At 50.7% G+C, this 71085-nt stretch overlaps 1 protein-coding gene across 8 annotated transcripts; it reads right to left on the bottom strand.

Moving 5' to 3' along the window:
- Window positions 1-17274: 17274 nt before the first annotated feature.
- On the bottom strand, window positions 17275-48768 carry ANKRD10 (ankyrin repeat domain 10). Of its 8 annotated transcripts, none has more exons than XM_068984699.1 (6): window positions 48461-48768; window positions 44588-44740; window positions 40664-40755; window positions 29602-29837; window positions 21927-22016; window positions 17275-18779 (listed from the first exon to the last, which is right to left on the bottom strand). In XM_068984699.1, exons 1-6 carry the CDS (start codon window positions 48668-48670, stop codon window positions 18325-18327), a joined length of 1236 nt encoding a protein of 411 aa, XP_068840800.1. In that variant the 5' UTR covers window positions 48671-48768; the 3' UTR covers window positions 17275-18324. The 8 variants fall into 8 exon arrangements, 7 of the variants coding, with proteins under 7 accessions (XP_068840800.1, XP_068840801.1, XP_068840804.1 ...); XM_068984703.1 differs by having other exon boundaries at window positions 18647-19536; XR_011145789.1 differs by having other exon boundaries at window positions 18658-18779; window positions 19293-22016.
- Between the last annotated feature and the right edge of the window lie 22317 nt (window positions 48769-71085).

Genomic DNA, 71085 nt, shown 5'->3' on the forward strand with positions numbered 1-71085 from the left:
AAAAATAGCTCTTTTGACAAGTATAAAATGAAAAGTCTAAATGTTGAGAGGAGCGTGGCTTTCCGTTTGATTGTGAACACTTTCCCTCTTAACTGGACGTGGAATGATGGGATGTACCACGTAGCCTGTCTGCCGATGGTTGTCACGACTCACCGGCTCCTTTTAGTGTGGCGGGCACTAGCGGCAGCTCCTAAGAGGGAGGCGTGGCGCGTTGTTCCACCTGCGGAGCCGCTGGCTTCACAGTGGGTGCAGGGCCTGGAAACCCCTGTATTCCCCGTAATTGGGAATCAGCTGTAGTTTTGTCTTGACTGACATGAGTTATCAGTGGCTCCTGCTACTTATCACGCCCAGATTGAGATGTGACCTTGCGTTTTAAGTACCATATGTATTATGTATTTTTATTTATTTATGCCGAGTTTTAGTTGAGGCATGGGGCATCTTTTCTTAGTTGTGCGTGCAAACTCTTAGCTGCTGCAGAGCAGGTCTGGCTCGCTGACCAGGTTTCAGACCCTGGCCCTCTGCGTGGGGAGTCCCTCGCCTCTGGTTGGGATGGGTCTCCAGGTGGCTGGGCAGATGATGAGGATGGCACTGCTGCCCCCTGCTGGTGGAGGGGAGCATCGTAGGCCAGAAGAGCAAAGGTCACCAGAGTTTCACATTCCAGGGGAGCTTTCCCACAAGCCGCGCAGCTAATTTGATGCGGAATCTGGGGTTTTCCTATAACGTCCAAGTGAATACCACCTGGATACACAGCTCTGAAGCAGTGAGGCGTTGCTACTAGAGTCAAGCTAGTTTCAAGCAGAATTTGTACATATTTCCTACTGCTCACCATGTACTAGGTATTTATGGTGAAACTTTGTTTTTCCTGGATACCTGACACTGTAATTATCTCAAATGTATTATTTTGTCCTACGTTGTGTATTCACCTTTATTACAGTAGTTTTTTTTAACTTGCACTATTTGGAGAAGGCAATGGCAACCCACTGCAGTACTCTTGCCTGGAAAATCCCATGGACGGAGGAGCCTGGTGGGCCATCATCTACAGGGTTGCACAGAGTTGGACACGACTGAAGCGACTTAGCAGCAGCAGCAGCAGCAGCAGCAGGGATACCTTTTAAAGGAATCATGTTTATTTTCGTCTGCTGTGTATTTTGTGCCAATTTTCAGCAGTACATTTGTTTTGTCAATATGATTTTTTTAATTTTTAAAATTATGAAAGTATAGTAACACATTTATAGGAGACTTAGAAAATACAGAATAAGGTTACGTGTAGTCTACTATATTTTATAATTTTTAAAAGTAGATAAATTAAGATTTTTAGTTGGGAGTTTCAATATTAAACTCTCAAAAAACTAATAGAATGAACATATAGAGAAGGAGTATGAATTTTATATACATTTATTCTAATGTATGTTGCCGCTTGCTTTTTATTTACAGGTATTTCCTGACATACGGTTCCCATATTGGCTTTTAATGGTACATGAAGTGTTTGTAAATTTACTAGTAAATTGTTGTGTTCACTTGTGCCCTATATAACAGTACTTAAAACACAATATATCTCTTTTTGGCTATATGGCTTTCCATTTTCCTTTCTTAGGTTTAAATTACTGTGATTTAAAACATATCCCAACTGGATTCTAATGTATAGAGTAACTTTATCTATGTATGCTCACTCCTATAAGAACACTTCAAACTAGCTTTCAATACATAAGTGATTTTAACAAAATCTGAAGACTTTGTCCTTCAAAAAAATGTCTTTGTTGGGTCAGGGGTCCGTATTGTGGATGTGGGTGGGCCTGGGTCATCGGCTGCTGTCCCCGTGGTGGTCACGACGGGGAGGTGACGACTTGCCGAGGATGGGGACATAAATGACCTTCGTGGGTCAAGGGCTCTGGGAGGCGGCCTCTCTCTCGGCAGCAGGTGATACCACCCTTAGAAGTTTCCCCGGAGACAGCCACTTCCTGCCTCTTTCCCCAGGAAAATCTTGGGAAATAGGGAATTACTGTCTCCAAGGCCGTAACTGTAAACAGGCACAGGCAGGGAGCGCAGCCCCGCGGAGTGCCTCCACCGCCAAGGACACGCCCCGGCGCCGTCCCTGGAGGGCGAGGCCGCTGGCCCGGGAGCGGCTTCCCGGCTGAGTTCCCGCGCCCCTGGTGCACGCGCGCTCTCGACGCCCACCTCCCCCCTGCAGGGGGCGGCACGGGGGGTGGACCCCGCTGGCACTGAGCCGGGCTGCGCCTTCCGCCAGCTCATCTCTGCATGCGGTTGGGTGGGTTCATGGAAATCAGAGACCGGAGAAAGTCGGGATGCGGGGTCGGGACGGAGCGCGACTGAGCTGACTCCCTCCCTTCCGCGTCCACTCTTGGAGGGAGACCCGCTCTCCCAGAGGTCAGTCCCCCAAGTGAACTTCTGTGCCGGCGCGGGCGTGGCGTCCAGCTCTCCCAGCTTGTCGGAGCCCGCGAGGCGGAGGGTATGTTTCGGGAGATGCTGGCGGCCGGGCCCCCGGCCCATCTGCGGAATGAGGGCTTCAGGGTCCAGAGCGATCCGCAAAGTCACCGACGGCCTCCTCCCATCACGGTGGGAAGGAGGGTTCAGGTCGCCGATGCTGCGGCTGACAACCGTGGTGACTGGTTAAGACATTTAAAGGGGGCGGCGCCCGAGTCCTGCGGCTGAGCCGGCGGGGGGCGGGGGGCGGGGGGCGCTGGCCGCAGCAAGTCCAGCAGGCGCGTCTCCTCCGCTGAATCTGAGCTGCCCTTTCTTCCAAGGAAGGTCTGATCAAAGTACGTAAACCACTGGCCATGCCCAGAAAAGCCCAGACCTCACACTGCGTTCACGTGAACAGGTTCCTCGTCTGCCTTGCAGGTGACTCCGTGTGCGGCAATGGGCCTGAGCAGAAGAGCGCGAGCGCGAGCGCTTCTGGGCGCTTCCCAGCCCTGGTGGGAGGTGGGGTCAGGAGGGGCTGAGGGCGCATCAGGTCCACGACTCCCCCCGCCGGTCCCCAGCCCCCTGTTCAGATGGCGCCTGGCTTCCGGGAGACCCCCACCCCCCACCCCCCACCCCAGGCTCTTCCACGTCCAGGGTCACAGGCCAGCGGTCACCGCCGGCAGTGGGCTTGGATTGAACACCGCCATTCCTCTTAGCAAACGCAGACGCCCCCTGGGGCAGCCCAGCAAGGCTGAAGGCTCACTGGCTCCTCAGCTGCTCTCCGCCCGGCAGACAGGCCTGACGGTGGGCCGCCCGCCACACAGAAGCCCCTCAGCCGGGCAGCGAGGGGCTCCGGTCCAGGGTCCCCTGCCCCTCTCCCGGCACCGTCCACTGCCCCCTCCCGGAGCTTCCGGGAAGGAGACTCGGCCCAGAGCCCCACCTCCTGCCCCGGACACCTCCCCGCGCCCCACTTTGCGTGAGGGCTCCTCTGACCCTCGCGCTCCGCAAAGGGGAGCCGGCCTCCAGCCCGGGAGAGGAACTGCAGTTCGGTCCCACCGAGGCCCTGGGGCCTGGGGAGACGCCGCCCGCCAGCAGGCGCAGGCCGCAGGCCGCAGGTGGAGAGGACGTCTTTGCAGGGTCCTGCCCACCGGCTGGGCCCCACCCCGGCCATACTCCCATGCTGGGGATATTTGAAGATGGGGCCAAGTCTGGGGAAAGATGGAGTCACGTGCAGGCCCCCGGCTCCCTCCTCAATGCAAAGCTCCCCAGCTGACGCCCCGCCCCCCACACCACCCCAGGACTTCAGTGCCCCCAAACCTTTGGGTTTCCTGCTGGTAATTTCCTGAAGGGCAGTTTTCAGGTTGAGAGAGGGATCAGGTTTGATAGCTTCCAACTCACTTTGTAAATATATTTACCTTTCAAGCCAATTCACTGATCAAACATGTCAGTGTATGTACCTGTTACTTGCTCAGTCATGTCTGACTCTTTGCGACCCCAAGGACTGTAGCCCCCAGGCTCCTCTGTCCATGGGGTTCTCCAGGCAAGAGTACTGGAGTAGGTTGACATGCCCTTCTTCAGGGGATCTTCCCAACCCAGGGCTTGAACCTGGCTCTCCTGCATTGCAGGCAAATCTTTACTGACTGAGCTATAGGGAGATCAAACATGAATCTCACTCAACACCTCACTGAAAATTGAAGCCAGAAGCAAACACGCTCTGTGTGAAGATGAGAGCTACAGACGCGATCTCCCCACAGCTCCCCGTGTGGTCCCTTCTTCCTGCCGTCATCGCTCACAAAGCCTCAGCTGCTGGGGCACCAGAGAGACCAGCTCGGGCGCCCAGCAAGGCTTCCCCTGGCCGTGTACAGCCTCTGAGCCCCAAGGCTGGTCTGCCGCCCCAACACAAAGGAAGCTGGTCCTCTGGGGCGGAGGCATGAATGAGCCAGGGCCATGGCCAGAGGCCAGGGTTTGTCTTTTTGGCTGAATTGCTGGTTGCTTAGGTGCTGGGCCCACTGAAGGCTGTTGAAGGCTGTGGAGTCTGAAGCGGAGGTTGGGGTGATGCTCCTGCCAGCCACGGGCCCGAGATGGCTGGGAGCCCCAGGAGCTGCAGGAGGCAGGGAGGACGCTGCCCGTTGCACCTCCAGACTGTGGGGGTCCCTGCTGCTCCGGCCTCATGGTGCGTCCCCCTTCGTCACAACAGCGCTGGGGGCTCCTGACCCACAGACGAGCGGGGGCGGGAGGCGGGGACACCTCTAGGCCAGCTGCAGGAAGCCAGGCATCGTCCCCGTGTGGCGCGGCGGGGCTGCTTTCGGCCCGGCCCTACTGCTCTGTCATGCGTCCTCTCCGGTCTCCGGATGAGGGTCGTCACCAGGGACCTTCTGGGGTGACTGCCAGGAGCCTCTGGGCTCTGCTGCCCCGAAAGTGAAAGTGTCCGTTGCTCAGTCGTGTCCGATGCTATGTGACCCCGTGGACTGTAGCCCGCCGGGCTGGCCTGTCCATGGGATCTCCCAGGTTAGAACCCAGGCGTGGGCTGCCTTTCCCCTCTGCAGGGGACCTTCCTGACCCAGGGACTAAAGCCGGGGCTCCTGCACTGCGGGCAGAGTCTTCACCACCTGAGCCACAGCGAAGCCCCCTGCTCCCTGAAGCCTCATCTGATTCTTGCCTGTGGCCCTTGGGCCGGAGGCGGGTTCCTGCTCCTGTGATCTCCCTGTCGTTTGTCAGACCGTGTGATGCCAGACAGCGTCACTTCTCTCAAAGACAGGTGAGGCAATCGAGCGTTCACGGCCCAAAGGCTCAGATGGCAGCAAAGCGCTTCAATCCCAGGACCCATCAGCGCCTCCGGCCGGGACCAAGAGGCCTGGAGGCCGGAAGGACAGTGCCCCTCCATGCCCCGTGCCTGGGACGGTCACCTCGTCCTCCCGTGCGCCCAGGACCCTCGCCTGGGCAGGGCTCCTCCTTGTCCTGCCTTCCCACGACCGTGGGGCCGGCCCAGGAGTGTGCCCTGGGCTTGGGCTGGGCCCCCAGAGCCCCCCATGCTGCCCCCTCCAGCTTCGAGGTCAGGGACAGTGGGGAGGCCCGAAGCGCTGGTTCTGCCGGGACACGGACACTCCTAGCTGTCCCCAAAATGCGGGTCTTCCGTTTTGCTTTGGTACAAAGCTCAAGCCAGAAATCGGATACTTTTATCTGGCTGGGGTGCCTAATAGCGTGGGGGTACCCTTCTGGGGGCTTCTCTGTGGAAGGGCAGGGCTGGGAGACAGGCCACAAGGTCCTGCGGCCCTGCCGTCCCCTCCCGTCCCCTGGCCTGACACCCCACATGACCTGGACAGACAGCAAGCCCCTGAGCAGGCAGATGCACTGGGGAGGGGTGTGAGCCTGGGGCCCCTTCCAGACCCCGAATGTCCTGCCCTGCCCTGGGGCCCGGGCTCCTCAGGGAGACGCCGTCCTGCCTCTGGGGAGAGCTGAGAGACTGCAGAGAACCAGGGGCCCCGGGGCCCATCACTGGAGGGTCTCCTGGGGGTGGCGGGGGTAGGGACGGGGGCCTCCTGGGGACGGGGCATCCTGGGGGCGGGTACAGTCGAGCACACTGGCCAGTCTGCCAAGGACGGGGTGGTTGGCAGGCCCGACTGAAGGAAGTGAAATTCAACCGACAACACCCAGTCAGACTGTCCTTAGAGCTGCCCACAGGGTCAGAGCCGATGGACAAGGTGAGGGCAAGCGAGGGATCCCCAGCTCATCACACCCGGGGGCGAAGCAGGGAGACCCCAAGGTTCCGCTCATCACACCCGGAGCCTCGGGAGGTGGCCTGCCTGGAACAGCCCTCCCCATACAAGCTCTGTAAGTAGCGACCTGCACTGCCTTGAGTATGACCGAGGGTCTGAGCGCCCGGAGTGTGAACCGTCCGGAACCCGGCGTGCGAGGCGCGGGGTGTGAGTCTCTCTCTGGCCGTCTCCACGGCTGCACGTCTCTGCCGTTTCTCTACCGCGGAGCAGGGCTCCTTCACTGACACGTCCTGAATCTGAGCTTCCCTTCAGGCTGGGCTTTCCTCGCGTGTCTTCCCTGACGGCTCATCAGGTAAAGAGCCCGCCTGCGATGAGGGAGACCCAGGTTCGAGCCCTGGGCGGGGGAAGATCCGCTGGAGAAGGAACCGGCTCCCCCCGCCCCCAGCGTCCTACCCCGGGAGTCCCGGGGACGGAGGAGCCCGTGGGGCCGCAGTGTCGGACGCGGCTGAGTGGCCGCCCCAGCAGCACTCCCCGATGGGTAAGGCCCGATCAGCTGCTGTCCCTTCAGTCCCCTGTGGCGGGGCCCGCCCCCACCGCCCCCTCCCCTCAGGCAGACCCGCCGCGCCCCTCGCGTCCTGAAGGGCCCCTGCAGCGAGTATGCGGTCCTCTCCGCCGAGGCTCCCCGCCCCGTGTGCAGGCAGCTTAAGGGGAGCTGACCCCGAGCTCCGCAGCCTTGCGGTCTGTCGTGATGTCACGTGGGGCCCCTGCCCCTCCGCGCCCCGGCTCGAGGCTCGCGTGCCCGCTTCTGACGCAGCTCCGGCCGGCCGAGCACCCCTCCTTCCTGCAGGCTCGCTGCCCGCTCGCCCCTCCGACACCTCTGCCCACGTCTTGTCTGCTCGGGTGCCCTTCCTCCCGCACCCTTCACACAGAGACGTCTCCCCTCTCTGCTCTCTCCCCACACGCCTCGCTGGGTGAGGTCACCCTTCCCACCACCACCAGCTGAGCACGTCTCAGGCTCTGCCTTCCTGGGTCTTGCCGAGTCTCAGACCCAAAGCCCCGCGCCTTCACCGGCGGCTGCTACCCTCAGGCGCCCGCGGGATGGTCCCCCGGGAAGAGCCTGGGGCTCCAAGCCCCTCCAGGTGCGCACGGGACCTGATTTGGAAATCGTCTTCGGAGAGACCCAAGCTAGCCTGAGCTCACCAGGTGGGCCGCGATCCCAGATCTCTGTGTTCTTATAAAAGGGGCCGAGTTGGACCCAGAGACAGGTGCACACGCCCGGGGAGAATGCCGAGAGTGTGAGGGCGGAGGCTCGCAAGCCGAGGACAGGGCCTCCCCTCAGTCCCCACAGGCACCAGCCCTCGGGCACCTTCCTGTCAGGCGTCTGGGCTCCAGAATGGAGACGAGCCTGCTGTTGTCTACGCGTCCAGGTCTGTGGCACTTCGTCACCTTATATATAACATACCTAACATCTTTCCCGGAGCCAAGTGCCCTTGAAGTCTGTTCCAGGCCTTAACCAATTAAATCCTCACCAGATTTAATGGTGAAGCAGAGGCCGTCTCCCCACTTCCCAGCTGGGGAGACTGAGGCTGTGGAGGAAGACCCAGGCTGTGTGGGCCTCCGGAGCCTGCGCTATCGTCTTTCTGCTCCCCTCTGACCCACCAGACCACCCTGTCCAGGGGATGAAAGAGGAGTCTGTGCTCCAAACCGCACACATCAGGCTAAGACACCGCAAATCCAGGGAGAATGTGTAAATCTTTGTTCCAGCGGGAAGCCGTAACACCCCTCTCTCGGAATCTGACCAGTTAAGAAGGAAATAGACATTCAAGATGCAAACAGGAATCAGTGGGGGTGTGTGTGGGTGAGAGACTCTCTTCTTGTGAAAATAGAAATTTCCTAATTTCTTTGATATCAAAGGACTTTTTCATAAATTGTGAAAACTAGAGTTCTTACAGGTCACACTAACCTGGAAATTAATAAAAAGAAGCCGAAACAATTATCTACTTGGAAATTTGAAAAAAACACATTTTGAATATAGTTCCCTGTGTATGTAGGGTCTTGTTTATCCATCTTATATATGATAGCTTATATCTGCTAACCCTAAACTCCAAATACTTCCCTCCCTTACCTCTCCTCTGCCTTGACAACCACAAGAATGTTCTCTACATGTGTGAGTCAGAAAAACACTTTAAAAAGTGATTCCCAGATCAAAGGCAAATAGCTTATAAGTGACTAGTTATATAGAAATCTATGAGGTGAGTACGTGTGTGTATGCTTGCTCGCTTCAGTCGTGCCTAACTCTTAGCGACCGTATGGCCTGTAGCCCGCCAGGCTCCTCTGTCCCTGGGATTCTCCAGGCAAGAATACTGGAGTGAGTTGCCATGCCCTCCTCCAGGGGGTCTTCCCAACCCAGGGATCGAACAGGGGTCTCCTGCATTGCAGGTGGATTCTTTACCAGCTGAGCTACCAGGGAAGCCTCAAGTTGAGTATATTTCATCTTAAAACCTTTAAGATGAAGCTAATGTTATAAACAGAGATTTTGAAGCTTTACCCATAATCTCACTGTTGAGCAGAACAGTTTGAAATGAGCAAGCTAAGCATTCAGTATAAGAAACCGGAAAAAGAATGAAGACAAGAGAAAAAAAGGATAGACTAAGAGTGATAGAATTAACAGTGTCAGAAGTCCCTGAACTGAGAAAAATACCTAAAGCTGGCTATTTAAAATATATATATTAGGAAAGAGAGGTTCCTGGCAAGCCTGACTGTTAGGAAAACTGAGAGGGAATACACACAGTCCAATCGAGAAATGCGCGCAGAGAGGCGAGAGATGAAGAGAGCTGTAATCTCTGTCTGGATAGCTTCCTGCCAAAGTGGATGAAATTAACGACTCTGTGGAGACTCATCCTCGGGGTGGGAGTGAGCCCGAGCGGGCAGCCTGATAGCCCTGTGATCCCGTGATGCGCACAGCAAAGACGCTCCATCAGATGAAGGTGAAGAGCTGCCAGAGCCAGACAGCTTCTCCACTGACTTTCCGTGACATCCAGGGAACACTCACGCAGTCCCTCCTCACACACACTGTTCCAGAACAGAGAAGAATAGGGCACCAATCATGTCATAAAACCTTCACAAACAGCCTAATAAAGGTTCCCACCACGCCTACCCCGTAGGAACGTTCCTTCCCCGGGACATACCCAGGGAGCCGTGAGCAGGCTGCACCCAGCCGTGACATGCTCAGAGCGCACACTCTGGTCCAGAGCGTGCAGGCAGCTTTCTCACTGAGGACCCGTCAACGCCACTCAGCACACCCCACCTTCCAGAACAGTCCTGGGATCTGATCACCGCACGCCCCAAACATATCTGGTAACCTCATATTTCCTCCTCACAAGGCAGGTGTCAACAGAAATAAAAGAGAACTTAAAGACTACAAGAAAAGTATCTTCTGGAAAGCAGCAACAAACATCTTAAGTGAGGAGACACTGATGGCGAGAGAAGCCCGTTTAGGTGACATCACCTCAGACGTTTCAATCAGAGCAGCCAAGCAAGAGAACTGAGGATACGCATACTGTCAAAGAAAAGGATGAGACTGAGAAACTTCAGCAAGATGACTGGACACGAGGCAAATTTATGCAAAAGAACCCTTTCATATTGACATTATTGTTAGCAAATGAATAGGAAGAAATCCCATTTGTAACGGCAGCAAAAACCAAGAAACGCCCAAGGACAAGCACAGTGAGTATCTATGGATGTGGTTTGTGTGTGTGTGGGTTAGTCACTCAGTCGTGTCTGGGTCTGTAGTTTATATACTTAGGAATAATTAGCATTACCGCAGACCCAAACGGAAGCGATACGTTCTGAATGGAACGACAGCGACGTGAAAATGCCATTTCTTTTCCAGTTATCACAGAGATGCAACGCGGCTGATCACTCAGTTCTAATGTGTGGCAGGAAGAAGAAGTGCGTAAGTGGATCAAGAGCAGCAGTGGTGAAGAAAAGAGAGAAAACAGCGGGAAGTGGCACGAACCCCGTCTAACGGCCAGAGGCCAGGACAGACCCGGGTGCCTTTCCAAGCACCGGAACTTACTCTCGGACAAAGGTCACATTTCAAACCCGAGGGAAAGAAAGCCACTCCATAAACCTTTGTGGGATGGTACCTGGTTACGTAGGAGAAAATAGAAGTTGATGCTGGTCTCATTCCATATGCAAAAATAAATTTCAACTGAATTAAGAACAGCTGCAAGGAGATCCAACCAGTCCATCCTAAAGGAGATCCGTCCTGGGTGTTCACCGGAAGGACCGATGTTGAAGCTGAAACTCCAGTACTTTGGCCACCTGATGCGAAGAGCTGACTCATTTGAAAAGACCCTGATGCTGGGAAAGATTGAGGGCAGGAGGAGAAGGGGACGACAGAGGATGAGATGGTTGGATGGCATCACCGACTCGATGGACATGGGTTTGGGTAGTACGCTCCGGGAGTTGGTGATGGACAGGGAGGGCTGGCGTGCTGCGGTTCACGGGGTCGCGAAGAGTCGGACACGACTGAGCGACTGAGCTGAACTGAAGAACAACATAGGAAAACAAGACCATAAAAGCATTAAGGGAACACGAAGCATAGCATTACTGAAACCCTGCCGTTGGGAAAGCAACTTTCTCTAAGAACTGAAATTCAGAAGCCTTCAAACAGGAGGACGAATTTGGCAAAAACCGTCTATAGTTCAAAGACACCAGAGCAAAGTTAAGAACCAAGTGACCGAAGGGCCAGAAAGGCGTGCCATACATAGAAGGTGGGTACAAAAGCTGATATAAATCAATAAAAAAGGCAATCCAGCACGACCCTGCATAGAGCACACAGTCACAGGGAAAATAATTTAAACGACCGTCCCTGGTGGCTCAGAAGTTAAAGCGTCTGCCTGCAATGCAGGAGGCCTGGGTTTGATCCCTGGGTCGGGAAGATCCCCTGGAGAAGGAAATGGCAGCCCACTCCAGTATTCTTGCCTGGAGAATCCCATGGACGGAGGAGCTTGGTGGGCTACAGTCCACGGGTCGCAAAGAGTCGGACACGACTGAACGACTTCACTTACGCTTATAAAAAGATTGTAACTGAGATCTCTCTGTATTGAAACTGGCTTCGAACTATGGTCAAGTCCTTGTTTAAATTCAATTGAAAATGTTTTGTCCCAGAAAAGCATACTGAGGCTTTAAGACACGGATTCTGGGGACCCTGAGACGGAGGCAGCTTACGCACTGGGGCTGCTCCAACCGCCCCCTGACCGGGGTCCATTATTCCTCATCTTCTGATTTGATCAAGTCTGACAGGCACTGGTTTGTCTCTTAAATCTGCATATCTTTATTCATATGCAGACTGATGGGCTGAGCCGTCTCGCCACTTTGCAGGAGCACTCCTGAATTTGGCAGATACATTCTGCCACACTCCATAAATAACTTTCTGAGGCGAGTCTGTGTGCTTCACGTTCAGAAATTAAAGGCAGGGAAGGAGGGCCCGGGTGATGGCTTCCACGTGGCAGCACGTGTAACTCAGGCGAATCAACACTCAACCAAAGCTGCGTTTCCCATCCGTTTTTACTGTGTCTAACTGCTTTGCTGTGGGGAGCCTCTCTCAGGGCGAAGCAACTACTCCCTCTCGTTTCAAAACCAGCCTCAGATACTTTAAATATCCCCACTCCGGCTGTCAAAATCCCCACCCAGTCAAGGAGCCAACTTGCTCAATCTCAAGTAATTTGAATCAGATGGTGAAATTAAAGGCAGACAGGACTGTGGTGGGCATCTGGGGTAAATCAGAGATGGCCATTCCCGAAGGCTTTCCGGGGGCGCTGTTGGTTAATCAGGAGCGAGGCGCCCCGCGCCCCATGGAGGGGCCTGTCCATGACTCTGCGATGCTGGAAGCAAAGTTAAACTTGGCTCCATCGGGTCCCAGACGTCCTATGAAATGCTAATTTCTCTGCCGTCTCGTTCCCCCTTTCTCTGTGCCGGTTCTCAGCTTCTTTTGCAGAGAGCTCTCTCCTGTGACTTGGCTGTATACATTTTTTTCATCAGACAGGTGAGCCCTCATTATGTTCAGGGAGGAAGGAGGGGCTCTCAGCTTCTTTCTAAGATGTCAGTCTTTGCGACAAGCGCATTACCAGCGTCACTTAATTTTCAACAGCAAACACTAACGCGGTACCTGCGGACACTCTGGGCACAGACTGGCCTTGCTTATCTTCACAGCCTTCTCCAACCCCTCCCCTCCCCCACGAGTATCACAGAATTTAACCCCTCTTCCTTTTCCAGGTTAAGTGGCTCAGGTATACCCAGAGCCTGGAGATACTGCATCCGCGGTGCCCTCCTGGGGCCTGTGTGAACCGCCCGGTCTTCCCTGCTGGCACCTGCGCCCCCTTGCCAGGGATGTGTATGTGTGTGTGCGCGTGTGTGTGGGTGCACACGCGTGTGTGTGTGTGTGTGCACGCTGGGGTGCATGCACAGTCACACCCGGATCTGCTTTCGTATCTACTGCGTTCACAGGGACACCTGGGGATGGCTTGGGGCCACGGGTCTGGGCTAGTCTCTCTTCCCATCAGAAGGGCGTGGGCTTGGTTCACGTGTCCCAGGAGGGTGCCCTCAGGAGGGCTTTGAATTGATGCGTTTGAACTGTGGTGTTGGAGAAGACTCTTGAGGGTCCCTTGGACTGCAAGGAGATCCAACCAGTCCATTCTGAAGGAGATCAGCCCTGGGATTTCTTTGGAAGGGAATGATGATAAAGCTGAAACTCCAGGACTTTGGCCACCTCATGTGAAGAGTTGACTCATGGGAAAAGACTCTGATGCTGGGAGGGATTGGGGGCAGGAGGAGAAGGGGACGACCGAGGATGAGATGGCTGGATGGCATCACTGACTTGATGGACGTGAGTCTGAGTGAACTCTGGGAGTTGGTGATGAACAGGGAGGCCTGGCGTGCTGTGATTCATGGGGTCGCAAAGAGTCGGACACAACTGAGTGACTGAACTGAACTGAGCTGAACTGGGCTTCCCAAGTGGTTCAGTGGTAAAGCATCAGCCTGCCAATGCAGGAAGCGTGGGTTTGATCCCTGGGTCAGGAAGATCCCCTGGAGGAGGGCATGGCAACCCACTCCAGGATGGAGAACCCCATGGACAGAGGAGCCTGGCAGGCTACAGGCCATGGGGTCACAGAGGGTCGGACATGACTGAAGTGACTTAGCACGCAGGCACTCCATATGGTAGCAGAATAAAGTGAGCGCTTCATTCAGTTCGCGTTCAGTAGAAGCCATCCGGATAGATGAAGGTTGGGGCGGCTCCTGTGACAGCGCCTTTCCTCCCTGACCCCCGGGGGGGTGAGGGGGGTCGACTGCGGGCTCCCTGACTGTGACCCCCTATCACTCTGTCCGCCGCCCCCTCTGTGAGCGCACGTCTCTCTGCTGAGCCAACCGGTTTCCTACGGCTCAGGGGGCCCCTCTCTGCCACGGCCCCTCCCTCTTCCTGCTGCTGCTCTTGGCTGGAGCCTGGGGGGCTGACCGCTTGCCCCCTGTCCCAGGGAGCCCCCGAGACACGCTGGGAGGGGTCAGGAAGGCCGCCCTCTGTCAGGGGCCTCCGGGTCCCGGTCAAATGGGAGACTGGCTCACACCACCCACCGCAGGTGGCGGCTGCGTGTGGGTCAGGGCAGACGCTCCACCTGGGACTGGGAACTGTTAGTTCTACAGGCCGGGCTGGCGGCTCAGAGGGCCCTTCCTGTTTCTGGAAGGTTGGTGAGGAACACGGGCAAGCAGGGCCTCCTGGGCTTGTCGGTCAGGGCCCGTGAGGACGCAAAAAGCCTGCTGCGTTAAGAGAAGAGAGGCAGGCAGAGAAGGTTCGAGAGGAGAGAGCTGTCAGCTGGACGCGCCCACAGCACCGTCTGGCCAGGTTCCCTCGGTTCCCTCAGCCGGGCACGTTCTCTTCCCGGTCCCGTCGCTGGGAGCTGCTGCTGCCTCCAACAAAGCTGAGGTTTCTCTGCCTCGCAATCTGCGTGTCCCTACAGCCAGCCTCCACCAGCCCGAGAGGGGACCCCTGCCTCCACGTCAACCCCGAGGGTCCTGAGCTCTGCCCACCGAAGGCCGCGGTGCACGGGGCCATCGCTGACACGTGGATCAATGCTCTGTCCTCTTCTGGGACCTCAGCCTCATCTCCCACTGCAGCCCGGGCCACGGCGGCGATTCCAGCCCTGAGCAGGGGGTCGGTCTGTGGGCTGAGAGCTGCCCTGTGCCATGGGGCCTTTCACGGCTCCTCTTTTCCCAGAGTTCAAAGCACCGGGAATACAGAGTCGTGTCGTGTCGTTGCTGTGAGTTGGAGAGTTGGTGTTGTTTGATGTCTGGGCCCATGTTGTTTTGCTAAAACATGATTTGGTAAAATCAGCTCAGGCTATTCTGAGTTACAGGAACTGTCAGGAAAGCCGTAAAGCAAGTGTCGGGCATGAGACAATGTCTTTTAGCAGGAGGCGTCTGCTGCCATTTTTGTAGCTGTTTCTGAAAACACTGGAGATGAATTCACTGGTGACAGCGCTGTGGCGGTGGTAAACGGCAAAACAGAAAAACCTAATTTTTTTCCAGCTTTCCAGCTGCACCGGAGTCTTGCCATTCAGGGAGGTACCTGGGAGGGGGCGGTAGGTAGAAAGCTTGGGCAGTGGGCTTAGGGTAACCCAGCTAAATTGCTCTAATCTGATGTCTTATTTTATCCTTAGAACATTTTAATTTAAATGTCTTTGTTTCAGATCTTCCTAAACAAACAGAAGAACAGCAGCAATGAAATGAAAAGGCGGCTGTCTCCTTGGTGCGCTCCCCATCGCCCCCGCCAGCCCTCCGTGCCTCCGGCGTTCTCTCTGGGAGGGGGTGGGCGTCACTCCCGTCCCTGTGGTCCACTCCTTTCCCACACGTGTGCGTGCATTCACCGACAGCTTGCAGGGCTGGGTTGCGCCTTCTAAACGCGCACACACGCACCCGCGCTGTACGCGCCACCCTGCACTGGTCCCTGCTGTCCAGGTCACGCCTGACGGGCCCCCCGACCCTCGTGAAGCCCTGGCTCGTGTCCACGGATGGCCGTGCAGGGTCGTGATTCACGGTCACAGCGGTCGCCTCTGATTGTGCGCTGTTACAATGAACATCTTTGGACGTGTCGCGGTGCGGACAGTGTCAGAGACGGTCCGGGGACTTCTAGGGAGCCGGCAGCGGGGCGAGGAGCCTGGGGGCCGCCCTCTCGCGCTCTCCCCTGCCGTGGAGGGAAGCCGGGCCCCGCAGCGGGCTCCCTGCGCGGAGGGCCTCTTTCTCCCCTGCCTGCTCAGGGCGCTGAGTCCTTAGCGGAAAAGTGTGACGGCCCCCTTGGACTCGGCGGCCGGCGCCTCTGCCGCCCTCCGCTCTCACCGCGCTTGGCCTCTGCGGCCCGACGTGTCACTGGAGCACACGCGGAGCGCCTTCTCCGCGGCGGGGTCCCTCCCAGGCCCTCGGGGCGGGCGCTCTCACACCTCCCAGACCACGCAGTCTCGCCCCCTCCGCAATCCCTCCCTCTGCCCGCCCCCGGCTGCCTCCCGCCGCACTCACGCCCCTGCCGGCCGAGGCTGCCCGGGTCACCCCGGCCCTTCACTCTGCCCGCGGTTGCTGTCATCTCGAGCCCCTCCCCGTGGCCCCGTGATGCCTGCCTAGCCGCATACCCCACCTTTAAAGGCATTCCCAGGCAGCTTAGGGTTTTGATGTTACTGTAAATGGACTTCTTTCATTTTCCAGCTGCTTGCCACTGGGTATTTAATACAAGGGCCGATAAGGCTCTTCAGACCAAACACTGAGAACCGGTGACTGTTCAGCATGAGCTTAATTTTGGTGAGTTAAGCAGAGCAAAAATTTGAGCTTATTTTTGGTCAGTGTGAAAATGACGCCCACATTAATAAAAAAAGTATTAATGAGGACATTCGTTTTCTTCTTAAAAGTCCTAATTGTAAAAATTCTTCCCCTTCTGTATTACTCTGAAGCCGATTCCAGGCAAAGCAGAATTTCAGTGTAACAATTCCAGCGTCATGACTTTGAACCACAATGTATCAATCACCCAGGGAGTGTAGAGGTGCTCAAGCAGAGCCTCTATGCAGCATTCTCACCTCCAAGAACCAGTCCACTTGTGTCCAATCCAGGCCGAACCAGATGTCCTGACCTTTAGCAGATTCGGTTAATGCTTTCCAGTAACTGTCATTAACAGTTCGCCACGAAGCCTTTGAGATTCTTTAAGATACAGCTCACACAGGGAGTGAGGGGACGAATGGCACCAGGTTTCCCCTCTCCTGGAACTCGGCCTCTGGTGACTTCGGAATCAGTCCCTGAACACGGCTTCCAAGGTCAGCGGGGTTCGGGCGTGATGGCAGGCAGCTGCACGGGAGAAGGTGGCAGTGAGAAGGCATGCGTCCTGGGCTCTGTCTCAGAGGCGTTTTTCCATAATGCACAGAGCACCGAACGATTTCAATGACACACTAGGCATGCCAGAGGACTTCCCTGGTGGCTCAGACGGTAAAGCGTCTGTCTACAATGCGGGAGACCTGGGTTCAAGCCCTGGGTTGGGAAGATCCCCTGGAGAAGGAAATGGCAATCCACTCCAGTACTATTGCCTGGAGAATCCCATGGACAGAGGAGCCTGGTGGGCTACAGTCTATGGGGTCACAGAGTCGGACACGACTGAGCGACTTCTGTCAGTCAGTCAGTCTAGGCATGCCAGAATGGCTATTCTGTTTCCACTCGTTAACTAAGATTTATGTATTTAAAAGGCTTCCATGTGTTAATATGTGCTGACTCAAAGAAGCTGAAGAAGCTATGGCTGTGGTTCTTTTTGAAGATAAGCGTGCAGGGAAGTACTGTCAGCTGACAGCAATTCCTAACACCCCCCACCCTCCTCCCAAGAGACCCCTCGCCTCCCGAGAGACACCCCGGCCTCCCGAGAGAGACCCAATGTGCCCATAAGCCAAAAGCAGGTGAGCAAGCTGGAGGTGCTAACAAGTGCTCCGAGGGCAATCGGAAGAGGGAAGCACAGCTCACAAGCAGAAGGCCAGGTGACCGCTCCTGCCACAGGCCCTGCCGCCCCCACACCACAAGCACACCCAGAAACACAGTGCGTGTGAGAGTTTTTTATTCAATCTGTAAAGGACAGCTTAAAAACAAAATGTTAGTAACACTCGGAGAACATTGGTTTTGTTCATCTGATGCATCTTCTATCTTCACCAATTTTTTTTATCACAAAAATCAGAAAAGTAAAAATTCACGACAACAGCCGCACAGTGTAACCACTAGCTGCGTAAACAAAAGCTAATTTCTATAAAACCATAAACAACGCAGCTTTATTAAGAGAGATTCAAAATTCTGTTAACGGGATACACATTGTGGTATATATTTTGAAGCAGAAACCCCAAGAAACAAAAGCAAGGAGAAGAGAAAGATTAGGTCGAAAGGGTCAGTTAGGTATGTTGACCTGGCAGTCCCTACAAAGAGTAACTCCCACTGCATACAGAGGAAACCGTTGTCTGTGGTAGAAATCCCCAGGCCCGAGCAGGAAACCCGGGTGAAAACACGTCAGCTCGGCAGGCAGGCCCAGGCCGCACGTGCCGCCGCTGGAAACAGGGCAGCGAGCGCCACCGTTCAAGGAGGCACCGTGGGCGTCCTGAGGCCACTGTGTGTACCAGGAAGATCTTCACCACGTGGCAGGCAGCAAAGGTTCCATGAAAAAGACAAACGCTCTTTTCTCGTACAAATCGCTGCAGGAAATCCGTGTAAGGCTGTGCCCCGCCTGGGGCATAGTTGTCTTGTCAAAAATTCCACAGGGAAGAGGAACAGCAAGCTCTTTAAAATGATGCCCACGTGGCAAGGGGCGGGTTTACCAGGCACCTCACTCAACTGTCTCCGATCCTTCATCAGATAAAATTTAATTCGACAGAAAGGGAAATGGCAATTTAAGGTGACAGTATTCAGAAGAGACTATCGAGATTGGCAGCAGAAAACCTAAGTTCTGAAAGCGCGTCCTGAAAGAGGCCCCCTGTCCCGCGGAGACAGCCGTGCGCTGAGTGAGCCCTGCCTGCGCTCGCGCCGGGGCTTGAGGCGGCCTGCCGCACGGAGCGCGCTCTTGCAGAAAGCGAAAGCACGCGCCGCCGCACGGCTAAGCCTAACCCGGCGGCGGAGGCCCGCGGCCCTAGGAGCCTTGGGGCAGGTGCGCGGCGCCGGGGTGGCCCTGCTCCGCCGGCACGGGGCCGGCGTGCTCCAGCGCGCTGCTGAGCTCGGGGACGCTCTCGGCCGTGTCCCCAAAGCCGTGGTAGTGTCCGTAGCGCAGGCTCTCCTCCGCCCAGGACGGCCTGCTGGCCACGCAGCTGCTCGGGCTCCCGTCGAGGTGCAGAGAGCCGCACGTCTCCGGGCTGACGTGAGGGCTCCTTTCCGGCTCCTCAGTCCCGTTAACGCCGGCGGAGCCCTGGCCGCTCGGGAAAGGCGGCCCTGGAACTAGGCCAGCGCCGACTCCGTTAAGGCCTGCCGAGCACTGGCCACTCCTGCTCTCCATCCCACCGGGCTGCGCCGTGGAGGGGAAGTCCGAGTGTCCATTGGCGACACAGCCGTTTGTCAGTGTGTTCGATACGGAGCTACTGTTTTTCATATCTGCATTAAGAAATACACCTGTCACCAAAATTCAGAACCAGAAGGGAGGAGAGACTATAAAACGCTTCCTTGCTGCTACCATTTTACAGGATTTATTTAGCTTCTTTTCTTTACACAAACCAGTTTCTTTTGCAAGGCAAAAAACTGTGCATAAGTGATTTAAAAATAAAACATTACCAGATGCATTTGCCCGGTAAGATAGGAAACACTTGAGAAATTTCACTAGTGTAGGGGAACCAAATGAAAAAAGCTTCAGCTGACAAATATGCCACGCGCAAAATACCAATAGCATTGGACTGCTCTCAGTTTAAGACTAGGTTTGGAGAGCAGTTTTAAAAATCATGACCCTCGAAAAAGTCCGTCAGAAAGGAACGTTCAAGTGTTCCCAACAAAGTGTTAAAAAACAGAAAACTTCAAGCTTTTTTTTTTTTTTTAAAGAAAAGCAATTGATGAAGCGTGTGAATTAAGGAAGCTCCCAGGATGACATTGACAGCGTCACCGGAGGCTCCTCACCGTGCCTCCTCCAAGGCGGGGGAGCCCACACAGGGGTGGGAGCGGGGCTGTGGTTCCTTAGCAACGCCTGGATCACACAGCATTTCTGCAAGATGCCACAGAGCAGCACAGGCAGGCCGCAGAAGACCACGAACCCCAAGATCCCACGCGCGCAGTCCTGAGCCACGAGCACGTCCTGAAGTGTCCTCTGGGTTCAGCAATTAGTGACTGTGGTGTCCAAGGATCCACTGTCAAAACCCATAATCTGCATATACAGACATCCGTTAAGAGGGGATGTCTTATGGGAAAAAAAAGTCAGTCACAAAACATTTGGCCACACGGGAACAAGCAATGACAAGGTATTTTTCTGTATAACGAAACCTGAGGATTAATTCACGTTCACAGGAATTCACACATCAGCACAGAAACAGTCTAAGGTTGTGACTTGCTTAATGATGTTAAATCTTCCCCCAATGTCCTGCACTGCTGAAGCAAGGCATGACATTAAAGCTTGACTCTGTCACCTTCAGAGTGAGGACAGATTGCTGTGTGTCCCTGGCCCTATCACAGCCCCACACCATGACCCCCGCCAGGGTCTGCACTCGGATAGAGGTTTCTGTGTGTCCTGCAAGTTTTCCTGATGACGGAAAATCATAGCTCATTCAATGAACAAAAACATCTAAACATGCCACTAATTTTCAATTTTCTGGCAGTTTAAGTGATAGTTTAAGAATTTCTATAAATTCTTCAGAGGATTGTGGATTATTTCTTTTCAAATTAAATGACAGCTTTTCTGTTTAGTTAAACTCAAGGCTGGAGAACAAGTGTTTCAAGAACTAAACATGAGGTAAAAGTAAAAATTACACAAGCTATTTCCAGATAAATATTTATTTTTTTCAAAAACCAGAAGCTTTCCCTGGGTAATAAAACTCATGGGTACGATGGTGACCTTGATAGTCATTAAGACAAGCATGGTACTACTAACAGGGATGGCAATTGTATTTTCAGGAAACTGGGCCTCGGGAATCCGGGTTGATTAGACTGATATTTTTCCGTTTAACGTTCACTGTGTGTGCGCTGTTTTTCTCTGGTGCCCAGTTAGAGCTCCATTACGCAACCTCACAACCAAGGTTAGCAGAACATCACGGCATCACGGAACACCTAGTAAAACTGAGCGTGAAAACGGCAAGCGTCCCAGAGATGGGCTGAGACTACCGGCGCCTGGCCAGACCTGCCCGCTGATGGCCTCCGCTGCCACCGGCCCAGAACCCTGCACACTCTGCTCCAGGCTGCCTTCCAGGACTCTCCCTCCCCCCTCCACCTTGTCCACCCACTGCAGGTCATCTCTAGCGATTTAGTACATTTTGTTTGCTGAAAGAGTGTTATAAATGAAATGATGAAAAATATGGGGAATGCTTACTTGAGACCTGTTACATGGGATGAGCTGAGTTTAAATAATGGGCTGTTCAACGTCAGGTTCAAGTGTGGCATTAAATTTAACTTGAAAACCCAGGGAAGTAAAATGTCTAAAGATCGAGGAGTGATGACGTCTACCTTTTTAGAAGCATGTAGCGATGCCATTTTTTTTTAAGTTGGCTTTGAGTTTTGTTGTTTATCTTTACCAAGATTTTAAAATGTATTTTCCAATCAGAACTTCCCTTGGAAAATCTGCCCACTTCACTTAATTACCCGGCAAAATGGTGACTCTACCCATTAACAATTCGGTAGCTTCTAGAAAGATGCACACGTTTTCATTACATGAACAAAGATGATTTTTTCATGTACCCCTGAGAAACAAGAATTTAGCACACAGACATAATAATAAAACTTAAAAAAAGAAACAGTGTCTATTTCCAAATACATTACAACATTAAGAGAATGGCTGAAATCTTTTCATGCTCACCTAAATAAAAGAATGATAGAAAAAAGCATTAACTAAATGGCTATATGTTTACTCTAAATACTAACAGAAACAGAGCCCTTACCTTTTAAAAACCAAAAGTGACCATCAACTCTTTTAACATACTAAAAATTTTAGTGAAAAATGTGTTTTGTGCGGACACGATCCTCAGCATTTTAGTAGATTCAGAGTGAATGCCACACAAACCAAAGAAACCAGGAGGGCTGAGTGGAATATCCCACACTGGCCTGTTTACAAGTCAAAACCATGACATCCGCTAGTTCTCAGTGGTTACAGCCAGCCACTCCTTCTGCTGTTTATCCCTTTGAAACTACTAGCAATAGCTATTTGTTTGATAAATTCACCCCAAAGTCCTGTATCAGAAAATGAAAAATGTTAAACCTCATTAAAGTCAAACAAGGCACATTAAGCAAAAGCCTCAAATCAAAATAGAAAGATTGCACTTATATTTTTCATATCCATAAAATGCACCAAAACACTTAATTCTTGTATCTACAAACTTGTCCAAATCACAGCAGACATCCTTTAAAACGCTGGACAAAGTGCAAAAACTGTCTGAGCCAACTCATGTTAGAAATAACACGCATACTGGTTCTTGCAACGACAGGGGGTCTGCATTGCCGAAACAGTATAGATTTCTATTTCTTTCGGTCCAACGGCACCGCCCTCCGGCAGTTTGGTGTCTTCGACCGTTGGACCGCGGCTGCGGCTAACGGGAACCTGTCCGCCCCCACCTGTGACGAGCTCTCTGTCCACGTGCATCTTGTCGGGGTCGTCTTCCGCCTCACCACTCACGAGCGGCATGGACTCATCCAGACTGTGGGCTGCACAGAAAACAGACATGTTCAGGCTGCTTGCACCTAAGACAGATGCGCCCCACTCCTTGTCATCAGAGCACTGGACGCTCCCACACTGTCAGATGGCTTAATAATCTATGGATTACCAATGACCTTGGCACACTACCAAGAAACTCACTTTCCCACAATAGAGAATAATTCCTGAAACGCACGGCTTTGATGAAGTCATGGCAATTCAGACACATACTTGAGATTTACTTGCTGGTGTAAATTCTCATTTAAGGCTGGTATTTGGGCAACATAAAGCAGTTATGTAACTTGAAGACATTTATTTCTAAATACTTTTAAAGATTCAGGATGCTCTGTTACACCCCTAAATGTTCCTTCAGTTGTTTTTCATAAAGAAATGACCATTCCTGAGTAACATAAAAACCATAATGATCCTCAAATTAAGAAATCAGTGATTTCATTAATAGAAAATAAAGTAAATCCCAAGATCAAGACAAGCTCGTCAGATATGGGCTGAGAGCAGCTCTGGCCCTGTGCCCCAAGGTGTGACGCAACTGGGAATACCCAGTAAGCTTCTGGGCTCCAGGACATCAGGGGCTGAAGCTACACACGCGCCTTAGGGCATGCCCACACTTGCATTGCAGAGAACAGCGCGTGCGCACACTTGGTACCCCTTCCTGCGGGGCTTACACACTCTGTGCAAACACCTCCTGCTAACCCTGGGGCCCCTACTTCTCAGGAGCAGCCAGTGCCACGCTGCGCATAGCTATCCAGTCTTAAAAAGCAGGCATTTTTACATCATCAGATCTGAAAGACATTGCACGTCTTGCCCATGTTCATTTATCACAAAACAAACACATCCCAACAACTAAATTGAAAAAGACCCTTAAAGCTGCGTAAGAACTCCCTGAATGGCTGGACCACCAATAGCTCACCTGCCACCCAGCTCCCCACTGCTGCCTGAGTGGGGCTCCTTTTCCATCATGAACACCGTAGTTAACTACCATCCCTAAAAACGCACTTCTGCGTACAGTTCTGCTTCTTCAGCAAGACGAACTAGGATGGTTTCTGGGGCACAGGAGGTATACAGCAGGTAAGCAACAACCGTCAGCGCCATTTCTTTCAAATAAACGCTTAAAAACAGAAAGACTTGAACTGTGCAGCTTCAACCACTTCTAGAGGCACATGAATCGTTTTCAGTATCGGAATGAACATTATCAGTTTCAGAGTGTCCGCAAACTGTTAGAAATTTTAGATGAAAAAGTCTTAATAAGAGAAACACAAATTTGACGATTAGTCTGCAGAAGAAATGAGCAGAATGGTGCGACGTGTGCTGTTAAGAAAAAACAGGAATCTGCACGGACACGAGGCCACAGACACCCTAGAAGCAGAAGTGCTTTGAAACCAGAGGCAACAGACGGAGGACTTCAGTGGCTCTCAAAGCTTTTCTTAATCCTCCAAGGCCCCACTGAGGTCAGTGATAGGCTAGGTTCCAGCTTCACTACCAAACAAGGGACTTTCCAGAAATCAGTGGTAGACAGGCCATCTTTTCTCAAAAACGAGAAAGGGGGTGGTTGGGGGAGGGAAGCGCAGGTGCCAGGAGACAGAACCCTCCCAACCTCTGGCTCTGTCTCCGCAGTGACACAGGGCCCGCGTCTGATAAGCCAGGTCAGGCAGCCGACGGAGAAGCAGTGCGGGCTATTGGGCAAAGCCACGGACGGCCTGAAACGAAAGGCCAGGCTTCACTGGGGACACAGCACAGACAGCCTGACGAGGCCACCCTCCCGCTGCCTGGCTTTGTTCTGGAGTTCAGGGCCAGTGCTCCTCGGGGAAACGGACACCTAGGTTACAGCTGCAGCTTAGATCTCTGAAAGCAGCTTTTAAAAAGAAAAGCTGACAGGCACGACATGAGGACCCCCTCTTCCCCAAAAGGCACAACAGAACAGCTTCACAGAAGCAGGTCAACTGTCTGTTCACTCCCCAAGCCCAGCGCCTGGAGCGTCCCACCAGTGGATGAAGCCCACACTCCAGCTAGGAAGGGCACAGCCACAGAAAGCACGCAGAACCATCGGGAACAGGTAATCAAGACTGGCAACCAAACGAAGCAGGACGAGAGGGCAGACCTGCCACTAGGGGGCCCGAAGAGCTGGTGGCGAACGGAGCCGGAGGACACTCAAGAGAATGCCCTAGACAGGAGCTGGGCCCAGGGCCACTCTAAAGCCGCAGCTGGTCCCTTAGCTAGAGAGCCATGCGGCGCCTCCCAAGGGCTCCTCCCAAGGCCCTCCTTTTGGGTGCATCTCTTGTTAATGCGGTTTCTCACCAGCAGAGCAGGATAAACATGTACAAATGAGACAGACTAAAGGCTTTCAGATGTTAACAAACTACTGAACGCGAACGTGGACTGACTAGAATTACTTTCTCCGTAGACATTCTTTGTGAGGCGTTTTCCCCACGATCTGCCAGGATCTGCAACCACTTGCCTGCTAACCTAGCTGCCTAGAACCCTTAATGTATCTTATACCGATGTTTCTGTGTCTTTCTTCCCAGCACCTGGAATTAGGAAGGGCTCAGACAGCTCCACGGGAGCAGAGGGTGTCACCACTTACCGTTTAAAACTGCATTAAAACCAGAGCACGGGTCTGGGCTTGACTGCCTTACCCCACATCGCTATCTCCATCACCGATGCAACAACCTCCCACGCCCCACGCTGCGTCTGAGAAAGGCGGCTTGCAGACATTTCAGAAAAAAGACTTTCTTCCAAAATGTTTGATTCTATTTGCTTTAGAAAAGAAGTTATTTCCCTATCTTCCTACTCCAGTTAGAAGGAAAAATGACCAAACACTTAAGTGTCCTTATCTTTTGACTTCCAAAGCAGTTATCTGTTGACATGACTCCGACACATGCCAGACAAAGCATTCTTATGACAGAACGTCGCCTAGGATTGCCTCAGAATAAGCCGTTTTCTTCTCCCAGAGGCAGAGTCAGGACCAGGTGTGACCACTGCCCAAGCAGCCTCCTGTTCTTGATGCTGGGGCTAGGAAACATCCTCCATTCAGGAAGGCGCCCCGGGGCGGCATGGAAACCTACCCCTGAGTTTTTATATAAACCAGAGAGCTGAATAAAACTAAAGCCAGGTGCCAGCTGAACCTAAAACTACGAAACTACTCCTGCCGAAGGGCACAGGAAAACACCAGGAAAACCTCCCTTAGCTTTCAAAGACGGGGATCTGCGGCACTATAGAAACTTGCCACCAAGGAAGCTTCCCTTCGTGCGGGCTGGGTCAGCTCAGGGAGACGTGCCCGAACCATGCCGTGCAGGTCTCTGGTCCTGGTGCAGAACGTGTACACAAGATTCTGATCGCCAGGCACACTCAGAGGTAACTAGGGCTTATGAAAAACACCTCGTCGGGCTTGGCAGAGAAATCTCTCAATACGCAAAACCCAACCTACACAGTCCTGTACTTGATGTTAGGTGCTCGTTAGCTCATGGGGCATCCTCTACACACTGCCAGCCGTGCAAGCACGGCTGGGCACTTCCACGCATGGAGCCCAGTGGAGCCTGGGGTCAGGGTAGTGACCTACAGCCCTCTGTGCCTCTTCCAGGGAAGACCTCCAAGCTGACCGCACTGCCAACCCTCCGGCCTTCCTGCTGGTGGAACCCCATTCCCCAAGAAAGGAATGGCTTCCCTCCATCTCTCACTAGAACTGCTCTCTTCTCCTCACAGCACATTTTACTCAGATCACCCTCTGAAGGAAAAGTCCTGTCAAAACCTGAACAGTACAGAGGGCCGGTAGGAAGGTGGCTCTTTCTACATGGCCTGCCTGGGACTCCCACCACAGCCCCGACTGCAGCAGACGGGGGCGGGGGGGAGTTTAGGAAGGCAGGGGAACGGAGGCGCCAACTACAGTGACAGCCGCGGAAACACTGACGAGGGGTCTGGGGTTCTGCTAGGGGCAGGTGGCGGGGAAAGGGCACGTGACACAGAGGAGCTGTCACAGCCGGGAAGGACGGCCGACGCGCGCCGTGCCGGCGAGGACCTGCTCCCGGCCGACGCGCGCCGCAGCCGACGCGCGCCGCAGCCACCGCACGCGCGGAGGGCAGACGGGCCTGCGCGCTCTGCCGAGCTCAACAGCCACCCGAAAATGACTTTGGCTCCTAGAGGTAACTCAGTCAGATGATTCATATACATATATATAAAATGCTATGCCTTTGGAGATTAAAACCAGCTTTTGTTAACTGAACACAATCACAAACGTTTGGTCCCATTTTTAAAAGCAAACACAGCCGTTTACTGCAAGTTGGAGGGAACGCTGAGCATGCAGCAAGGTTGGTCTTGTGTGTGTCAGATGTACGGACCTAAACTAGAAGGGACTAACCGCATCACAAGTACGATTTCTGGGGAAGGAGACGGCAACCCACTCCAGTATTCCTGCCTGGGAAATCTCGACAGAGGAGCCTGGAGGGCCAGCCCACCAGTGACAGAGCATGACCACCAGCTCAAGTCACACCCACCCTCCTCTCTCCTCGTCTTTTTAAGCCTGGCCATCCGTGAACAAGAACAGAACGTGGAGATTCTTTGTTATCTCATCCTGAGGAATGTGGGCTGAGCAACTCCCTATGACTGATTTTAAGCAAAGTCAAACTATATTTTTCCTAAAAGGTGTTTTTAAATACCTAACATGTTATACATGAGATGCTAAGCTCAGTGATATACTTATTTGATTAGAACAAAAACCATGAAGTCAACTTAACATCTGAGGTTGATCTGGTACCACCACAGCCTCCTGGGGATGGCAACTGTTCACCCAGATAAAACTAGGTTCCTGGGTCAGTCTATCACTGACACCGCCTCTTCCCAGTCAAGGCTCTGGAGCTACACCTCAAAATACTAAAGATTAAAAACAAGATGAAGCTTCTCTCACGGGTGGGAGTGGCGTTTTCCTCTATCCTGGATCACTGATAATCTGGACAAGTTTCCAAGGAATACACTTGTGAACAAGTGTACTGTTACTTCTATAAGCTAGAATGCTAACAGACCTAACACAGATTTTATTCAACAGCTGCAGCTGAAGTCCTGAGACCCACCTGTCATTCTATCCGGAACAAATGGTTGGTCAATGTGGAAGGGAAAAAAACCACCCAAACCTAGTTATTATGAACTGATATTTCCTTGCATTGTCCTAAATGAACCAAATCTCCTACACTGGGGAAAATATTACCCTCAAATACTTTTCATCAGTATCAATCTTGGATTTCATCTCACCCTCCTGACCAGGGTGCACGCTGACTCTGCTGTGAACAACTGCATCGAAGGCATTTTAAAGTACCCGTGTCTGCCGGCGGAGAAGGCGATGGCACCCCCCTCCAGTGCTCTTGCCTGGAAAAATCCCGTGGACGGAGGAGCCTGGTGGGCTGCCGTCTATGGGGTCGCACAGTCGGACACGACTGAAGCGACTTAGCAGCAGCAGCAGCAGCATGTCTGCTGGACAGCTTGCTTTTGAAGGATAGTTTGTGTTTGGGCCGTACAAATAAATGACCAGCGCCTTACATTTTTTTACATCATATGGTTTTCAAAGGAAAAAACCACTCCAATTACTTTAAAATTTTAAAAAACCATTTATTGAGAGAGAGATCCTGCTCTCTACGGACTACAGCAGGTAACTTTCACAATCGTGACACCAAACTTAAGAGTCAGTTTTACAGGACACCATCTGTCTTTTAAGAGTTGGCTTAGCCAGAAAAATCTCTGGAATTAATAACTTTCGGGTATATTCCACACTAAAAACATCAGTACGTGTGATTTATTAAATTCTAGGAATACAGAACAGATTAAACTTATTGATAAGGTCCAAGCTATGTATTTATGTAGCCAAGATACTTCAGGCATGTTTTTAAAAAGGTAAAAAAAGGATTTAACGCCCAGCCTTAGGTGTGTGTAATCACCTGTGAACTCAAACGCCAGGTTCCAACCTTTCTTAACTGGCTTCCTTGAGCTGACTGCTAGGAATGGGGCACTTAGGGAGAGTTGTACCTTGAGCTGAATGTACAGAACATGAATCTCTAACTCCGCTGACCAAGATGAATCCTCGTGTGGAAGAGGAAAATAAAGTCCCAGACATCTGCATAATTCTTCAAACCCAATTTGCACAGCAACAGGGCCGAGGATGCAAATTCTTAAGTTTCCAGGAACCCTTGGAAAGGCTCTTCCAGACACATCAATAATGAGACACTGGCCAACTCAACTGAACTTGAACCCTGAAGAGACTAGTTTAAGAGTCTTTAGGTACGTTTGAATCTTCAGTGAATGTTAAGTGACATCTCTTTAAGAACGCTGAACAGAATTTAAGGTTTATCCTTACGCTCACATGACAGGGACACAGTGACCCCTGTACCAGGACACACTGAACTAACGACAGCATTCCAAAAGGCTCACCAGGCAGTAAACAAACCAGGGCATCGTTTCTGAAGTTTAGACATATCTTCATGTTCCGGGTATGACTTTTACAACATCTTTCTAAAAATTAGGCCCATAATTTGTACAAGTTATGAGTTTTAGAAACTATTAAATTCATACATTCTACAGAAAAGTTGCATAATCGCAACTTTTCACAGCGACCAACATCTTGAATGTTGTGAAGGAGATAATTCACTTTTTATTGACTCTGGGAGAAACGCTTTTGTCTGGGTATGTGCCAGTTACACTGAAGAGGCACAGCCCTGGGAGGGTCAGGCTGGCACATCATGTTTAAAGGCACGGGCCGCTCAGGTCTTCTCAGACTACACTGCAACGGTTTCTGTTAAGCCAAAGGGCATGGCTCTGTTTATCCTTGGCAAATCTTGTCTGAGCACATAATTTCAGTGTGATTACTCTGTCACCTCTAAACTTCCCTTTCCATGTAAGTTTGCTAAACATTCCTGCGAAGCTACTAACGTCTTCTGATTATATATATTAATTCTTCCCCCTAAATGAAAGGGACACCTCAAAGAGTGACTAGCTGACTCTGTTTACTTGCACGTCCGAAACCATCTAGAGATAACAAGCTGGAAGGACACTGAGAACCAGAACAACTTACCTTGGAGACGTAGCCCCTCAGTGCAGTGGTGGTGCGCCGGGCCCCGCGATGACACACACCCCACACTGGGGTGTGGAGGCCAGCTGAGGCCGCGTAGCAGGGCAGTGCAAACATCTACCTTCCCCAATGTGAAACTGTAGTTTACATCAGACCAACAATTGTTGTAAGCCCAGGAAAATTCACAGGAAAAAAAAATGAGGCACAGGGGCAGATTTTTTTAATAGTTATATTTCAAGCAGGTACAACAAACGGAAAGACTCTAATTCATGGCAGGTAAACCTGGGTGTGCAGAAAGTTACATACACACGTTTACACTTGGGCCGTAACTGCCCTCTCACATCCTCCCCTCTCGTTAAATGGCCAATCTTCCAAGAAGCAACACAGGAAAACCTGCTCCATCACTGCACCAGAGTCCTCTGGGCACAGCACCCTCAGTGAGGGAGTCATCTCCAAGGCGCGCTTAGCCGTGAAAAAGAGAACACGTTAGAGGACGGGATAGGTCTGCCTGCCCCACCCACAAGCGGTCTCACCTGCGGTTCTGGCTCTCTTCACTCCAAGGGGTTCCGAATCCTCCAAGCATCTCTTGCGGTTTGTTCCCACACTAATGTGATTAGGAAATATACTCGGATGGCCTCCGTTTAAGGTGCCATTGTGATGGAAACGAGTCAGATGACAATTCTGGAGGTTCAAGAGAAACTGGGTGCACTCTTGGAAACCCTGGGTTTGAGCAATGTCTGCTGCCGTCAGGCCACTGGCATTTCTCAGGCTGTGCGACACAAAAACACTGAATTACGCCCCGTTAGCACGCCCGTCCGGTCTCTGCTCCTGCTGCGCTGACTAACTATCTGAAGGCAACACGGAAGAGCATACAGATTTACAGCAAGTCTTCGTTAAAGGAGCTGCTCTTCCTGTCTCTGTCACTAACTTCTCTCTTACGCACATTTGATTACTAAACAAGATCTGGGAGACAGTAATTTAAAAATCAACATACTAAACTTAAAAAAATAAAAGGCATCTTCCTATTTAACGTCTCAAAATCATTTTTTATGTTAGTCTGAAGAATGAAAATTTATACTAACTTCAGACTTAGCCTGAAACTAAATTCTGTATCATCTGTACTTCATCATCCATTCCTTTAGCTCCAGTAAAATCATAACAAACAAACATTTACTGAATTGTCCATGGCATTCACGACTGACTTCCTAAGGCGAAGGTGAGTGGCTTAACGACAAGCCAGACTTCGTACTGACACGTGACACTGTAAGCGGAAGTCTAGACGGACGCCCTGAAGCGGACTTACCGTCGGCCTGGAGATCTGAAAAGCTGAGATTTTTGAGATTTTGGCCATAGGAAAACTTGCAGGAGTTTAGATTCTGGCATTTGAAAGCATATGAGTGGATGTCTTCTTCTAATACTGTCCTAGGAGCTCATCCCTGAGGCCGAGTCCTACCATCAAGAAGAATCAACATCACTCTGTGGTTAATCCCACTGACAAGTACAGGACCGATGTCTCTGCACCAGCTAAGATTCAGACTAGTCAGGAGGGGTGGCAGAGCGTAAATGAAGGCTCTGAGTAAGATGGATAGGAAAGAACACATTGAAATTGTAACTCTTAATTAGGAAACAATAAAAATTGAGGAACAAAAGCAACTCCACGATAAAATTCCCCTGGAAGACAAGAAAATACACTGCTCTGTGAAATGAATCCGTAACACAGCAAACCAGGCTGTCAGCTGCAGGCTGATGCCGTGTCACTGGAGAAGCGCCGAGGAACCCTGGCAGCACCCAGCCCTCACGGCAGACGGGCCTCGCCTCGTCCCAGAACAGTGCACAGCCCTGGACATTTGTCTCCTAGATTGCCACGTTAATGGGGGAAAACCGTTTCAGAGAGAAAACTACAGAATCAGGGACGAGCGAGGACGTCCCACTTTAAAGGCAACCATAGCCCTGCACTCCTAGCTCCAGCCACAATACTCAAGACAGCCCAGATTCAGAAGTGGGACATCCACACACCTTTGGACAGTCACTAGATACGTTTCCTGTTTAAAAGCACGAGAAAAAGAAATGATTTATACAGTTTGAAGAAAGGGAAAAGCTCAAACTCCATTTGCTCAGATATAAATGAGACAAGACTTGAGAATCCCCCAAACCAACGATATTTTCTCAAAAATAAAAGGCACTGTGTGTAGGACTGGGAACTAAAGCTGACATTTGCCTCATGGCTACAGTTTCTGATCAACATTATTCTGAAATTTCACAGTGTTTTAATTTTGACATATAAATTAAAGAAAGGAAATGCCAGTTTTGGCAAAGTTAATTACATGAGTTGTGTGCATATAAAATAATCATATACTTGATTTTTAGTATCAGCATGCTATAAATTTAACTTTCAAGTAACTTTAAGACTGGGTAATTTTTTTAAAGGGTGTATTTCCTTTTCAGACGATACCATGAGTGAATGGTCCAAAAAGGTTTACTCTATGAAGAATGTGAACAGAGTAAGTTGCCACAATTAAAAAAAAAAAAAAGAATTAAATCAACAAAATTTGAAAAGATGAAGACCTAGGATGAGCAGAGTTTATAAAATGATTTCTATAGATATAAACGTGAACTTGCTCTCCGAAATCAGACACAGAAATGAGAAACTGCTGCTTAAAATGAGGGCACATGAAGCTGCCAGTAAAAACTACTCCTCTAGTGGATGATAAAATAAAGAGCAGAACACAGGCTTTTAAAGAGGCATTTACACCATAAACGCCAGTCCACCGAAGAAAGCGGAGATGCTCAGGGAGCATGCTGGCTTTTTACAGTCACTGAAAGCAAAGCTGTCCAAATTACATTCAGCCCCTTCACTCTGAAGCAGCCCGAGACCGCGCTTACTGCGCTTCCACGGAAACACGAGGAAACCTAACAAGTAAGGCTGGCATCCAGAGACCGCAGAGACTGACTGTGTCTGAGGGGGCGCCCCCGAGAGAACACAGGCCAGGGCTCCCGCCACCACGGGGGTCCAACACGAACACACCACTCAGCTTGGCTGGAGCCCAGCAAATTTCCAGGTGGGGTGGCACAGTGCCATCACAGTTCCAAAGAACAGGCGCTAGAGTCAACTCACACTACGTGCCCCCATGTGTGGACCAAGAAAGAAAGAGCAATCATAAGCCAAGCTGAACTTCAACTGGCTCCTCAAATAACTCTGAGGGGTCAAAGAGTGATCCAAAAGGGAGTTCCAGACATTCCAGAAGACATACGGACAGACACCAGAATCTGGGCCACGTGGTAGCTGTGAAGAACTACTTGAGATCATGTCAGCACCGTCTTCGCAGTATTATTAGAAACGGGGACACACAGTATCCCTTCTCCACTTCTGGTGAAACCACGAAGACTTCGACCATGAGATCTCTCAGTTAGTTACTCAGGACTGGACGCAGCACCCAGTTTCCCAGCGCCGGTGTTCCTCTGGAGCAAAAAGCCCTGCGAGCGCCTGGGCCCGGCGCAGGACAGCAGGCCTCCTCAGGCCTCCCTCCTCCACCTCGTGAAGCGTGCTCCTCTGCTCTGCTCACACTTAAACCCTGCTCCACTGGCCGTGCAACCGTGCGGGGCACAGAAGTGGGTGGGAAGGAATGGATGGGGCCACCAGTTCAGGGGGCAGGCACTTCTGTAAAGGGCTAGACAGCAGGGACTTTAAGCTTTCTAGGCTGGACTCCATTCTCTCGTTGTCGCCTGAAGCAGCCTTAGATGATATGCGAGGATTACAAGTGCTGGCTATGTTCTAATAAACCTTTAGCTTCAGGCATTGGAATCTGATCATATATTTTTACATATCATGAAATGAAACGTTATCCTTTTGATTTTCACTCAACCATTTAAAAAATGTAAAAACCATTCTTAGTTTATAGGCCATACAAAAGAAACAACCGGGGGACTAGTTGAGTAACATTTAACCAATAGGTGACATCAGTAACTAGTCTCCTACTTTTTAAAAATTCTGCTGCGGCACAGCGGATGGCCAACGTTAATTCCTGTCGTGCAGCAAGGCGACTCGGGGCTGCGTGCCTGTTTCCATGTTCTCTTCCACTACGGTCTGTCACGATGGAGCTATGCTGCCGCAGCTCCTGCCCTCTAGTGGGGCCTTGTTTATCCATCCTGTGTGTGAGCGCGCACACCTGCTGACCCGGAACTCCCAACCCCTGCCTTCCCCACCCCTTTCCCTAGGCAACGGGCCTGTTCTCTCTGAGTCTGCGTCTGCTCTGTAGGTGAGTTCATCTGTGTCCTATTTCAGATCCCACATACAAGTGATATCATATGGCATTTGTCTTTCTCTGACTAGACCACTAACCCTTAATAAGAGATGCCTATTGGTTCCTGAAAAATGTCTCTCTGGTAATTTTGTGTACTATTCAATTCAAACAAAATCGAACTTTTTTAAAAGGCTGCCCAATCTGTTAAACCACAAAATGTCAAATACCAAGAAAAATATCTGAAGGTAAACTTCAGAAGAATGTTAAAATAAAAGACTCTGAGAGAGCACGCAGAAGTAATACAATCATTCCTATTCCATTTGAGTGTTTTCAGTTGAAAGTTCAAAGTGTCTCACAACTGAATCAGGCAACGTACTTAATGTGAAGAAGGCGAAACTGCCTTTATAGGTCTGAATCCTCAAACAACCTCTTAATACTTCCTAAGTAGAGGGTTTTCAAGTGTACTCCACAGAGGCTGAAAATCATGCTGGCTTTTTGCTAAAGACTAGAGTAAATAATAATTAAGTAGTATAGTTCCCAAGACACTTTAACAAAACAGGCTCAGGTCTTTAAATTCCTTTTTTAATATACACTTTCTTGAGCATGTTTCAACTTTGACATTTTAAGAGCTGAAACAGTTACCCTGGTTACAATGTACCGTCAACTTATTAAGCCTTCAAATCCTAATGTTCCAAGTGTAAGCAGATTTTAAACCTAGTGATTTTGCCAAAAATCCAATGGGAGCTGGGCGCATGAATGTGACTTAGGATTTACAGGCTCTATGACAATTTACATTCGAATGTGGTCTCTCCTTGTGTTACACTACGTTTTAAACAGTCAGGCCTTAACTCTTCAATCCTGAGGTGTTTACTACACTTCCTGCTGACCACGCCTACCAACCCCACGAGACTGCTGAAGAAGAAGTTAGTCTGGACTGCAGTCTGCAAACACCAGCCCAAAGGGAAATTCACAGAATCTGGTAGATACTGTGCAAAATTACTCTAAGGAACTGTGCTCTGCATGAAAACTGGGGTAGTAATGAAAGTGTATACGTTATTTTTAGATTATATCATTAAACATACACACCAATTTATTATCTTTGGTTGACTGTACTTGGGCAAACAGACTAAACCTGATCTAAAATCTACCTACCTCTGCCCATTTCTGAAACCAAAAAGCCACACATGGGATGTGCTGTTCAATTCTACTTCACCTCTCTGGCCCCCTCTGGTATCCATCTGAAGAGTCTCCGAAAATGGGCAGAGATTTTAAAAATTCAGTCAACTTGGGTGTTCAAATTGGGTCTACTCTGTTAAGGTTTTAGAGCTGACTCTCTTTCAAGGCGGACACGAGCAGTTGCGGAGGCCGGAAGTCCGCCTGCTGCAGTCCGTTACGGAGGCCGGGACAACCGTCTGTGTCGGCGACTTCGGCCCCTGTAACCGTCACTGAGACGACACAGTCACTCGACCTGTTTTCTCCCAACAGTTCCCAGTGCTCTTTCAAAACGGGAGTACGAAAGCGTGGGAAGACAGAGAATAGTATCTGCTGTGAATTACTCTGCTGAATCACTGGCAAAATAAATCAAACTTTTTATACTCTACTAAAGTTAAAACATAAATTCTCATATACTATATTTTCTGTAATAAAATTCTGAATGGTCTATTACAACGTATTATACCTGAACAATATATCCCCGAAGAACTTGAGAACAAAGCTCCACTCTGCGGCCAGCTAATCCCCCATCTATTTTCCACTTACAGTGTCACAACATCAGAAGCCGTTCTAATAGTTTTCTTTTTTAAAAGAAATTTGAAAAACCACGGATCGAGAAGTATCTGAAGTACGTTTAGAGTCTGAGTCGTCACATCACCTTCAGGATGTTTTCTTTTTAATGCCATGGGACAATGAAAGATAACCACAGTTTTATATAAATAATATTTCTGTTAAAATTCTGATCTCAACTTAACTATTGTTAGTTTACAAATAAAAAGGTAGATATCATAAATTAGGGTAAGCAAAGCATGCAAATCTAAAGAATCTATATCTGAATTCCTAGATTAGCATTAAAACCAATCACCGCAACAAATACCTCAACAGTATGCCTCGTGTGAAGAAAGGAAGCCATACTGAACATTCAATGCCACAACCGTAAGGTTTCGGAGAAGCACCTGTGGCAGTTTCAGCAGTTTCTATATGGAATGCTCCCCCTTTCTAGGATTACTTGAAAAAATCAAGTCAATTCGAATTACGTAGCTGTAAAACATTGACATGTGTAGTTTTTACAGATTCAGAATCTTCTATGTGATTTAAAACGGGCAATGGTTCATAAAACAGGAAACTTAAAATAATAAGGGATCACATATTTGCAGGCAACATTTTGATTGAAAATACATACACACACATGAGGTGCAGAAGCGCAGCTACTGAGCGTAAGCCCCTGTCACGTGACCACCTTGGCCAAGAGCTGTCGCTCCGAAACACTGCCTTCTCAATCACTTCTAGTAATGTTTAGCATGAAGCCAATTTAATTATGTCAGTATTTCAACAAAAGTTTAACAGTATGGACTAAAAACCATTAACTCACGATTCTGGTTACTTTAAAATTTGGTATGCTGTATCTCAAATACATTAGTAACTATTCCTAGATGGAAATAAGCAAATACATGGAATCATTAAAAAAAAAAAAAAAAGATAAAACATTACTAAATGCCCATTTGTACAGACAAAACATTACAAACATCTAAAATGTCTTCAATCAAAGAAAAACATGTGTATTTTTAACCCTTTGGTATCCAAACTCTCAAATAAGTAATTATGAAAACGTTCTTAAATATATTTTTCAGGTAACAATAGGAAGAAGGTATTTTTTAAAGTTTCTACTTGAGTAAATTTGGTGTCAAGTTTTCATTTCAAGTCCAACACTACTGGGGGTAGTTTTAATCTGCAACTGAACCCCAACCATGTCTGCACACGTTTAAATACAGCAGCATCATTCAGAGAGTCTGACAAAATAGTTAACAGGCTCCCACTGTGATTTGGCAAAGGAAAGGACGTCTGAATTTAGAAATCATTGCTTTTATTTGAAAGCGTCTTTTATAAAAGCGGTGATTAAACAAGTATTAAAGCGTGGGTGCTATTCAGGCTGCTATGGCAACAAATCTAGGCGCCCCAGGCCCCCACTAGCTGCTCCTTCCCAGCAAGCAGATCTCAGCAGCTGCCTCGAAGTGATCCCTCCACCTGCCTGCAGTCGCTTAATAAAGGAAACCAGAATCAGGAAACCCAGTCTGCTGCAGTGACAAGGCCAGAATGGGATGCACAGGATCCCAAGATCAGAAACTACTAACTCGGATGACACTTCTCCTACATTTCGTATTTGCACGATCACTCTGAAGGGCAAGTGGGTGAACAACTGAAAAGAAATTTCAAACTCCAAATGTGAATAAATGTCTAATAAAGTAAATATGGATTACATTTTGCCACGGGCAAAAGTGGCAAACCGACTTTCGACACTAACATTGAATATGCTCGTCACATGATTTGCCCCAGTGAAAATTTCGCTTCTAGACGGGGCTCTATGGGTCAGCAAATAAAGGTGGGTCATAAACCTGGACCAAACTAAACCAACTCCATTTCAGTTATGAATTCTTAGAAGTTCAGCAAAATACTTTTTTTGGAACACTGAAAACACTATTAAGATCCCATGTTAAAACTTCTGTTAACTTTAATCACCTGTGTCCATTTTATAAATCGGGCAAGAAAGATTTTTTTCAGAGTGAATCACTGAACTTGCCTATTTAAAGCCATGGATGTGTCTTTCCCTATCTGATGATAACTAACTTTCTCTTGGGATCAAAATAATTGAGTTAAAATATAAGTAGCTCATTGGAAGATCTATCCAGTCACCAAAGAACCAATGGCTTTTATGCAACACTCTCTTATAGAAAGCTGTGGGACTCTGTCACAATTAAACACTGGCACCTGTATATAGTGATATTAAAATAGACTGGCAAACTGGCCTTCGATGCAAGCAATTCTGAATCTCTAAATCTCACTAAATCCATTTTTCTACTCTGAGGCATTAAAAAAATCTACTTTTATAGATTGATACGGAAACATTCTCCGTTATCTCTCAAGACAACAAAAATATTAAAAATCAACCAGTGTCAAAGTACTAAAGTAAAGCTAATTCAAGGGTAGAAATCCATTGTTTACAAACTTGGGAGTAAAAGGTCGTCTTAATCATCAGCAGACAGCAAATTTTCAAGAGTCTTTCTTGGAAATCACATTAAGACTTAATTTTATATTGTTACTTGAATCGATTGGAGAGCTGAAGAACCAACTTTTCCATGGTACGATCTGCCCTTCTTCCAATCAAACACCCTCTATGCGTTGCGAGCAGCGTTCAAATCGAGACTGCAGAGAACTGAACTGTCACGAAAGCGAAGTTAGAGGTGGTGACAGTTCAACTTGACGCAAACTTCACACTTGAGGAAAAAATGAGTGAGAAGCATCTGTAGAGGTTTGGATCATTTAGAGCATACACACATTTAATCTGGCCACAGAACCACCATAATCCTGCTGGTTCTTAGTTTTGGATGTAAACAGTGGCAAATTCCAACGACAGTCATATAAGCAGAAATAAAACCTCACATCAAACAGAAAACTTGGCACCAAAACTCAAGATGTAAAATAAGAGAAGAAAAAGAAACTCCATCAACATACTCACGTGTGGCGCTAGAAAGTGCGCCGCAGCGCGCGGACGCGGCATGCGTTACCTTACGGACGCGGCCTACATTGACAAGTAGGTTATGTAACAAACCGCTCTAGCCACGGTCGCCTGGCCCGCGGGCCCTCACCATTATCTACCCCATGGCCAAAAAAGCAGCAGCTTCAGATTTTGGCCACTTTATGTAGCAGATACACAAAAAGCAAAGTAGGAGTTAATAACAAAATCATTAATTACCACCAAGTGTGAGAAAACACTGATACAAGACAGCTCTTAATCTAGTCACAGAAAAAGGAAAAATTCCCACTACCCCATCTACAGCATGGAATAGTAACACTCCAGTTCACTCTGAACTGGGGAAAAAAAAAATTAGTAACTGTAAGTAAGGCCATTTTGTGCCCCTTGATGCTCTTAAAGCAAAAAGGCACTGGCCAGGACTGCACCTTACCATGTGGGCAGCCTAACAGAAAACAAAAGATCTAAGTATCATGATTTGGGGGGAATTCAACTATTATTTGTTGGTAGACTAAAAGTGTTAAACTATAAAAATGTGCAGAACAGATATTAAAAAGCAATTTACAATTTGGCTTACTGGCAAAATTGACATTTTATCTTTGTGTTAAAACTGAATAACCACACATACGACAGCGATTAATAATGACCACTGTGCTCTGCCTCCAGGCCAAAGACTTACAATTTTAAAAACTGCTTTTGGCTAGGCGGCTCAGGCTAAGCATTTGTTCTAAGAAGTCTGTGAAAGTTCAGACCAGGGAAATCACCATGTACAGGTCTCGAGGGTGGCTTATATGAGGAGGGAAAGCAAGCTGGCACTCAGGCCACGCTCAGGCACACTTGGTGGGAAAGGGACACTCGAGGGTCCTGTAACAAGGACAGAACTGTAAACAGGATGATCTCATTTAAAAAAGACACCTATTAAAAAAAGGACATCGAGAAAGAAAGGTATTTATTGGTTCAAAGGATTAAGCTATCCATTAAAGTGAATAAAACTTACATCTTAGTAATAAAACGCTCAGGACCAATTATTGTTTAGAAAACTAAGTCATCAGGAAGATCAACCTCTGATTATTCATTATTTTAATAAATGACAATTAAGGAATTTAATCAATTATCTTATGACTCTGTGTTTCATAATCAAAGCTTCTGTTATTAAAATTAAAGATCAGAGTTTTAAACCTAAAAACAGCAAAGAAAATGGCATCTATAACTTTGCTTTAAAGCAATGCATTGAGAATCATCTCAGTGCTTTTTAAAACTATGTAATATATTCATTAGTGAATCATCAATTGTTTTTACATTACCTTAAGTTATAACTATATATGAAGTCACAGGCTCCCTGCAATGTAACAGTTAATACAGGTCACAGTTATAACACTAAATGGCTATATAACTAAATGATCCAAGCCCATACTAATGTCCAGTCTTAACGATATAATACTGAAACAGAAGCTAAGATACTAAGAGATTAATGATAGCCCTTGGTATTAGACAGGCCTTACATTAACGTATATGGTTCTGCTGTCCAGGATCTATTTTCAATATTTATTATGATACAGAGTCAAAACAATGAAGTGGAAACCAAAGGGTTAAACTAAGTTAGTTTTGTCGGTTTTATTTTTCCCAAAGTCTAAATTTTCACATTTCCAATTAGAATAAAGTGATTTGTAATTAATTTTAATGAAATACTCATTACACTCAAGGTAAAACAAAAAAGCTGATATTATCACAGTTATTTTGGTTATTATAGCTCTATAGCTTACACTCAACATTTAAGGGTGAAAACCGCATCCATTTTGTTAATGCTGTGAACTGCAGAAGAAAAATTTTTATAATAAATCTTTAAGAAAAAGTTAATACAAATAAATTTAATACTAAAGTAAATGTATAATGCCATGTCTAGCTAATGATTTGCATACACAATCACATTTTAAAATTAATACACTTAAATGCTAATATTGTTCTATGAAGCTATAAATAAGCCAGTTGATATAAACTGGGCTAAGACAAGGATATTCTAAAATTATGACATCAGTATCAAAAACTCAGAATGAGTTTGAAGTCTTTATTGTATATAGTTCCATTTTACATGGAATTATAAAATCATTAAAAATCGTAATAGGTTTTAAAATATAAGATGTTCTCACATCTAATAAAAGATGAGGAAATGAAAATTTAGAAGAGCTAACTGTCTGCAAGATATTTTGAGCCAGAGAGGCCTGAAAAGATAACGTAATCCAATTCAAGGCACTCATTTTTAAATTAAAACTTGGCAAACTTTGAAGACTTGCCCACAGTGACACAGCTAGGCGGTGGTAAAGTCAACAATGCCAGGCTCTAAACTTAACGGGTTAACTGTCATCTCCCTAATACGCTCACTCACTCTCTCTCTCATGGCAAGAATTCCAAGGCTGCTGTGATCAAGGCCCCTTCTGCTAGTGGTCAATTTAACCCACACAGCAACCTGCTGACTACCGCCAACTCATCTAAAAAGCAAAACTACATTACTCATGTTAAAAACAAAGCTCAGAACTTGTGCTTGCTCTAAACCTGTCTCTAAACACAGCACCCCGACCACATCTTTGGTTGGCATGAATAAATGAAGACGCTTACTCGACTTGAGCCCCGTTAGCCACCAGGGCACTAATGCAGTCCAGGCTCCCAGAGCGAGCCGCCTTGTGAACAGGAGTCTCGCCCTCACAGTCCTGAAACGACAAAAATGATACACACAGTGAAAACATTCAGATCCACATTCTGGAGTCATTAATGAAGGCCATGGGCCCGCTCAGCCCTCTCTGAAACTCTGAAACAGAGGAAGGTGAGCGAAATTTGAAGCAAAACACAAAGTGCAGATGAAAGGGCAGAGCAGACCAAGAAGGAGCGCACGGTCCCGGATTTTCAGGGCGAGAACCGGACACTCAAGGGGCCTCCGCAGCAACGGCAGCACGCGTGCTGCAGGCGCAACTGAGAAGTACTTCTTATGGCGAACCACTGTGCAGACGAAGGCACAACGCAAAACCACTGTCCTCAGACAAAACCAGTAATCCAGGCCTAACACCCACAGCCTGGTCTAGTCTGCCCACAGGTATCTAAGGCTCCCACAGGACATCCTGAGGCCACACATCACCTCAGGCATGCCCAGCACCCCCACTGCCCCAGATGTTTTATCCTGAGCGTGAATCAGCCCTACACTTTAAACAAGACTGCTGAGATAAAGGGTCGAGAAAGAAGAGGAAGAGAGAACGTGGAGTCAGACAGGCAGCTCCACACAGTTTAGGCTGTTTGTGACGGGCAGCTGTGTTTAAGGACCTCCAGAAAGGCTGCATTAGAACCTGACCGATCCTTCAGAGGACAAGGAAATGGAAACCCACTCCAGTATTCTTACCTAGAGAATCCCATGGACAGAGGAGCCTGGTAGGCTGCTGTCCATAGGGGTGCACAGAGTCGGACACAACTGAAGCGACTTAGCATGCATGCATTGGAGAAGGAAATGGCACCCCACTCCAGTATTCTTGCCTGGAGAATCCCAGGGACAGAGGAGCCTGGTGGGCTGCCGTCTATGGGGTCGCACAGAGTCGGACACGACTGAAGTGACTTAGCAGCAGCAGCAGCAGACCCTTCAGAAAACAACGTTGAAGGAGGCAGAGGAAGTGAGCGACTGACTCAGGGAAATGACTCTGAAGAATACAGTCATTAAAAAAAAGAATTACTCTACACTGTATGAAAGGACCCAAAAACTCTGAAATACAATTTCATTCATAGACTCTGGGGTAAAATAAAAGGTCAAGAAAGACAGCAATCAAGAGAAGCTGCTTCCGTTAGAACAACTGATTTCGGACTTTCTGCCTCAGAAATGCCAACAGTCCTTGAATCAATCATATCCCATCATCACCGAATGGGAACGTGGTGCAGAAGACCACACAGAGTTGCGGGGAAAGACAGCAAGTCAACTCGCAGGGGAGAGCGAGGCGGGGCTGTAGCAGAGAGCGCGGCAGAGCGCTGCATAAAAACAACGCAATGGGAAAGACGCGACTGCTCACTGCAGGGAAAAGCACACACGTTTAAGCTCAAAAGTGACATAAAATCCCCAACAGAATAGTCCCATTTTTGAAGAAAGAAACAGAAAATCATGAGTCTACACAGTAAACTACCTGGTAAAGTCGACTTAAAACAACTATAAAAACCTACCCCTATTCTCTGAAATGGGGAGGGAGGGGGGAGGCACACGCTAAGGATGTGCAGAAAGGAGGCAGCGATCACCCACGTGCATCGCCGGGACGAGCAGAGCCAAGACTCAGATGAGATTCTGCCAAATAACACAGAGACGGAGAAAAGAAAACAGGACTTTAAAAACGATCTTTAGTATGAGAAAAAAGGTATTCTATATTGTTTCAAGAAGATGGTGGGACAGCAACAGAAGGCAGAGAAGAAAGCAGAGCCACCCTGCTTCTACTTCGCATTATGCGAGCAGCCCATTTCAGCTGGGGAGGTCAGAATGAACACTATTTAAAGAAAACTGCAACCAACAGAATGAGAGTCAAGAGCAATTTTATGGTTACTCACATCTCAAGTTCAGACCAGTCATATTTCAAAAATACCAAACAGCTTGTAATATGACTCTAGAACTATTGCTGGCAAACTCTGAGTCATAAAAGACAGAGGGAGCCGTGCCAGAAATCCAAAGCAGAAAAGTCACCTTGAATTTTAATTAGAAAAAAAAAATTTTTCTAAATCTAGTTATAAGAAACTACAGGCAATATCAAGCAACAGCACCATCCTAGAAGGGGTTTGAAAGAGATGACTTATGGACTACAAAAATAAACCACTTAACAACGAACTCCACTTCCTCTTTGGGTAATCTCAGAGCACTGAGCCTCGAGATGGCACATCCAAGCTTCAGGGGCCACTCCTGCCAACCTCAGCAGTGGCGGCGAAGGCCTCCATTACACTTGAGGAAATGAGCTCAGACAGGTTCGTAACTAACATGCCAAAAGATCAAGACTAGAATATGAGTTAGAACAAAACTTATTAAGACTAGGTTCCAAAAATTCTATACACACGAAGAACAGGAAAAACCTGGGTTTAGTTCTGTACGTTTGTGTGGGAAATGAGGAGAAACTGGCTACCTTGCGATGAGCCGAGAGTAAGACTACTGGGGCCTCAGGGTCGCGGGGTGCTGGTCGCAGCAGTCCAGCCTGGCAGCCGAGCCTCAGTTCCCCATGTGAGACCAGTCAGCCAAGGCCCCAGCCACACCCCCGTGGGTGAGAGGACTGGGCGTGTGGGGCCAGGTGGGCTCTCGCAACACTAGAGGAGCGCTGCAAGGAGACTGGCCCTGGGGATATCCACCCTGGAGCAGGGCCGGGGAGGGCTTCCACACAGCACCATCCAGAGCGGCTCAGGGAAGGGGCGTCTGCGGAAAATACCCAGCCGCTGGAAACCATTCTATGAAAAGGGGGCTTCTGGGCTTAAAAGTCTTTGAAACACAGCATCAGACGACTTCTTTAGAGCTCTCCAAATTAAATGTTATGTAACACCTTAATTAAAATCATCATGAAGAAGGTTCTACACTTAAAACTCCACATACATACTGAACAGTAACTACTGCTATTCACACTATCCTACCTCACTGATAAGGAAATTGAGTCACAACCAAGGAAACAGCCTGCCCAAGGCCACGGAGACGGGAGGCAGGGCGCACCCTTCCCACCAGGAGGAAGGGGGAGGAGAATCCCGGAGCAGGAAGGAGACGGGTGAGGACAGGCAGCGCCCAGCGCCACAGCCACTCAGCCGCCCACTCGGAACTCCCGAATTCTTGGAGAAGGGCGACAAAGCACAGAAGGAGCCTGTGTGAGGGGGGTGGCGTGGAGGGGAACCGGTGAGCCGAGCAGCAAGAGATGGGCCTAAATCCAGGCTCTCCTCGTAGCCCTGTCCCCCTACCCAGGCTCACGAAGAGACAAATGGCCCTCACCCTCGCTGCCCTTCCTCACTGACCCCTGACTTAAACGACTGCTACAACGCCTTTCCTCAACCTGGTGTCCAGGAGTCACTTTCTACTTGGCACCTGACTACCTCCCAGTCTGGTCATCATCCCCACCTAGTACCTGGAGCGAATAGCTCAGATGGTAAATCTGCCAAAACTAGCACAACCAGATGACTGTAGATGACTTCATAGCCATTCTTCTGCTGAACAGGTGTGTCCTCACAGCCATCAGTGGGGATGAAGCTAAGGCAGCTGTGAGCAGGGGAGCCAGGAAACCTAGGCTCAAGACCAGACTTCTTCCGTCACCAGCTGTGACCTTGGGCAGCTTGCTGTGGGTCACAGGAAGTCACACAACAGGTGAAAGCACTCTGCACAGAAAGCATTGCTATGTGAAGGCCGATTATCCACAAACAGTTTAATAAACTTAAGTTCCAGTTAGCCCACAGGTAAAGCTCCTACACTCTAATTAACGCCTCAATTTAAAACTCAACACCATGTAATTACAGCCGGAAGAAGAAAACAAAAACAAACCACGTCAATCACAGGCACTGCCTTACCGGTTTGTTAATGCTGGCTCCTGCTTGGATCAGCCAGAGGAGGCACTGAGGGTGTCCCCCAAAAGCGGCAACGTGGGCTGGGGTCTGTGCGTAACGGGTGGTGGAGACGTCCAGGGTGGCCCCCGCTCTCACCAACTGTATCAAGCATTCCAACTTGGAGAAGAGCAGGAGGGGGTAAGAGAGGCACAAGAGTCAGTATACCCGTAACTCTACTCAGTCTAAACTCTATGGTGGAGACGAGTGGGGCTTTGCTAAGTTTTTTTCTGTTTAACAAAGTAAAGGCATGCCTTCCCAATATCACAAAATTTAAAAGGCTTATTTAAAAACACATTTTTCCTCTTCCCTGTAAAAAAGCTGGTACACAGGAATAGGAAGTCAAAATGATGGACACAATACAAATTTAAATGTTTTTCCCACAGCTAACAAAACCAATATAACGTTGTATATCAACTATAGTTCAATTTTTAAAACAGCTCAAATCAGAAGAGACTAGACTGTATATTCAAGGATTTTGATCAGAACTAAGCTTTGCCACTTTCATGAACTATTCTAAAAAATTCTGAACACTTAAGAGTGACTGGTTGGATTTTCTGCGTCCTGCACAGGCCGCACTCAGGCCCAGCTCCAGATCTCAGGGAGAAGACGGCGCCGAGCAGGCGAGAGGGCAGCACTTCATCTCGTCACAGTCTGTATAGAACCCGTCCGCCATCAAGGATAAAACTGGCCGAGCAGCACAGGTGAGCTCTGCTCAGGCAGGTGGACTCAAGACAGACAGAAGGGCGGGAGTCAGGACGAGACTCTGCAGCCGGGCACCAGGATCACACTAGTCTCTGGAGAAAGAGCCAGCACACTCAAGTTATTCAGCAAGTGCCTACGCTGCGCCTAGCACTGTGAGGGAGGTCTGCTGTCCTCAGATCGAGGACAATTGCCTGTTTCTCCTCCCCAAACACCATGCAGAGTCAGTGGGGAAAAAAAATTGCTCACTGCCAGTAATTCTCCTCCAGAGGACAGACCTCAGGTGAGGAACAAACGGCTACCCCTGGGTCTCACTCAGTGTCTCTTATCCTCTTTCAGCAATTTCATTGTTTCCTTTCAAAGGATAGAGCACTGCCATCAATGATTTTGTGAGGATGAACTTGCAGTTGGTGGTACAGATTTAAAATAGGATTTGTCTTCAAGAAACCTGAATCTGAGAGTAAAGGCTTAAAAAGAGGTACTATTTTGGTATATTTTTACTATTTTGGTATATTTTTACATATTGCTTTTATTAATATACTGAGTGAAAAATGAAGGTCAATAATAGTGACAAGATGAGCAGGTCTCAAAGCCAACAAAAATGAAATAAGGATAAAAATCGCTTGATATGCCAAAAGTAGTTAATCTTAGTATGAACTGAGAGGTCCCTAGACTAAAATTTGTTAACCGCGGTTTGATGAAGGAAAGCAGGTTTGGAATTTTGGAAAGATACTGTTCAATAGGACACCTTGTAAAAAACAAGGTGTAATTAAGAGTTTTTAAATGATGTCTGGTTTAGTCCTCTGGGCGTGAACAAGCCTCATAAAACGGTGAGGTAATCTGTGCGTAGCTGGCACATTTCTAGGAACACAGATTGAGAGCTGAGAGTAGTTCACAACATGCTAAACGCTCAGCTGGCTTTGCACAGGCTGAGAACAATGAAGGTCTGCGTGCACGCTCAGTTGCATCTGACACTTCTGCAACACCATGGACTACAGCCTGCCAGGCTCCTCTGCCCGTGGGATTTCCCAGGCAAGAATACTGGAATGGGCTGCCACTTTCTTCTCCAGGGAATATTCCCGCCCCAGGGATGGAACCCACGTCTCCTGCATTGGCGGGAGGGGTGGGGTGGGGTGGGTGGTCCTTTACCACTGAGCCACCTGCGATGCCCTGAGAGGAGTTCACAGCACGCTGAACGGTCGGCTGGCTCTTGCACAGGCAGAGAACAGTGAAGGCCTGAGTGTGCACCAAAGGAGGGAAGCTGCTGGCAGGGTGCGGGGAGACAGGGCTGAGAACCCTCATCAGGACCTCTGGCCTAACTTTCGCCCTAACAGCCTTTCCTTGCGGCCCCTTCTGCATGTAGGATCCCACAGAGCCGGAGGCACTAAAATAAAAGGCTCCGGTCCCGACTTCTGGTCTCTGAGGGCATCTACTACACGGTGGCCAAGGTTTACTACCCGCGTTCTGTGCAAGCAGAGACTTGGTGAATTCGGCTGGTTTCATTTTTATTACAAAACACACATGCATGCAATTCACCACTTCCATCACCATAGCCATCTTGCTATTTTTAATTCCTAGAAATAGGGGAAGCACCTCTGCCTTGGTAAGTATTCTAAAGGAGCCCTTAAGCATTTTACAGAATGTTTGGGGTTGCCATGCTGTGTCCTTCTTAACCAGGGTAGGGAAGATCGGAATCGACAGGGGAACCTTTGCCCTAAAAATCTGCCTTGGCTATTACAAGGGTGGTGGCGGTAGTTTAGCCCCTAAGTCGTGTCCGACACTTTGGGACCCCATGGACCGTAGCCCGCCAGGCTCCTCTGTCCATGGGATTTCCCAGACAATACTGGAGGGAGTTGCCATTTCCTTTTCCAGGAGATCTTCCCAACCCGGGACGGAACCGTCTCCGGCACTGGCAGGCGAGTTCCTTATCCTTGGACCACCTGAGAGGCCCGTTACCGGGGTGCCTCTCCCCTCCCCCCGCCCCCCAAACACGAAGATGCCGAGAACCACTGCTTTGAGAATTACCTAGTTTAATGTAAAAACGAAGATGCGCTCAGCAGGGAGATGGCTCCCGGGCTAACTGACCGGCTGGGGAAATCCACATTCCAGGCTGCAGGGAGACGCGCCGGGAGGCGCTTTTATTCTTGTCTATTGACACTGATTTCCCCGGGGATCTCACGGCCCCGCACGGCCAGCCTCCTCGCCCCGCCGTCGTGACTCCCTCTCACTGAAATAAGCCGACTTCGTTTCCCTGGGGGCCGGAAGCTGCTTCCCAAAAGTTCCCGCTGGGCTGTGACCGCAGCCGGCACAAGGAAGCCGTCACGGCCGCTTCTGGGAAGCCCGGAGGCCCTGCCTGGCGAGCACCCCTCGGGGCGCGGCTCGCCGGCGCCTCGCGTCAGGTCCGCAGCGGCGCCAGCGCTCCCGCCCGCAGAGCGCCACGGGCCGCGGCGCGCGACAGGCCCGGCGCACGGCCTCGCAAGAGGCGGCCACCGCGGAGCGGCCGACCCGGGAACCGACGCGCGGCGGGCCACGCCGACCCGGCCACACGCGGCACGGAGCCCCCGGGGGCTTCGAGCGCCGCGTCCCGCAGGCTGCCCGGGACGCGGCCGCCCGACCCCGAAACCTCCCACTCGGCCCCCGGGCGCGAGGCGGCCCGACCCAGGCTCGGCTCGTGGAGGTTCCCCGCGGAGAGCCTTCCCTCAGAGACGCGCCCGGGCGGCGCGGCGCGAGGAGAAGTTCCCCGCGGAGAGCCTTCCCTCAGAGACGCTCGCGCCGGCGCGCCGCGTCTCCACCCCGGGCGGCCCTGCCCTCGGCCCCGCCGGCTGCGGACGAACCTCGCCGGCGGGGCGGCGCCTCGCGGCCGCAGCCCGCGTCCGAAACTTGCGCCGCCGCACATGCGCCGCGCACGCCGGGCCCGTTTCCGCCGGCGCTCCCGGCGCGCCCCGCGCGCGCCCCTCGGAGCCGCGGCCGCCCCCCCGCGCCGCCGACCAAACGCCCCGGCCCCTCGAGGCGCCGCCGCGACCCCCCGTTTCCGCCCCTCGATTTCCGCCCTCCGTCCCCGATGCGCCCCGCGACCCCCGAGCCTCGGCCCCCGCAGCAAAGCCGCGGAAGATGGCGCCTTAAAGGGCCCGCGCCCACCTTGCCGAAGTGCGCGGCCCAGTGCACCGGCGTCCAGCCGTAGAAGGAGTCCTCGGCGGCCAGGTGGGCGCGCGGCGTCTGCTGCAGCAGCGAGCAGAGCGCGGCCAGGTCCCCGTCGCGGCAGGCGCGGTGCAGCGGGAAGCGGAGCGACAGCAGCTCCTCGCTGGAGAAGCCCGCTTCCACACCCGCGCCCGCTCCCACCGCCGACATGGTCCGTCACGGAAGAGCGCGGACTGGCGAGCAGAGAAGACGTCTCAGGGAGGACCCGAGAGGCCACCGCCGCCGTCCGAGCACAAAGGAGCAAGAGCAGCGCGGCCGCTCCTGCCGAGCCGAGAGCGCACAGGGACGGGGCGGGGCGGGGCGGGGGCGTGGCCTGCGGCGGCGGGCTGGGGGCGGGGCCGGAGGCGTCGGGGGTGGAGCCAGGGTCTCTGGGGGCCGGGCCAGGGGCGGGGCGGGGCGGGTGCATCTCTGGCTTGCGTCTCCTGTCCAGACGTCAGGGCTGACGGTGTCTTGACTCCCTTAATGAAAACTTCCCGGAGCCGCAGGTTTGGGGTGCGGGCGCAGCCCCCTGAGGCTACGGCCCGCGCGGCTCTAATTCTAGCAGTGAAACAGGCGGGGCCTCCGTGGGGCCCCGAGAGCGGTTCCCGCGCTCTGGGTCCTGCTTCTCAGGTGGGGTGCACGCTTCCGAGAACATATGGCGGAAACGCTGAGAAACCCTGCAGCACGCAAGGAAATACCAAACGCTCCCTCTGTGGTCGAGGTCACAGGTTTTTGAAGACTTTTTTCTGATTATGAGTAATATGTGAAAGTCATCAATCATTTCATTATCAAGGAGTAACGCCTATTATGGAGAAGGGAATGGCAACCCACTCCAGTATCCTTGCGCGGGAAATTCCATGGACAGAGAAGCCTGGTGGGCTACAGTCCATGGAATCGCAGAGTCGGACACGACTGAGCGACTTGAGCGCAACCTCTCAACGTGCGTTCCTGTTCAGTCGTGTCTGACTCTGCGACCCCATGGACGGTAGCTGGGTTTTGCCCAACTCTTACAATTAGTACTAATTACAGATTTTCTTTAGGGCTGTTGTTTTTAAAATGTCCTAGGAGGAGAAAAGTATGTTCATAACTCAGATCCTTTGTTTTTATTTGAGAAAGCAACTGTATATAAATGACAAGGGTTCTCTCCTTGACCAAACTCTACTCAGGCTCCCCTAAATTCCAGCAAGGCCTCAGCTTTTGGACGTGTGTGTTCGTCTCTGCATTGTCCAATTTTAGCGAGAATCCTGCTAAGTTGGCTTGGCTAGACTCCCCCGTCTCTGATAACCATCTGTATCTCACGGGGTTCTTCATCCTCCCCTAACCCTGGTGATATCTGCTCACCCCGGCCTGCCTTCAGCGAAAATCCAGTTTAGCCAGAATCCTGGACATTTAGTTGACCTCTTAGTTATCCTCTTCTTGGTAATGCCCGATCCACGATTCCCTCCCTGCTCCTTGGCCTGAGTCCCCACTCACCCTTGACGTATGCAGAGTTCTGTGCGATCCTTCTGGACTGCAGGGAAACAACGAGGTCTCCCCAGTCCCACTGCGGTGGTCCCCGCACCCACCTGAAGGCTCCCATTGAATGAAATCTGCCTTCCTACACTTTAACAAGTGTCTTTGAATAATGTCTCCTTTAACAGTTTGAAATATTTTTTTTCTTTAATGTAAGCAAAATTGGGTATTTGAAGATGCGATGGAAAAGAGGAAGATTCAAAACTCAGTATATGTATTAGAAGCAAAGCCAAACCCAGCCCTGCCTTTAGGATTGACATTGTGTTTTCCTAAAGGGGATTGTGTGTGTGAGCTGCTCGCGTAGGCCAGGCTTGGAGGAAGAAAGTTCCCGTGAGAGATGCACAGAGGGGACCACGGCCTTGGTGGACAGTGGTGAGCCTCTTGTGGGTGCTGTGGTCACCCTGGGAACTGGACCCAGTGGACAGGGCGTCACGGGAGACGAGGCTGGAGAGGAGGTGGGCAGCACTGTCCACCACACGCGGAGCCTCTGTGCTTCCTGAAAGTGTCAGTCCTCGAGGGCTCTGCTGTGCTGACTAAGGGAGGGCTGGGGTGCAGACGGGGCACCAGAGAGGGTGCAGCTGGCTGGGGGGGTGCCCACTGCGGTGGCGCCCTCACCGAGGCCTAAGAGCGGGACCAGAGCCCGGACTGTTCTGCTCTCCCTGCGACCCCTTCTCCCCGCCCCTGTGCCTCCCACCGCGCTGCCAGGTCCACCTGTGGAGACGGCAGGTCTGCGTGAACTTGGCCTTGAGAGTCTCGGGCCACCCGGGCTGCCGTGAGAGCCTCTGCATCTGTCTGCCTGGCTCAGACAGCAGAGATGTGTTTCCTGCAGCTCTGGGTGTCTGGGTCCGGGTGCCAGCACTGTGGGATGCGGGAAGGCAGGCCTCTCCCCCAGTTCAGAGGCCTTGTCCTTGCACCATGGACGGGCGCCCTGTTCCTATAAACCCTCAGAACCGACTCGCCGAGTTTGGCAAGCGCCACTCACAGTGACAGGCTGCTCTGTGCTGTGCTTTGGGGCGCTAAGAGGGAGGGTCCGCCCTGCACTGGGGATGAAGGGGTCAGGGAAGGGCAGTGTCCAGGAGGGGCCGTCTCCCAAGTGCCAGCGGTCCCGGGAGCCGGGAAAGCTCCATGAAGTGCAGGCTGAGACTCAGATTTGATGGATGGCTGCTCGTTCTCAGAAAGGGAGCCTTGCCCTGGGGCAGGGATCTCCTCTATAAACATCACGAAGGTTCTGGAATCTTGCCAATTGTCCTGTTTTCCTTAAATGTTTTTAGAAAAGTGATTAGCACAAGTCCCCTTACAGTGAAATAGAAACAGAAGGTCTGTCCTCCCCTAGAAGCAGAACGTGAAAGCAGAACCGTGGGGGACAGAGGGTGAAGGTTTGCCGAAGGAAAAGGGAACAGCGGGCTGGCGCCCAGAGATGGGCGGTTGGGTCGGGCTGCTCGGGGGCAGGGCCCCGCTCGCTGCTGAGAGTGACCGCAGGCCCCTCCCGACTCCTTGACCTTTAACTTGCCAACTGCACAGTCTGTTCAAACGTTTCAGCTGATTCCTTCATTTCCCAGAGCTCTTGCGGGAGAGAAGAGCCCCAGTGAGCCACAGCTATTATTAAATGTGCTGGCCATCCCAGGGGTGGGTGGTGGTGGTTGGGGGGGGCTGGCTGAGTGGCCCGGAAGTCCCTGGGAGGCCACCCTGTGGGCAGAGCCCTTGGGCAGAGGCTGCTGACAGCTGCGGGCCAGACCAGCCACGGGCACCTGGTGTCTGTCGTGTCATCCTCGCCCATCCTGACACGCCCACCCCTGAATGAGTTCTTTAAGAATGTTCCAGAAACAAGAGCATGCAGCCAGCCTGGGAATCTCTGTTACCGAGGAGAGTGGGATCCTAGCCCTCTGATGAAATAACTGGAAGGAGGCTGTCACAGTGAAAGCACTCTTGCCCTGGAGGCGAGGTGGGAGAGAAAAGCCCCGTCTCGTGATCCCCAGGCGTGGACACCACTGCCGCCGCACTCTGCCGGAGCCCTGCACCCCTTCCTGGCTGCGTAGGGCTGGGGGTGCGGGAGGCGGCCGGAGACAGGCGGGGCAGGCCGAGCAGCGGCAGCCCGGGGCACGGTGGCCGGCCCTCCAGCCCTGCCCCGTCTCCCCCAGCTCAGGTTGGAGAAATCGCCCTGGGCTTCCCTGGTGGCTCAAATGGTAAAGAATCTGCCTGCAGTGCAGGAGACCTGGGTTTGATCCCCGGGTTGCGGACATTCCCCTGGTGAAGGGAATGCCAACCCACTCCAGTATTCTTGCCTGGAGAATTCCATAGACGTTAGAGCCTGGCGGGCGACCGTCCACGGACGTGACTGAGCAGCTGACACTTCACACTTGGTTGCAGGAGTGTTTCTCAGCTTGTTGGCATAATCTCCTCATTCCGTAAAGAAGATCAACATTATTATGCTGGTTCTGCAGAAAGGTCCCAGTCAGGGTCAGAGAGGTTGTGGGTGTGGAGGGGTTTGGATGGAGAAGCTCGAGGTTACTCACTGTTCTCCAAAGCCTTTTTATTATCGCCCCCCCCCCCCAACACCCTGGCCACCAACAGTTTATAAAAATTTCAGCTGCGAAGTGTCCCTGGCATGAGCTGTTGCTGTTAGCCATGTCGTTTCACTGGGTCACAGTGACAAGGCACCCAGGGCACCTGTCAGACGCTGGCACCGCTTAGAATGTGAGCCAGCCGCTCCAAGTCCCCTTGGAGCCTGCCCGGCTCCCAGCCCTTGGGAGACGGCCCCTGCTGGACCCTGCCCTTCCCTGACCCCTTCATCCCCGGTACAGGGTGGCCCCTTCCTCTGGGGCTGTCACTGTGAGTGGTACTTGCCAAAGGTTCTCAGACACCAGCGAGGGCTTGTTCCTCTCCCAAGAAGGGTCGGGGGCCAGGAGCTGTCGTCACCGTTGCTCATTCGACCCTGCCTGCCTCTGTGGACCAGGGGCGAGAGGAGGGTAAGTCAGAGACTTTTGCCACACTCAAAATCTAGTCTGTGTGGACTAGAAATATGGAAGGAAAAGTGGAGATGGTTCACAGGGAGACAGCAGACCATCTTTATGGCATTAGAGTAGTGAAAGGTTTCTTAACAAGACTCACAAAGCAACCCACAAAAAAAGGACACACGTGACTATATTATAATCGATAACTTCATTTTGACAAAAGTCACCAGAAACAAAGTGAAAGGGAAGCAGCAGACAGAAGGAAAGAGTTTGCAAGTCACTCAACGAAGCACTGGCATTCGGCATGCACAGAGTCCGCAAGAGAAACGCAAACAGCGAAAGGAAGCAGACCGAGGACGTGAGCGTGCAGCTCCGACAGGAAGTGTGAACATCTAACAAGCGGCCAGCGTTTCTCCAGCCCTGCTACCTGAGTCAACACGGTCCGCAGGGGAGCCGGCTCAGTGTCGCCGGCCGGGATGCTCTGCCTTGGGACGACAGCATTTCACCTCGTGTACCTTCTCAGCTACTGCAAACCTGGTCTAACGTCAAAAGAGCCTCGCGTTCCCCCACACAGCGAGGTCCAGCCGGGTATTAGCCCCCACGTGCCTCCCCCGCGCACGACTGTAGCAGCTCAAGCCCAGCACAGACCTCGTTGCCAAGCCCGTGATCAACCCTCCATCCTAATCTTCCTCCACCGACGCTCGATGGGTTGGCCCTGATCTCCTGGCTTCAGGGACTCCCCAGCTCTCCTGTCGCATGGATCCCAGGCCTGGGTCCTGGGTCATCGCCTCCTCTCCCTGGTCCCTTCCCGGGCACTGTCATCGCACCCCGTGCCCTTCTGAAGTGAAGGTGAAAGTGTTCGTGGCTCAGTCGTGTCCCACTCTTTGCCACCCTGCGGACTGCAGCCTGCGAGGCTCCTCTGTGCATGGAATTCTCCAGGCAAGGATGAAGGAGTGGGTTGTCATTCCCTCCTCCAGGGGATCTTCCTGACCCAGGCATTGGACCGGGGTCTCCTGCCTTGCTGGCAGATTCTTTACCACTGAGCCATCAGGGAAGGCCTTTTGATGGTTCCTACACCCACCTCTCCAGCCCTGACCTCTGTTGGGGTTTAAATCCAGTTTCCAGCTGCATTTCACAATCTCCAGCTGAGATGCCTGGGTCACCCCACGCGTACTACCCTTGCTCACCACGCCCCCACCCCCCACCCCCACTTGGGTTCTCTGCCTCTCTTCTCAGAGGACCCCATGCCTCTGCCTTGGCTCACACCCCGCACTGGGGTTGGCACTTTCCCCTCCCGCTCCCATCCCCACACAGGTCCCGGTGGCCTTGCCCCCAGCGGTGCCTCCAGGGGCCCAGGTCCTTCTCCACCCCCTCGCCCCACCCGCCTCTGTCTACAATCTCTTGCTTAAACCAGCTTGACGGTGTCTTCACTTTTCACGTCCGGCAGCCACAGGATCTTCTCAATGTGCAAGTCTAACAGAACTGCCCACCAGCACCTTTCCACCGAATCTAAGACCCACATGGCACACTTAGAAATGTTCAACAGTGCTTAATCTTAACTTACTTAAATTTGAATTTAAAGTCTTAAATTCAAAAGATATGCAGATGGCACCACCCTTATGGCAGAAAGTGAAGAACTAAAGAGCCTCTTAATGAAAGTGAAAGAGGAGAGTGAAAAAGTTGGCTTAAAGCTCAACATTCAGAAAGTGAAGATCATGGCATCCAGTCCCATCACTTCATGGCAAATAGATGGGGAAACAGTGGAAACACTGGCTGACTTTCTTTTTCTGGGCTCCAGAATCACTGCAGATAGTGATTACAGCCGTGAAATTAAAAGACACTTACTCCTTGGAAGGAAAGTTATGACCAACCTGCTAAGTCGCTTCAGTCGTGTCCGACTCTGTGTGACCCCATAGACGGCAGCCCACCAGGCTCCCCTGTCCCTGAGATTCTCCAGGCAAGAACACTGGAGTGGGTTGCCATTTCCTTCTCCAATACATGAAAATGAAAAGTGAAAGTGAAGTCGCTCATTCGTGTCCGACTCTTCAAAACCCCATGGACTGTGGCCTACCAGGCTCCTCTGTCCATGGGATTTTCCAGGCAAGAGTACTGGGGTGGGGTGCCATTGCCTTCTCCATAACCAACCTAGACAGCATATTAAAAAGCAGAGATATTACTTTGCCAACAAAGGTCCATCTAGTCAAGGCTATGGTTTAGCCCGTGGTCATGTATGGATGTGAGAGTTGGACTGTAAAAGCTGAGCACTGAAGAATTGATGCTTTTGAACTGTGGTGTTGGAGAAGACTCTTGAGAGTCCCTTGGACTGCAAGGAAGTCCAACCAGTCCATCCTAAAGGAGATCAGTCCTGGGTGTTCATTGGAAGGACTGATGTTAAAGCTGAAACTCCAATGCTTTGGCCACCTCATTCGAAGAGCTGACTCATTGGAAAAGACCCTGATGCTGGGAAAGATTGAGGGCAGGAGGAGAAGAGGACGACAGAGGATGAAATGGTTGGATGGCATCACTGACTCAATGGACATGGGTTTGGGTGGACTCCGGGAGTTGGTAATGGACAGGGAGGCCTGGCGTGCTGTGATTCATGGGGTCGAAGAGTCAGATACGACTGAACGACTGACTGAACTGAACTGAAAATCTTAAACTTGATTTCATGGTTGGAAAAAATGTTAAATATTTTTAAAGAACCTAAAAACAACTTGGGGATGAGTGGCTTCTCTTTTGACTGGAAGACGATGGCACCCCACTCCAGTGCTCTCGCCTGGAAAATCCCGTGGACAGAGGACCCCGGTAGGCTGCTGTCCATGGGGTCGCTAAGAGTCGGATACAGCTGAGCGACTTCACTTTCACTTTTCATTTCATGCATTCGAGAAGGAAACGGCAACCCACTCCAGTGTTCTTGCCTGGAGAATCCCAGGGACGGGGGAGTCTGGTGGGCTGCCATCTATGGGGTCGCACAGAGTCGGATAGGACTGAAGTGACTTAGCAGCAGTAGCAGCATTCTGAAATGATCCCCTGGAGAAGGAAATGGCAACCCACTCTAGTACTCTTGCCTGGAGAATCCCATGGATGGAGGAGCCTGGTGGGCTACAGTCCACGGGGTCGCACAGAGTTGGACACGGCTGAGCGACTTACATTCTTTTCTTTCCTTTCTTATTCTGGAATCTAAATACAGACCAGGTATTCCCAGTGGAAACCGAAAGCTGTAAGGGTAAAGTGCGTGCTGTAAAAACTTAGTAAGAATAGAAGAATATGAGATATCTTACCAGTAATTGTTAACATTGAGCGTATGTCAAGCTTATAATATTTTGGATGTGCTGTGCTTAGTTGCTCAGTCGTGTCCGACTCCTTGCGACCCCGGGGACTGTAGCCCACCAGGCTCCTCTGTCTGTGGGGATTCTTCAGGCAAGAGTACTGGATTGGGTTATCATGCTCTCCTCCAGGGGATCTTCCCAACCCAGGGATCAAACCCAGGTATCCCGCATTGTTGGCGGAAATATTTTGGTTACATCAGGCTAAATAAAAAACATTATTCAAGTTGGTTTCTCGGTTTATTTTTATTTATTCTTGGTGTGGCTAGTGGGAAATTTTAAATTACATATGTGTACCCTGTATTTCCTGTCTGTTGGTCAGCTCTGGCAGGCTGGAAGGTAATATATTGTCTAACAGTCAGTGAGCATGACTAGTTGAGGTTTTTCCCTACTAAGGGAAGCCCAGCGATCCCTCTGATTGAGTACCAGGCTTGACTGAAGGCCTGTTTTCTTCGGAAAACTGTGTGTTCAGAGCTTCTGTCCGGTTTTACCAGGTTCTTTGTCTTTCTGTTATGAGCTGTTAGAGCTGTTATTTATCTTTTAATCTTTATTTTATATTGGGGCATAGCGATTGACAATGCTCTGTTAGCTTCAGGTGCACAGCGAAGTGATCCGGTTACACATATACACACACCCATTCTTTTTAAAATGATTTTCCCACTTAGGTTATTACAGAATATTGAGCAAAGTTACTTGTGCCGTAAACAAGTTTTTGTTGGTTGTCTGTTTTAAATACGGTACTGTATGTATGTCAACCCCAATCTCCCAGTTTATCCCTCCCCACAAACAGATCTAAAAAGCAGCATGCTAAAAAGCAAAGACATTTCTTTGCCAACAAAGGTCCATCTAGTCAAGGCTGTGGTTTTTCCAGTGGTCATGTATGGATGCGAGAGTTGGACCCTAAAGAAAGCTGAGCACCGAAGAATTGATGCTTTTGAACTGTGGTGTTGGAGAAGACTCTTGAGAGTCCCTTGGACTGCAAGGAGATCCAACCAGTCCATCCTAAAGGAGATCAGTCCTGGGTGTTCATTGGAAGGACTGATGCTGAGGCTGAAACTCCAATACTTTGGCCATCTGATACGAGGAGCCAACTCATTGGAAAAGACCCCGATGCTGGAAAGATTGAGGGCAGGAGGAGAAGGGATGAGATGGCTGGATGGCAGCACTGACTCAATGGACATGAGTTTGAATATGCTCTGGGAGTAGGTGATGGACAGGGAGGCCTGGCGTGCTGCAGTCCACGGGGTCACAGAGAGTCGGACGCGACTAAGTGACTGAGTGAGCAACAAACATATCTTTTTATGTTTTAGATACAAGTCTCTTACCAGATATATGATCACAAAAGATTTCTCTTATTCTGTGGACTCTCTCTTTACTTTCTTCACAGTGTAGCTGTGGCTATACACTTTAAGGTATTCTTTTTATTGTGTTAGAAAAACGATAGCATTGCATTTACCATCTTAACCCTTTTTAAGTGTACAGCTCTGTAGTGTTGAGTGTATTCACGCCGTTGGAGAGCAGATCTCCAGGGAATGGGAGCTCAGCTCTGTGCTGGGGACCCAGTGTTCTGTCTCAGCTGTTGTGGATGTTGTCACTTCGATTTGGAATAGTTTTGTGTGGTCAAAATAATAAATCATGGCACCTGCAGGATCCTAAAACTGCTGTTGTGAGAACTGTTATAAGGTTCAGGATTGATGCTGAAGCTGAAGCTCCAATGCTTAGGCCACTTGTTGCAAAAAAGCAGACTCATTGGAAAAGACCCTGATGCTGGGAAAGACTGAGAGCTAGAGAAGAGGGTGACTGAGGATGAGAGGGTTGGATGGCATCACCGACTCGATGGACATGAGTTTGAACAAACTGTGGGAGACAGTGAAGGACAGGGAAGCCTGGTGTGCTGCAGTCCATGGGTCACAGAAAGCTGAACGTGACTCAGCGACTGACCAGCAAAGACAACATAAGGTTCAGAGGTGGATCAGGGGAAGGTCGAGGTCAAACCTTGGTTTAATCTGCAGAAGGTCATGAAACAGGCTTTGTAATATCTTGCCTACCTGGGGGCTGCAGTGCTAAGCAAACTGATTACATCAATAACGTCCTGATGGGCAGTGATGGGCACAATTTCATAACATTTAGTGAGAAGACCCTGGCCTCCGGATTAGAAGGCCTGCTGTGGTATGGGGTCCACCACGGGCCTTTTGATGCTGTGACAATGAGAAGGTCATTCAATGTCTCTGAGCCGAGGTGACTTCTTCCTCCCAGACCCTGTGATGAGGGCTGGATGGCCCTATGTGCGTGTAGGCAGTGCACAAACCACAGAATACTCCACAAACGAGGGCTTCTGGGCAGAGTCGTGTCCCCTCGAGGTTCACGTGCTGAAGCCGTAACACCCAGGAACCCAGAATGTGACTGTATTTGCAGATGGGGTCTTAAAGGAGCACTTATTGTTAGGGTGGGCTCTAATCCATTCTAACAGGTTTCCCCCAAGAAGAGGTTTGGACACGTACGGAGGAAAGACCACGGGAGGACGCAGGGAGAAGATGGCCGTCTGCAGGCCAGAGGGCGGCCTCAGAAGGAGCCAGCGCTGCCCTGATCTTGGACCTCCAGACGCCAGGCTGGGCGGCAGCACACTGCTGCTGTTTAAGCCACCCGTCATCCGACGCTGGAACGCAGTCCGAGCACCCTAATACAGGAGGCAAGTAGGAAACAAAAGCAGGGGTAATGGCTGTGAAACGTCCGTCTATCGTCAAGGGCTGCAGAATGGGGCCGTGGACCCGAGACAGGCTGGACGTTAGAGCTGTTTGCTTCCTGTTCGGCCACCGACTTACTTGGTGACCAGCGAGTCTTGGGACCTCTCTGCCTCAGCTTCCTCGTCTGGGAACTCGGGGTTGGATTAAGACCTCGTTCTCCGACTCCAGTCCCCCGGTACTCCATTTTACAGTCATCCGGATGACATCTGGGAAAGAGGGGGTAAGGGTCGTGTCTGTCTGAGAAGAGCGCACAGCCAGCAAATTACAAACAAGGTGGTTTAGCTTGATTCCATCTCTGCTGTCGTTCAGTCGCTAAGTCATGTCTGGCTCTGTGGCTCCATGGGCTGCAGCACGCCAGGCCTCCCCGTCCTTTGCCATCTCCTGGAGTTTGCTCAAACTCACGTCCATCGAGTCGGTGAGGCCATCCAAATAACTCATCCTCTGTTGCCCCCATCTCCTCCTGCCCTCAGTCTTTCCCAGCATCAGGGTCTTTTCCAGTGAGTTGGCTCTCCATATCAGGTGACCAAAGTATGGAGCCTCAGCTTCAACACCAGTTCTTCCAAAGAATATTCAGGGCTGATTTCCCTTAGGACTGACTGGTTTGATCTCCTCACTGTCCATGGGACCCTCAGGACTCTTCTCCAGCACCACAGTTCGAAAGCATCAATGATCCTGTCTCCAGCTGCCTTTGAAAGTGGTGTTTTAGAACCAACATCAATCTGCTGCCATGTCTGCACCTTGGAACAGAAGTTCTCTCTCCGTGGCTGTTTTTAAGACAAGATTCATGAGCTTTTCCCAAACCTGCCTTTCTGGAGAAATGGGGTAATCTCACTTTCCAGCCTGCTCTCCTCAGTGTGCTGATCTCGTCCACAAGCAAAATCAGTCTGGCCAAGAAACCACTGAAGACGTGTTGGCAGTTGCTGAGAAAAACATTTCACCGTCTCCCAGAAAATACTGGAGGGCCAGGACCTCTGCAGCGGAAGCACTGATGGCAGTAAGACTTACCGCCTTGAGGGTGGGCCGGCGCCTAGAGCACGCCGGGTCTCTGTGCCACAGCCACCTTCATTCTGATGAAGCAGCGTTCCAATGCAGTGGAAATTACCCAGAGTTGGGTCATTCCTGGAGACCTGAAAGCTTTCCTTTCAGTAGGGATCTTGGTTTCACTCAGGGGTCAGATTCAAAACAGTTAGGCACCCTTCGAGTTGGACGGGCCTGTGAACCAGCTGGCCACGGGGAGGTGTGATGTCAGCACCGCCCTCCATGAGGGTCAAACCACACGGCTCCCTGGAATGCGGTTCATCATCACAGAAACCCAGAGTGTGTTTTCTGATCCTTCACGAGGCCATGAAGCGTACTCTGCCTGTGTGCACGCATTGCACACCTGGCCGTGCCCCTTGCATGATGCTGGGCAGGAGCGGGGCATGGAAGGGCTGCTTGTCAGGACTTCATAGGTTCTGGCATTTACGGACACACGTGGACGTTAATTTCATGTGCCAGCTTGACAAGGGCCATGGGGTGCCCAGATACTTGGTCAAACATTATTCTGGTGTTTCTATGAGGTTGTTTCTGGATGAAGTTCACATTCAGAGTCAAGCAGATTGCCCCCCTCCCTAATGTGGGAGGGCCTGGTCTGAGCAGCCGAAGGCCCAAGTAGGACAGAAATCTGACCCTCCCCAGAGTAAGAGGGAACGCCTCCCGCCAGATGGCCTTCCAACCGAGATACCAGCATTTTCCTGCCTTTGGACTTGAACTGAAACACTGGCTCTTCCTGGGTCTCCAGGCTGTCAGGCTTCAGACTCAGACTGAAACCACACCGTCGTCTCTCCTGGGGGCAGCTCTTGGGACTTGCCAGACTCCATGATCACATGATCTAAAGCCTCTTGATTATTTTATGGTCTTTCCACTTTATACTCCCGTCTTGTAGGTTCTGCTCCTCTGGAGGAGCCTGACGGTAGCCCAGTCTCTGAGGTTACATTTTTTTTCAAAGCTTCTCCTGGTAGGCAATAGAAGCTTTGGACATTCTTATTTTTCAGGCTCAATTAGATTTTCATTTCTTTTTTTGTTTAAGGAAAAAAACCACATTGCCTCTAACTTAATATTTAAATAGGTTCACTTTATTTGGCACTCCTTGAATAAAACAGCTCTTCTTTATACAGAATGCTTAGGAACTCTGCTCCATCTTTCTTCCTAGTTGGGGGGGTGAGTGGGCAGTCCCCCGGGCAGTCCTGGGCTCTCAGTCTAGGCTCTCTCTCCGCTTGCGGTATTTGCCTCCCCTGAACAAATGTTTATACTTCTTTCTTCTTTTCATGAGCGAACTCCCTGTTTGGAAAGAGGAGATTTTCTTGAGAAATTCTCGGTGTTCCTGTGAGCCTGCATTTCAGACCCGCCCCCTATGGCTCACTCACCCGGGAGGGCCCGGGCTGAGAGACGGAGCTCCTGGTTCACTGCTGGGGCAGAGGGCTGCGGGGCCGGGGCAATGCTGAGTCCCCTCACCTGTGGTCCCTGACCCAGGACAAACGCATTCCTGGGGTCGCCAGCACTGTGGCCCTCCCACCGGTCCAGTCGTGTGGGTACGTGTCAGACCCTGGGCTAAATGCTCAGCCAGTATCACCCCACTCTGCCCCCTGCCCCCCAAGGAGACAGCTGCCCTGAAGACCCCACTTAGAGGACGAAGATGCTGAGCCTTTGCATGTCCTGTCCCTTGCCCAACGTCACCCCGAGGTCACCCAACTCACTGGGAGCCCAAAGGGGATTTGACCCAGGTCAGTTCAGTTCAGTTCAGTCGCTCAGTCGTGTCCGACTCCTTGCGACCCCATGACCGCAGCACACCAGGCCTCCCTGTCCATCACCAAGTCCTGGAGTCCACCCAAACCCATGTCCATTGAGTCAGTGATGCCATCCAACCATCTCATCCTCTGTCGTCCCCTTCTCCTCCTGCCCTCAATCTTTCTGAGCATCAGTGTCTTTTCCAATGAGTCAGCTCTTCGCATCAGGTGGCCAAAGTATTGGAGTTTCAGCTTTAGCATCGGTCCTTCCAGTGAATACCCAGGACTGATCTTCTTTAGGATGGATTGGTTGGACTTCCTTGCAGTCCAAGGGACTCTCAAGAGTCTTCTCCAACACCACAGTTCAAAAGCATCAATTCTTCGGGGCTCAGCTTTCTTCACAGTCCAACTCTCACATCCATACGTAACCACTGGAAAACCCATAGCCTTGACTAGATGGATCTTTGCTGACAAACGAATGTCTCTGCTTTTTAATATGCTGTCTAAGTTGGTCATAACTTTCCTTCTAAGGAGTAAGCGTCTTTTAATTTCATGGCTACAATCACCATCTGCAGTGATTCTGGAGCCCAGAAAAAGAAAGTCAGCCAGTGTTTCCACTGTTTCCCTATCTATTTGCCATGAAGTGATGGGACTGGATGCCATGATCTTCGTTTTCTGAATGTTGAGCTTTAAGCCAACTTTTTCACTCTCCTCTTTCACTTTCATCAAGAGGCTCTTTAGTTCTTCTTCACTTTCTGCCATAAGGGTGGTGTCACCTGCATATCTGAGGTTATTGCTATTTCTCCCGGCAATCTTGATTCCAGCTTGTGCTTCCTCCAACCCAGCCTTTCTCATGATGTACTCTGCATATAAGTTAAATAAGCAGGGTGACAATATGCAGCCTTGATGTACTTCTTTTCCTATTTGGAAATAGTCTGTTGTTCCATGTCCAGTTCTAACTGTTGCTTCCTGACCTGCATACAGATTTCTCAAGAGGCAGGTCAGATGGTCTGGTATTCCCATCTCTCTCAGAATTTTCCACAGTTTATTGTGATCCACACAGTCAAAGGCTTTGGCATAGTCAATAAAGCAGAAATAGATGTTTTTCTGGAACTCTCTTGCTTTTTCAATGATCCAGCAAATGTTGGCTATTTGATCTCTGGTTCCTTGGCCTTTTCTAAAACGAGCTTGAACATCTGGAAGTTCACGGTTCACGTGTTGCTGAAGCCTGGCTTGGAGAATTTTGAGCATTACTTTACTAGCATGTGAGATGAGTGCAATTGTGTGGTAGTTTGAGCATTCTTTGGCATTGCCTTTCTTTGGGATTGGAGTGAAAACTGACCTTTTCCAGTCCTGTGGCCACTGCTGAGCTTTCCAAATTTGCTGGCATATTGAGTGCAGCACTTTCACAGCATCATTTTTTAGGATTTGAAACAGCTCAACTGGAATTCCATCACCTCCATTAGCTTTGTTCATAGTGACGCTTTCTAAGGCCCACTTGACTTCACATTCCAGGATGTCTGGCTCTAGATGAGTGATCACACCATCGTGATTATCTGGGTCATGAAGATCTTTTTTGTATAGTTCTGTGTATTGTTGCCACCTCTTCTTGATATCTTTGGCTTCTGTTAGGTCCATACCATTTCTGTCCTTTATTGAGCCCATCTTTGCATGAAATGTTCCTTTGGTATCTCTAATTATCTCGAAGAGATAATTTCTCATTCTATTGTTTTCCCCTATTTCTTTGCATTGATCACTGAGGAAGGCTTTCTTATCTCTCCTTGCTGTTCTTTGGAACGCTGCATTCAAATAGATATATCTTCCCTTTTCTCCTTTGCTTTTTGCCTCTCTTCTTTTCACAGCTGTTTGTAAGGCCTCCCCAGACAGCCATTTTGCTTTTTTGCCTTTGTTTTTCTTGGGGATGGTCTTGATCACTACCTCCTGTACAATGTCACAAACCTCCATCTATAGCTCATCAGGCACTCTGTCTGTCAGATCTAGGCCCTTAAATCTATTTCTCACTTCCACTGTACCATCATAAGGGATTTGATTTAGGTCATACCTGAATGGTCTAGTGGTTTTTCCCTACTTTCTTCAATTTAAGTGTGAATTTGGCAATAAGGAGTTCATGATCTGAGCCACAGTCAGCTCCCAGTCTTGTTTTCGCTGACTGTATAGAGCTTCTCCATCTTTGGATGCAAAGAATATAATCAATTTGACCATCTGGCGATGTCCATGTGTAAAGTCTTCTCTTGTGTTGTTGGAAGAGAGTGTTTGCTATGACCAGTGCGTTCTCTTGGCAAAACTCTATTAGCCTTTGCCCTGCTTCATTCCATATTCCAAGGCCAAATTTGCCTGTTACTCCAGGTGTTTCTTGACTTCCTACTTTTGCATTCCAGTCCCCTATAATGAAAAGGACATCTTTTTTGGGCGTCAGTTCTAGAAGGTCTTGTAGGTCTTCATAGAATTGTTCAACTTCAGCTTCTTCAGCATTACTGGTCGGGGCATAGACTTGGATTCCATGGTATTGAATGGTTTGCCTTGGAAACGAACAGAGATCATTCTGTCATTTTCGAGACTGCATCCAAGTACTGCATTTCATATTCTTTTGTTGACTATGATGACCGCTCCATTTCTTCTGAGGGATTCTTGCCCATAGTAGTAGATATAATGGTCATCTGAGTTAAATTCACCCATTCCAGTCCATCTTAGTTCGCTGATTCCTAGAATGTCGGAATGTTGACGTTCACTCTTGCCATCTGCTGTTTGACCACTTCCAGTTTGCCTTGATTCATGACCTGACATTCCAGGTTCCTATGCAATGTTACCCCGGGGCAGGGAGTTTCAAATGCTGCATTCTCCGCTGCAGCCGAGCCCCGAGGTCTGCCAGCTGGCCCTGCCCCTGGCAGGGAGGCAGTGTTCCGCTGTTTCCCCAGAGGAACCGGGTGGTGGGCAGAGGGGACAGAGGCGGCCCTGGCCTTCCGAGTTTCCGGTGCCGGGCTGGGCATCAGCCCTGTCGGCCTCAGAGGGCGTCACAGATGCGGGTCAGAGCCCCAGACTATGGGGCATGTTTGCTCGGAGGGAAAGCAGGGAACGTGGATTTAGGGGAGGTTGTCAGAGAGCGAGAAGCGGATGGAGAACCAGCAACTTTGGGGGAACCAGAGGCCTCAGCCAAGGTCCGGGAGGAGCCTTGGGACTGGCTCTGGCCCGCAAAGTCCAAGGCGGAAGGCCCTGCCTCACCCTGAACCCCTGGGAGGTCCCAGGGCTGAGCCTAGACCCCGTCTCCTGGGCGCTGAGACAGGACAGCAGTCTCGCCGTCGGAGGGCAGCGGGGCCTGGAAGAGCAGCCATCGGATGTGCCAGCACCCAGCAGTTCCCGGTGGGGCTGGGCGCGCGCGCGCGGTGGCTTCGGGCATATCTGACTCTTTGTGGCCCTGTGGACTGTAGCCCGCCCCGCTCCTCTGTTCATGACATTTCCCAGGCAAGAATACTGGACTGGGTGGCCACGCCCTCCTCCAGGGGATCTTTCCGACTCAGGTATCGAACCCACGTCTCCTGAGTCTCCTGCTTTGCAGGCAGATTCTTACCGCTGAGCTTCCGGGAAGCCGTTCTCTGTGTGTGTGTGTGTGTTGGGCAGGGGGAGGGGGCATATAAATCCCGGGAAGAGCCGAGCGCCAGGCGCCGGGCTCGTGCGCGGTCCACGTGAGATGCGGTTGAATGCGGGCGGGTGCATGGCGCGTGTGAAGCTGCAGGAGTTGCCTGGGACCTTCAGCGTGGCGGCCAGGTCTGACTCAGAGAGGAAAGGAGGCCGCGAGGCCGGCCTGGGAGAGGCTCGGAGGTGTTCTGGAGAGTTCCAGGGACAAAAGTGGGGCCAGAGGCCGAAGCGGAGGGGCACGGTGTGGGCGACTTCAGCTGTGAAGGCTCTGCGGCCCAGGACGGGCGGGAGGCTGGACCCCAGGGGGAGGCGCCTGCAGAGAGGGGCGCGGGAGCTCCCTGGGCCTGCTCACGGGGACACTGGGGTGTGTGAAGCCCTCCTCCCCATCACTCCTGGAAAAGCGGCTCGGCCTTGCTCAGTTCAGCCAAGAAGTGCGGGGAGCCTGCTGGTGGCCCCGTGACTCCTGGACAGTGGACTCGTGTGAGTGGGGCTCACAGGGTCCCCCCAGGATAGAGTCACCTGCTTGTCCCGAGCTGCTCACGGCTCACGTGGGTCCCTGGAGTGGATGAGGTACCTCCCGTCTCGCCAGGGGGACAGCCCCAGCTCAAGGACCGACCCGCCACACTCATCTATCGCCATGGTGGCCCCCTGGTTCCCTTTACCTAAAGATTTCCGGAGACTTTCAATGATTCTTTCCAGAGCTGCTAGGCTTTTAATCTGATAAAGTATGTCTTTGTCCTCATCTGTAGGAAAAAGTAAGCACAGTGATCAAGATTTGATGCACAGCTGTGGTTTAATTCCACAGTTGCTGTCTACCCGGAAGGACTCCTTCTGACAATATGAAAATGCGTGTGCATCAGTTATCCGTGTCAGCATTGTTTACAAAATGCTGGAAAGAAGCTGAATGCCCGTGCATAGAAGGGTGGTTGAATCACCTACCTTATGTCCACACAGTGGACAGCTATGCAGCTGTAAAAAAGGTAAACAATGAGGACGCTTCCTACAAACAGACACAGAGTGCTCTGCAGTGTGTGCTGCTGGGTTAAAAGAAGGGAAAGTGTGACATATCTCCCGTGTGCTGGCTTTCATGTAAGAAAGAAGAGGTGATGAAACAGCTTACATGATCGTAGCTCAATAAAGCAGCTTAATACACACTGGATAAGAGGACAGGCACTATCATGGTATCATGCTAAGTGAAATAAGTCAGATGGAGAAAAGATAAATATTGGATGATCTCATTTACATGTCGAACCTAAAAAACAAAGCAAACACAGGAAAATGAAGACCGGCTCATCCATACAGAGAGCGAGGGAGGGATTGCCAGAGGGGAGGGGAGTTGGCAAAATAGGTGAAGGGGACTGAGAAGGGCAGACCTCCGGTTGTAAGGTAATTAAGCCTCGGGGCTGTCATAAACAGCATAAGGAGTATGCATAATAACACTGTAATAACTGTTTAGGGACAGATGGTTAATAGACTTATCTTGACGATCATTTCATAACATATGCAAATGTCAAGCCACTATGCAGCACACTCGAAACTAACATGATATTGTATGTCAGCTGTATTTCAATTGGAGAAAAAAAAGATGTAGAACAATAAACAGAATCATCTTGTACCCAGAAAAGGCGCATTTGCGTGGACTTGTTCCTTTGTGTCGAAGAAAATGCAGAAAGGACAAGCCAGAAAGTGGTGAGGCTGGTTGCGGCGGGAGGCAAGAGGGAGCAGGTGGGAAGAAGTGGGTGGGAATGTGTTTGAGGATTGAGGGTTCGGCTCCCGGTGTCTGATGTTTTCTGTTAGACCCAGGGTATTGTTTCACACAAGGGCTTCCCAGGCGGCTCAGTGGTAAAGAACCTGCCTGCCAATGCAGAGGATGCGGGTTCCATCCCTGGGTCAGGAAGATCTCCTGGAGAAGGAAATGGCAACCGCTTCAGGATTCTTGCCTGGGAATTCCCACGGACAGAGCCTGGTGGGCTACAGTCCATAGGGTCACGAAAGAGTCAGACGCAACTTAGCGACTAAACAACAACATGTTTCACACACTCCAAAATAAATCTGTAAAATCAGCCTTGATGGAGAGGGACCCAAAATGGAATATAAGCCCCAGATGGAATTACAGATGAGTAAGAGAGCCCCATGGAAGAGCGGGCTTCCCAGGTGGTAAAGGACGTGCCTGCTAATGCAGGAGATATGAGACGTGGGTTCATTTCCTGGGTCGGGAAGATCCCCTGGAGAAGGGTGTGGCAACCCACTCCAGTATTCTTGCCTGGAGAATCCCATGGACAGAGGAGCCTGGCGGGCTATAGTCTGCGGGGTCTCAAAGAGTCAGACACGACTGAAGTGACTTGGCGCACACAGAGCAGGCATGCATGGAAGGGTGTGGGAAGAAGAGAACCGACAAGGAACTTCGGAGATCAGGACGCCACTGTACACGGCAAGGCCGAGAACGAACGGCTGGACATGACTCTGGTCTGACAACAGCTCTGTTTTCCGCAGGGGTGGGTCTCCACCGGGAAGCCTCACCTGTTTCTTGGGATTCCAGAACTGGGTCAAGGGGTCCGCCCGAGTGGCATGTGGGAGCCCGGCTTCTCTCAGTGAAGAGGAGAGGAGGACTGGAGGGAAGGGATAGCTAGGGGCTTTGGGAAGGTCATGTACAGCTGCCCTATCTAAAAGGGGTAACCCGCAAACACCTACTGCAGAGCGCAGGGAGCTCTGCCCAGTGTTATGTGGCAGCCTGGACGGGAGTTGGGGGAGAACAGACACACATCTGTGCATGGCAGAGTTCCTTTGCTGTCCACCTCAAGCTACCACAACCTTGTTCATCGGCTACACTCAAATAGAAAATGGTTTTTGTGTTAAAAAAAAAAAATTATAAAGGCAAAAAAAAAGAAGAGGTGAGCCCGAAGGTCAGGTGGGGTCACTCTGAACTCATGGAGTCTGCCATCTGAACAGGGAAGTGTAGGACAGACAGATCTACACATCCAAATCTTCCCGGCCCTGTCTGCGGGGAGGGCCTGGAGACAACGACGGGTCAGGAGCGGGGGACACGTGCAGCCCCAGATCTTGATGTCCAACCACCATCCTCCAGGACCAGGAATCAGGGCTCCTTGGAGATGTGGGAGGTCCTGGGGCGGGGCCAGGGAAACCGAGGGAGTGGCCTGAGGCTGCTCATGTTGCCAGAAAGCTAGAAAGTACTCCAAAGGGAGGCCAGCACGCTGAGCGCCTAGGAACCAAGTCTCAGAGCCTGGTTTATTGCCCGCTATCAGTATCAGCTGCTAGCAAGTTCACAGAGCTGTAAACACATAATGGAATGAACAATGAATAAACGGAGGAGGAAAAAGCGTTCTTCCTGACAGTGGAATTCTGACCAATCCGTGTGGAAGGACTGACGGAAACAGGAATTGACCTTTTGGCAAATAGATGGGGAGACAATGGGAACAGTGACAGACTTTATTTTCGTGGGCTCCAAAATCACTGCAGGTGGTGACTGCAGCGATAGGATTAAAAGAGGCTTGCTACTTGGAAGAAAAGCTCTGACACACCTAGCCAGTGTATTAAAAAGCAGAGACACCACTTTACCAACATAGGTCCAAACTGTCAAAGCTATGGTTTTTCCAGTAGTCGTGTATGGATGTGAGAGTTGGACCATAAAGAAGGCTGAGCACTGAAGAACTGATGCTTTTGAACTGTGGTGTTGGAGAAGACTCTGAGAGTCCCTTGGACTGCAAGGAGATCCAACCAGTCAGTCCTAAAGGAAATCAGTCCTGACTATTCATTGAAAGAACTGATGCTGACGCTGAAACTCCAGTACTTTGGCCACCTGATGCGAAGTGCCAACTCATTGGCAAAGACCCTGATGCTGGGAAACACTGAGGGCAGGAGAAGGGGACGACAGAGGATGGATGTCTCTGGGAGATGGTGAAGGACAGGGAAGCCTGGTGTGCTGCAGTCCATGGGGTCTCAAAGAGTTGAGAGTAGACAACAATGAAAACAGTGGTTATTTTTGCAGGAAAGAAGCTGCTGTTGCTGCTAAGTCGCTTCAGTCGTGTCCGACTCTGTGCGACCCCATAGATGGCAGCCTACCAGGCTCCCTCGTCTCTGGGATTTTCCAGGCAAGAACACTGGAGTGGGTTGCCAAGCAAAGGGTGCTAAATCGATAGGTGAAAATAAGATGAGAAAGAAAGAAAGATATTTTCAGAATCTGAAAGCATCTCCCCACAAGATACTATCTACACATGCAAAAACTTTTAACCTGATTATGAAGAAATCAGATATCCACCACCTTAAACCAGCAATGAAGTAAACTTCCCTGACAAAGAGATATATGTTTGCATCACGTCTTTCACATTTTTGCCCCAAATGCATAACCTGAATTTAGTCTTGGGAAAATGTGAGACAAACTCAAATGGAAAGAGATTCTATGAAAGAACTAGCCTGTGCTGTCATCAAGGCTGTGAAGGACAGATCAGGAGACTTCCCAAGTTGGAAGAGAGTAAAAGTGACATGAGAGATAAATACAATGTGGAATCCTGGATGGATCCTGGAGCCAGGAAAAAAAAAAATTGGTAAGATAATCAGCCAGCTTGGACCTGGGTCTGCGGGTCGCCTGACTGCGCTGCGTTAACAGCGCCGCCCTGGTCTTCGCGGCTGTGTTTGGGTTGCGTGAGGTGTCCACAGCGGGCAGCGCCACGGAAAGGGGGACGAGAAGCTGCCTGTATTGCTGCTGGAAGCTTGCTTTGCCTAAGTCCACAAAGATCTCACGAAGGAGACTGGATCAAATGCTTGCCTCGTCCTCGTTTTGCGCGAGGTATTGTTTCCCAGACACGCTACCACGTGTGCACACACACTCAGGGTTACGGCGGCAACCCACTTCCGTTTATAAGTAGCTGGAGACGGCCTGCCTGTGGCCAAGAGCACGCAGCGAGGACGTGTCTCTGTTCAGAGGCACCGTCGCGGTCGCTGCTGCGGGTGACAGTCCTCTGCCCTGCTCACAACTTCCTTCTGTTCCTGCTCCAGCCAGGAGGCTCCTCCTGAGCCCGGGAGACCCCATCTGCACCCAGCTGCCGCTGCCCGAGGCCGCCCTGCCCTTCTCGGAGCTGTCTCTTCGCGCTCCTAGGTGACCATGCTAAGGCTCTGGTCTCCTCTCACAAACCGTCTATGCCTCTCTGCACCGTCTAACATCCTGTCCCGACGCCAGGTCCCCATGAACTCCCAGAACAGCCGCAGTCCAGGCACCCAGCCCTCTAACGTGAGGGGCGGACGAGGCCAGCGTCAGAAGCGCCCTCGCCGTGTCAGGCGGCTCTGCTGGAGGCGGCGGCGCCCGCTGGAGTTCGGCGGATGAGAGCAGGGGAGCTGGGGTCTGGGCTCCTTCCACGTGCCGCGCTCGCCTGCCTTCTGTACGGGTCACCGCCTTTGCTCCAGGTCACCCTCGGCCTTGACTCTCATGGACAGTGGCCACTGGTCAAGAAACTGGGGGCCTGGACACGCCCGCGGGCCACCGCCGGTCCCTGCTCCCGGGACATACCGCAAGGGCAGCTGCCCCGGAGGTGGGGTCTCTGCGCCCTGGGCCTGGGGCTCATGGCCACCCCGTGGCCTCCCGGGCTCAGGTTTCACGGGGCGGGGTGGTCATCTCAGGAC

This window comes from Capricornis sumatraensis, chromosome 12, assembly GCF_032405125.1.
Source record: "Capricornis sumatraensis isolate serow.1 chromosome 12, serow.2, whole genome shotgun sequence".
In the NCBI taxonomy this organism is placed as follows: Eukaryota; Metazoa; Chordata; class Mammalia; order Artiodactyla; family Bovidae; genus Capricornis; species Capricornis sumatraensis.

Bases quoted from the DNA above. Each gene is read 5' to 3' on its own strand.
- ANKRD10 (XM_068984699.1), bottom strand. From the start codon at position 48,670: ATGTCGGCGGTGGGAGCGGGCGCGGGTGTGGAAGCGGGCTTCTCCAGC. The intron at 44,741-48,460 runs GTGGGCGCGGGC...CTCTTCTCCAAG, and splicing joins GGGCCGCGCACTTCGGCAAG to TTGGAATGCTTGATACAGTT. The intron at 29,838-40,663 runs GTAAGCGTCTTC...TGTGTCGCACAG, and splicing joins GCTAACGGGGCTCAAGTCGA to CCTGAGAAATGCCAGTGGCC.